At 40.4% G+C, this 71,463-nt stretch overlaps 4 protein-coding genes and 1 long non-coding RNA gene across 8 annotated transcripts; 1 reads left to right on the plus strand and 4 right to left on the minus strand.

Moving 5' to 3' along the window:
• Positions 1–18,281: 18,281 nt before the first annotated feature.
• On the plus strand, positions 18,282–20,838 carry LOC115694208 (auxin efflux carrier component 5-like). Its single transcript, XM_030621327.2, has 5 exons — positions 18,282–18,985; positions 19,988–20,073; positions 20,211–20,368; positions 20,498–20,574; positions 20,709–20,838. The coding sequence occupies exons 1-5, from the start codon at positions 18,282–18,284 to the stop codon at positions 20,779–20,781; spliced, it is 1,098 nt and encodes a 365-aa protein (XP_030477187.1). The 3' UTR covers positions 20,782–20,838.
• Positions 20,839–36,297: 15,459 nt separating this feature from the next.
• LOC115694210 (auxin efflux carrier component 5-like) lies at positions 36,298–38,991 on the minus strand. 2 transcript variants are annotated; one of them, XM_056304066.1, is made up of 5 exons: positions 38,159–38,986; positions 37,919–38,004; positions 37,649–37,806; positions 36,756–36,832; positions 36,298–36,648 (listed from the first exon to the last, which is right to left on the minus strand). In XM_056304066.1, the coding sequence occupies exons 1-5, from the start codon at positions 38,854–38,856 to the stop codon at positions 36,576–36,578; spliced, it is 1,092 nt and encodes a 363-aa protein (XP_056160041.1). In that variant the 5' UTR covers positions 38,857–38,986; the 3' UTR covers positions 36,298–36,575. The 2 variants fall into 2 exon arrangements, with proteins under 2 accessions (XP_056160041.1, XP_056160042.1); XM_056304067.1 differs by lacking the exon at positions 36,298–36,648 and having other exon boundaries at positions 36,752–36,832; positions 38,159–38,991.
• A 13,047-nt stretch (positions 38,992–52,038) lies between these two features.
• Positions 52,039–60,030, minus strand: LOC115694211 (zinc finger CCCH domain-containing protein ZFN-like). Of its 2 annotated transcripts, none has more exons than XM_056304002.1 (7): positions 59,543–60,026; positions 57,986–58,143; positions 57,049–57,111; positions 56,391–56,510; positions 55,192–55,479; positions 52,800–53,126; positions 52,039–52,574 (listed from the first exon to the last, which is right to left on the minus strand). In XM_056304002.1, the coding sequence occupies exons 1-7, from the start codon at positions 59,610–59,612 to the stop codon at positions 52,311–52,313; spliced, it is 1,290 nt and encodes a 429-aa protein (XP_056159977.1). In that variant the 5' UTR covers positions 59,613–60,026; the 3' UTR covers positions 52,039–52,310. The 2 variants fall into 2 exon arrangements, with proteins under 2 accessions (XP_056159977.1, XP_056159978.1); XM_056304003.1 differs by having other exon boundaries at positions 52,510–52,617; positions 59,543–60,030.
• Positions 53,807–54,519, minus strand: LOC130135283 (uncharacterized). Its single transcript, XR_008814727.1, has 2 exons — positions 54,120–54,519; positions 53,807–54,077 (listed from the first exon to the last, which is right to left on the minus strand). It is a non-coding gene; the product is annotated as an uncharacterized LOC130135283 (long non-coding RNA).
• A 6,102-nt stretch (positions 60,031–66,132) lies between the features above and the next one.
• LOC115667840 (putative F-box/LRR-repeat protein At3g18150) lies at positions 66,133–69,395 on the minus strand. 2 transcript variants are annotated; one of them, XM_056304017.1, is made up of 3 exons: positions 68,321–69,395; positions 67,314–67,487; positions 66,133–66,839 (listed from the first exon to the last, which is right to left on the minus strand). In XM_056304017.1, exons 1-3 carry the CDS (start codon positions 69,185–69,187, stop codon positions 66,441–66,443), a joined length of 1,440 nt encoding a protein of 479 aa, XP_056159992.1. In that variant the 5' UTR covers positions 69,188–69,395; the 3' UTR covers positions 66,133–66,440. The 2 variants fall into 2 exon arrangements, with proteins under 2 accessions (XP_056159992.1, XP_056159991.1); XM_056304016.1 differs by having other exon boundaries at positions 68,261–69,395.
• Positions 69,396–71,463: the final 2,068 nt, after the last annotated feature.

Raw genomic sequence — 71,463 nt, forward strand, 5'->3', positions numbered from 1 at the left:
GTCACTTGATTTAACTGCCGGTAATCAATGCATAACCTCAATGACCCAACCTTCTTCCTCATAAATAAGACTGGCGCTCCCCATGGAGACGCACTTGGACGAATGAAACCTTTGTCCAATAACTCTTGTATTTGCACCTTTAACTCTTTTAACTCTGACAACAACATTCTATAAGGTGCCTTCGAGATTGGTTCAGTACCAAGGGCTAATTCAATTACAAATTCTACCTCCCTTTCTGGTGGCAATCCCGGCAATTCCTGAGGAAAGACATCGGGAAAGTTGCACACCATGGCTATGTCCTCTAACCTTGGTTCCTCAATTGTGGAATCAACCACTGTCCCTAAAAATCCTTGACACCCTTCGTCCAACAACTTAGTCACTTCTAGTGACGTAATCCAAGGGATTGAGGTTCCTCCTCGATTTCCCACAAATTCGTATCTAGGGTGTCCAACCGGATTAAATTGAATCACCCTGTTACTACAATCCATTACAGCTTTTTGCTTAACCAACCAATCCATGCCAATAATCACATCAAAATCATACATGACTAAGATTGCCAGGTCTATCCTTTCTTCTCTATCACCAATCACTATCTTACAATTAGGGCATCCTAACGAAACTATCACTTCATCATTCAACGGAGTAGTAACACACAGCACAACTTCAAGCAATTTCGGTTCTATCCCAGTCAATTTAACGAATTGAGCTGACACAAACGAATGTGATGCCCCCATATCAAACAAAACATAAGCAGCATGATCACACCTGGCGCATTCTCAGCTTCCCTTCTAGCCATCGCATACACTCGTCCTTGAGCCGGCGGTCTGTTCTGGTTCGTTGATAAGGGCGTTCCAACTTGATTTCCAACTCGGGGCGGTTGCGATAGCACATGCGACCTAGCCTGTCTATTATTGGGACAGTTCCTCACTTGGTGGCCCACTCCGCCACATCTAAAGCATATGATACTCCTACTTGGACAGGGTCCACTCCCATGTCTCCCTCCACACGACTGACACACAGCACCCTGATAACGGTTTGGTTTTCCGACATTCTTTCTGACGGCTGGAACGAAACGTCGACTTTCCGTCATCGGTTTCTTTCCAAACTGACAGTTGTCCCTAACTGGAGCATACCGTGACCCAAATGCGGCAGTTCTCTCCATGAAGTCACGCTCAATTGCCTAAGCCCTTTCATAAATCTCATTATAATCCCTCAAATTCAATGATATCATCTGGCTGCGGAGATCTGGGTTTAGCCCATCTCGGAATCTTCGGGTCTTGTCCAAAGGATCCTCTACCATCCTCGGGGCAAACGTAGACAATTGTGCAAACTCAGCTTTATACTGATCCACTGACATCTGTCCCTAACGCAATATCATGAATTCAGCCAATTTTCGTTCCCAGACACTCTTAGAAAAGTACTTACCATTGAAGATTTTCACAAACATCGCCCAAGTCTGGGCGGCACCAGCAGGGAACACCCTTCCTCTGGTGGCTTTCCACCAATCACTTGCTTTTCCTTGGAACTGGTACACCGCCAGGGTTACCTTCTCTTCTTCAATGCACCCTAGTACCTCAAAGGCGTTTTCTAATTCCTCTACCCAAAGCGATGCAGCCTCAGGGTCACCTTTACCATCAAACTTAAGGGGCTTTAATTTTAAGAACTTCTCCACCAACTGATGCATCTGACGATTTGCATTCACCTGCCCTTGCCCTTGATTCCCATTGTTACCATTGATGGCAGCGGCTGCAGCGGCCTCAGCAGCTTGGGCAATAGTGGCAGCTCGTTCCTGAGCCTGCTGTCCCAACAGATTTCCAATCTCTTCTAGGGTTCTCATGATCGCATCCATTCTCGAATCTCCCACAGGTTGGGCTTGCGAACTTGATTGGCCTCTTGTCCCTCTACCTCTCGAAGTCATCCTCACGGTTTTCTATCACTAATCTACCTGCTATAATTCCGCTCAGGAATTAGAGAGCTAGGTCTACTACACCAGTATATAGTCCTAGGCGATAATTCACTTAACAAGCAATCAACCACCATAACACGAGATCACAATCAATAGGGTTCGTGCACTTACCTCAGGTCCAGACGCACCTGCAACTCAATTGTTAAGACATCCAATTCACCCAACGATCACAACAAACAATCTGGAGGCACGCGTAGCACGTTCACACCTATGACCCGCTAAGGTCTCCCTAGTCATCTACCCCAAAGGTCATCGCTCCTTATCACTCCAGACTTCGACCAACTTGGATCGAATTGACCTTGCTCTGATACCAATTCAACGTGGATGTCACGCCCTGAATCCCATCGAGCTCGCGACATCCCTCTTCGGTCGAATATCGTGACGTCCCAGGATGTCGCCGACCCCACACACACAGCGATAAAGCACTAGCGGAAGCAAACATACACCCAGACAATATTTAGAAAGGGGTAATAGAGAGAATACACATTCATTACCAAGTCAAACTTATAACATTACATACTAATTACAATAAACATATTTTACACGCATACCGAGCTTCTAAAGTTCACACCACCAACATCAAAAGGGACCAGTAGTTTGGGTATATACTAACTCCAAAAATGGGCACTTCAAAAGGGTTACCCTACCCCTAACTAACCCCTACGTCCTTTAGATGGTGTCCACTCTGAGTCGGTCTCCCCAGAACCTGAATCTGACTTCCCCTGATCCACCTGCTCCTCTGAAGACTCAGAATCCGCCTCAATCTCGATCGGCTCATCATCAGAATCGTCTGGAACATCAATCGGCGGCTCTTCCTCCGGTTCTTCCTCGGGTTCTTCCTCTGGCTCTTCTTCCGGTTCTTCCTCAGATTCTTCCTTTGGCTCTTCTTCCGGTTCCTTCTCGGGTTCTTCCTCAGGTTCTTTTTTTGGCTCCTCTTCTTCAGGCTCCTCCTCAGACTCTTCTCCTAAATCCACGTCCATCGGATCAAACCCTGCTTGTGGCGCTTTCGGTTCCGGTTCAGGCTCAGCCACCGTGGGTTCGGGTTCTGCAGGTACAGGCTGCGGACCCGACTGAGCGAAGCTAGTGTCGAGGCTGGTCATCTCACCATCAGGAGGAGGTATAGCCGATGGATTCCAATCTCCCACTCCATCGAAAGGGACATCAAAACCACGAACCGGACCAAACTCGTCCATACCATCCCGAAAGCACCAGGCCGTATAACTATGGGCTTGCCAAAGGAGTTGTCCTATATCTACCCAGACTACTGAGGTGTGCTTAATCCAAGCCATATTGTCCTCTATAGGGTACTCTACTACTGCATGATCGGTGTGCATAGGTATGCCAAAACGCTGAGGCAGTGGCGGTGGAGGATTCATGGTCCAGGCCGGGGTTCTGAAAATGTTAATTTATACAACTATAAGACAAGCCTCAATAAGTCGACAACCTGGGCTCTTAGTATACACAATCTGCACGTTAGTCTCAAATCCACAATTTCCAACCACATGCACTTTCCAAACTAATCTCATGCCCAAAAGCCAAAAGTCAAACATATGGCATTTCCGAACTCCGCATTTCACACTCGTTCATGCACCACCACACCATTTTCATTAAACTTGCCAACGACCCGCGTAAACATGCCTCAGGTCCGATCTCATTTCCACTTGCCACATCACACATCTCACTCTCAATCTCTTTCCACAGCCCGCTTAAACACGCCTCAGGCTCGATCTCATTTTCACTTGCCACATCTCACTCTCAATCTCTTTCCACAGCCCGCGTAAACACGTCTCATGCTCGATCTCATTTTCACTTGCCACATCACACATCTCATTCTCAATTTCTTTCCACAGCCTGCGTAAACACGCCTCAGGCTCCGCATTCCTATCACGACCCGCGTAAACACGCATCAGGTCGGTTCAATTCCCCGCGTAAACACGTTTCAGGGATTATGTGATCACGCGAACATGCCAACATGCCGTATTTTATCTGTACCCCGCGTAAACACGCCTCAGGGCTTTTTAGTGATCACACGCACATCACACGCCTCAAATCTCACACGTTCGCATACTCGAACATTAATTAAATGCACTCAAATGCACCCAATTCAACCATCTCAATTCAGCCCATGTAATACACATACAACCATCACATAACATTCCATTTTTCATCACAAAGACCATGGCACAACAAGCACGGCACTACACCACGATTTCACACAATTAAGAATCGAACCAAATTATACACCCTACGCACCAAACCGAATTTTGCAGCACTTGAATCAACCATACTCAGCCCTCATTTAGCTTTTAATTACTCACCAAATCACCATAATTTCGTCCATAATAACCCTCGTCCAAAACAGCCCACAAAACTACACTAAATTGTGCCTAAACGAGCTCGTCAATACCCGATATCCTAAATAGGGAATAGGGTGTCACTTACTTGGAAATTCCAAGCAAGAACAACCTAGCAAGAGGGCGGCAAGGAAGCGGTGGCCACGGCGGTCCGGCGGTTGGACGCACGGCGGACAGCGAGCGATCGGCAATCCGGCACGGCTCCGGCCAATCACACGGCCAAGGGGGAGAGAGAGAGGTGGTTCGGCCAAGGGGGAAAAGATGATGGTGTAGGCGTGAGAATGAGAGGGAGAGAGAGAAAGAGAGAGGAAAAGGATTAAATAGGTGGCACCAATAATTAGTGCACCTACCCCAAGCCAAAATTACCATCCTACCCCGCTCTTAACTTTCCATCCAACGGCCACGATTCAATCTTATCCAAAAATCGACGGCCAAGATCAACTCTCACAAAAAAATATCCAAGGGTAAAACGGGAATTTCACAAAAAGTACAGGGGCAAAATCGCCCAAAATTTTTTATCTCTAAAGTTGGTATGAAATGACCAAAATGCCCTTCTCACATTACACTTGGTCTTCACAAAATCCCAGGGGCAAAACGGTTATTTTCCACTTCCTGTCAAAATTTCACTTTTCTGACGAATCCGGACAAATCCGAGGCTGACCACGTTAATAACGACGTTGTTCAATTACTCTGTCATGACTTTCAAGAAATTCGAAACCCCAAACTTGGATTCAATTTAGTGGTTAGATTGAATCAACGCGACTTGAGCGTATATCTGACTAATGGGCTGCTCTTGGGCAATACGCGAATTGACCCGTGGTCGACACTAAGTTGAGCCACGTTTAAGATCACTTGAATTATGGCGACTTCGGTTGTCATGTAATTGCGAGGATTAATCACTAGTTCTGAGAGATGTGATTGTTCGGAATAGGTTTAAGATCGTTCGCAATTCATCTCATGGTCAAGCGGAATCACCCGCGATCCATTCGTATGACATTGGCGAATCGATCCGTGACCATCCTTGGATCAACCTATGTTGGCCCAAAATATCACCTCGACAATCCTTATGATCGAAAGTCAGTTCATGATAGAATTTCTTTGGTCTCGCGAACTTGAATCCCTATTTAGCCTTACCCTAAAGGTTAGTGTCCCAAGAGTGATCAGCTCTGGGCAAGGTACAACTACAAGTGCGTTAAATATATCATTCACTTCATAAATTTTAAGTGGGTCGAAATTCGGGATGTCACATGTTGACCCACTAGGACAACTAGGGTTACAACGAAAACAGAAGACTATGAGAAACTAAGGCTCCGTTCGTTTGGCGGAAAATGTTTTCCAGGAAAATATTTTCTAGATTTTCCAGTGTTCGAGGGGCGGAAAATAACTTCCCACGTGAGGAAATCATTTTCCCCCAAAGTGAAGGCAAAATTGCCCATGGGAGGGAAAATGTTTTCCGTGGGAGAGGAAGTTGATCGCCGGTCACCGCCGTTAGCAGCCATTCGCCGCCGCCGGCCGTCGGTCGTCGCCTCCGCCGGCTGCGTGGTCGCTGCCGCCCGGCGTTCGGCTCGGTCGCACGCCGCCGTGACACGACAGCCCCAGTCAGCTGTCAGCCGTCGCGCCACCGGTCGTCGGTCGCGGTCCACGCCGATTGATTAGCGGCCGCACACCAGTCGTGATCGTCGGACCGTCGGTCGTGCCGCCCGTTCGTAGCCATTAGGGTGCCTCGTCCATGCATCGCCGTCCGTCAGCCATTGCCCTTATCGGATTGCAGTCGTTGGTCGCAGATCCACCGTCGGTCGTCGGCCCGACCATGTTCGCCAAGCCGTTGGTCGCCCTTGGTCCGCCTTACTTCGACTTAGCCGGTCGCCAATCATGCCGCGTCGTTCGTCGTCGGACGCCCGCCGGCCGTCGGTCATCAGACCATGGCCGTCGGTCATCAGGCCTTAGCCGGCCCGTCGTCATCGAACGCCGCCGCCCGGTCGCCCGATCGCCGCCCTTCGGTCGTTCGGTGCCGTCCCAGCCCGATAAATCAGGCAACCAGACCGTCGGCCGTCGGTAAATCGCCGCCGCCGACCGTCGACGTCGCCCGTCGGTCGCCCGATCGCCACCCGCCGCCCGGCCGTCGGCCGCCGGTTCCCGATCCCCCGCGGCCGGCCACCGGTCGCCCGATTGATCGGGCCGGCGCCTTGAGATCGGCGGTCGCCGAACACCGGAAAATATTTTTCGAAACTTTTTCAGATTTTAGCCGAACACCAGAAAATTATGTTCCAGAAAAATATTTTTCAGGAAAATGACTTTCGGAAAAATATTTTCTAAAAAGAGAATATTTTTCGCCAAACGAACGGAGCCTAAGTAGGAGAATGATGGAGTTGTGGAGTCTAATAGAGGAATTTACCGTCAAGGGTATGCTTGTAATTTCCAAGTAACTTTGTATGCCCTATTTTTGCTATATATTGGGATAATCTCTCTTGTTATTATAACTCGAGACTAATAATGAGAAGATTGCCTAACATTAAAACTGTACGGTGATTTTTCCTTTTCTAATTCCAAAAGAATTTTTCACTTAAAATTTTGCATATTTTCTTGTATGATTTCTTCATTTTTTGAGTTTGGCTTCCTAACATATGTCACTCATGTGCGCCTTTCTCGGGATTCATTGGGACGAAGTTGTCACGTCATAATGTATTTTATTAAAAGGTCCACCTTGGAGAGAATTTCGAGAAATTTACACCACTTTCAAGGGATGTTTGGAACTTTCCCTCCACTTTCTTATAACTTTCTATTTAAAATGTCACTGAAGATGGGAAATTTAAAGGGATAATAACACAAACAGTCCATGAATTTTGACCTAATGTGCAATTTGGTCCATGAACTTTTAATTTGTTTGATGTAGTCCATGAACTTTAGGCGAATGTTTAATGAGGTCCCTGAATTTTAATTTGTTCAATGTCTTCCTTGAGCTTTTGGTACATGTTCAATTCAGTCCATGAACTATATGAAAATATTCAATGTAGTCATTTCCATTTATTCAAGTTCAAGGACTACATTGAACATTTTCATATAGTTTAGGGACTGAATTGAACGTGCACAAAAAATTCAGGGATGATATTGAACAAATTAAATGTTCAGGAATCACATTGCATATTGGGTTAAAGTTCAGGGACTACATTGAACAAATTAAAAGTTTTGAGATCAAATTGCACATTGGGCCAAAGTTTAGAGACTGTTTGTGTCATTTTTCCAAATTTAAACAATCCCCATGAAGCAGAGCCCATAATTTAATGCTTTTCCGAATTTGACTTTGCTCCAAATTACTCTCCCAATTTGATCATTTTAACCTAATAACCCCATGAGCTCATCACTGGCGCAACTAATTGCCTACCAAAGAACACATGCTCGTCACAAGCACGTTTTGTGTCTAGCTGAATTGACCTTACCCTAAACTTCTTTGTAGCTAAGAAATCGCCTTGGGTTCGCTTCAATTTGAGAGGTTCTCATTACAGCTTTTCTCCCACATCTACAGTGATCTTTCTTCTTTAATTTTTCGATATAAGTTCCAAAATTCTAGCGTTTCATTCTGATATGAATAATCGAAGAATATTGGAGGTATCTTAGGTTTTCAATCATGCCCTTGAGAGGCACATGTTCGACAAACTATGAACTGAAGGAGGCTAAATTGAACAAAATTTGGAATGTCCTCATGAATTTGGGTTCCTGGAGTCTTCCAAAAACTAAGGGAGACCGTGGCCACCACGGCAAATGCCGCATCGCATCGCATCAATCGCCGTCACCCAATGTTTTTCTCCCCTACCACGAAGGGAATATTACATAACCTCATGAATCAATTGACTAAAATATTTGGAAAAAAAATCAAAGATGATCAAGAAGTGTTCCTCAGCCACGGCGGCGCAGCCCACGATGCTGTTCACGACCACCTTTTTGATTAGTGGTCCATGTCTTATGATGTCTTATTTTTTTTGCTAAAATGTCTTATGATGTCTTTATGTGTGTGTGTTCATGCACCCTCGGAATTGCTCCGAAAGAGAGGCTCCTCTACCAAATCTTAGTGGAGATCAAACTATGGACTGCGTGTTCTGAGGTTGGAGATGTTAAATTCGCTTCTATTTTTTGATACAATGGTCGTACGTTTATTTGAAGGAAAACTATTTTCGGAAAATTGTTTTTTGACTTCTAGGTATTTGAATGACGGAAAACTAATTTATTTATAATAAACATTTTCTAAGAACTGAAAACAACAAACTTAAATTGTGGAAACAACATCGTGTTTTGATAAGAAGAAAATCACTTTTCCTAAACCGCTAAACAAATAAAAACTAACTCTTTTATCTTGAAAATGATTTTTATGAATAATATTTTCTTTTATCATGAAGTTTTCATTGAAACAAACGTACCCTTAGTTTATCCTCTTGAAACTTGGGATTTTGGATTTAGTTTAATACTAGATAAATATACAAAAATTAAGCTATGTAGACCTCATATGTAAGGTCATGTGAGATTAAATTGGAAATTTCAAAACTTTTTTACCATTGAAGTTCTTTCTTTTCAATGAAAGAGTGAAAGTGTGTTTCTTTTTAATCTTTGGGTTAATACCATGAAAAACTCTAAACTAGTACATTTGTGATAAATTTACCCAAAACTAATTTCTTGACTACTAAAAACCCAAAACTGGTACATCCGTGACAAATTTATCTCAAACTAATTTTTTGACAACAAAAAACCCTAAACTGGTACATTTGTGACAAATTTACACTCCATTAGTTTCCGTTAAAATTATATTAATATCACGAAAAATCACAAATTGGTACACCTATGACAAACAGAAGGTAAAATCTCAAATTAGTATACCTATCAACAGCCATGTGTAATCAAATATAATAATCAAATATCAACTGCCATGTGTTCTGAGGTTGGAGATGTTAAATTCGCTTCTAGTTATTGATACAACGGTCGTACTTGTCAATCATTTTTGCTTTTTTTCCGATTTAGGGTCCGCTTATTTGAAGGAAAACTATTTTTGAGAAATTGTTTTCCAACTTCCCGGTATTTGAATGATGGAAAGCTAATCGACTTACGAGAAACATTTTCCAAGAACTGAAAACAACAGCTTAAATTGTGGAAATAACATCGTGTTTTGATAAGAAGAAAATTACTTTTCCTAAACTACTAAACAAATAAAAATTAACTCTTTCTCTTGAAAATGATTTTTATGAATAATATTTTCTTTTACCATGAAGTTTTCATTGAAACAAATCGTACCCCTAGTTTATCCTCTTAAAACTTGGGAATTTGGATTTAGTTTAATACTAGACAATTTTATAAAAATTAAACTATGTAGACCTCATATGTAAGGTCATGTGAGATCAAATTGGAAATTTCGAAATTTTTTTACTATTGAAGTTCTTTCTTTTCGATGAAAGAGTGAAAATGTGTTTCTTTTTAATCTTTGGATTAATACCATGAAAAACTCTAAACTGGTACATTTGTGATAAATTTACACTCCGTTAGTTTCAGTTAAATTATATTAATATACAACAAAAAACCCTAAACTAGTATATTTGTGACAAATTTACACTCCATTAATTTCCGTTAAAATTATATTAATATCACGAAAAATCACAAAATGGTACACCTATGACAAACAGAAGGTAAAATCTCAAATTAGTATACCTATCAACTGCCATGTGTAATCAAATATAATAATCAAATATCAACTGCCATGTGTTCTGAGGTTGGAGATGTTAAATTCGCTTCTAGTTATTGATACAACGGTCGTACTTGTCAATCATTTTTGCTTTTTTTTCCGATTTAGGGTCCGCTTATTTGAAGGAAAACTATTTTTGAGAAATTGTTTTCCAACTTCCCGGTATTTGAATGACGGAAAGCTAATCGACTTACGAGAAACATTTTCCAAGAACTGAAAACAACTAGCTTAAATTGTGGAAATAATATCATGTTTTGATAAGAAGAAAATCACTTTTCCTAAACTACTAAACAAATAAAAATTAACTCTTTCTCTTGAAAATGATTTTTATGAATAATATTTTCTTTTATCATGAAGTTTTCATTGAAACGAACGTACCCCTAGTTTATCCTCTTAAAACTTGGGAATTTGGATTTAGTTTAATACTAGACAATTTTATAAAAATTAAACTATGTAGACCTCATATGTAAGGTCATGTGAGATCAAATTGGAAATTTTGAAATTTTTTTACTATTGAAGTTCTTTCTTTTCGATGAAAGAGTGAAAATGTGTTTCTTTTTAATCTTTGGATTAATACCATGAAAAACTCTAAACTGGTACATTTGTGACAAATTTACACTCCGTTAGTTTCAGTTAAATTATATTAATATCACGAAAAATCACAATATGGTATACCTGTGATAAGCGGAAAGTAAAATCTCAAATTGGTACACTCATCAGCTGCCACGTGTAATCAAATATAATAAGTTGACGGTAAAGTTTAACGGAAACTGTCAGAGGGTAAATTTGTCGCAGGTGTATCAATTTAATGTTTTTAGTAGTTAAAAAATTAATTTTGCGTAAATTTGTCACAAATATATCAGTTTGGAGTTTTTAGTGATATTAATTCTCATCTAATTACTAAACGAAACCGAACACAACAGTAGTCAGCCCCTTGGCAAAATATACTCTAAAAATCTTAAACTTTAAATTTTATTTTTTTATAAAAAGGTTGCCATTGATAATAAAACGTATGAAGAATGATTCCTGAACTTGTTAATTATGTAAAGATAATATTCACTGGTTTCGCCTTCGAGTAGAAAGTTAAAATGATGACGTGGTGGTGGTGACTGATGTGGCAAGGGCCGGTCGTGGCCATGTCAGAATTCGATCGACAAAACTTTGTCGGCCACCCCCTCTCTCATCCCTACAATGTACTTTTTACTTCCGCACTTTTTAAAATTCTTTTTTTTTTTCCAATTTTGAAATATTATTGAGATTCCAATTAATTTTCTAAATTTAAAGATGACATGGCCTCATGTCAGCCTTACTTGGCTGCCACTATCAGCCTCACTTAACGTGACTCCTTTGATGGCACAATGGTATTTTGACAGTCCGTGTGAGAATTTAACTAATCGAGGCTAATTTTGAAATATATTCAGTAGGGGCAGGTGCCCCCATTGAACTTCAAGATTTTACGCATTTTTTTTTCATGGAAAATTAGTTTTATTCTCACATATATTTAATGGTCACTTGTAGTGGGTGTAAATGTAATGAGTAATTCCAATCTTGATGTGATTTGATGCAATGATAGTTTTAAAGGTTAAAGGAAAGAGATAAACATGATTTTTCATGTTAAAGCTTTAATTGAAGAAAAAAAATGTATGAATAAATATTGGGGAATTTTCAAACACCTCTCTCGTAATTTTCGTCATCTCTCCCATGATGAAAAATTCCTAGCTCCGACCCTGCTCACGAGTCTCCTCGAGTACGTGATATGGTTCGGGTTTTGATAAATGATGTTAAGGGTCTGATTGTTTCGCAAAAAATGAACGATCTAAAAGATATTTTCCTAAAATGAATGATCGTATCTCTTACAAAAATGAATGAACGAAAAATATTTTCACAGTCGACGAAATTCATCATTGACTAATTATTTCAAACAATACGAATAACTTTTTTAGGAAAATATTTTCTAAATTATTTATTTTTTTACAAAATAAACGGTGTCTAAGTTGGATTTATGAGTAAATTCTGCCTTTGCCAATACTAGCTTCAGCTTGTGTAACCCATCCTATCCTATAGGACTGATGGAACTTCAGCTTGTAGACAGATCTGAAACTTATTTTAGTATCATCATAGTCGGAGTAGGTGAGGTGACACCCACCAAGCTAACTAGGTTTTGAAATGGACGACTTTTTGTACATGCCTTTTTCTTTTTTTTTAGGATTATGGCTTTCTTTACTTTAGGGTTTTATCTTCGTTTTTCTTTTGTTCTTCTGAACTCAGGAAGAAGTGGAGGAGTTTTCGAACACATGGATCTCATTGTGTCGATGAATAATTTTTTTAGGTAGATTAACAAATGGAGAAAGATGGGAGGGACTATCAGGAGGGGTTTGATCCTTCCTTAGGCCAACAAGTGAAAGTAGCACTTTTGAAAGAGAAGAAAGTTTTCGCTAGTGTACTAATATAATGTTAGACAAACATAGCGAAGATTATCCAAAAAAGTCATAAACCTATTATACGGTGGTCCAATTCGATCCTTTATGTCAATTTAGTCCTAAATCTTTTAAGGATTTTCCAATTTAATCCCAAACTTTTTAACGAATTGTTAATGTAGTCATTTTGGTTAATTTTAACCGAAAATCGCTGATGTGGCAATCTAGTCAGCGCCGCCGTCCTACATGATGCTACCGTTGGTGACGTGGATAATTTTTTTAATCTTTAAAAAAAATTATGAATTTTTTATTTTCTTTTCCTTATTTTCTTTATTTTCTTCATAGGATCGGCAGGCCCACTGGCCATTGGCCGAGGGCCGGTGACCTCCACTGGTTGGCCCTTGCCCAGATTCAGGAGGGCTGCGGCTAGTGATTTGCAGCCCTTACCTAGGGGCTGCCGGCTTTGTGAAGAAAAAAAGAAAAGAAAATAAAGGAAAAGAAAGAAGAAATTATTAAAAAATCAATAAAAATTTATAAAAATTCGAATTATAATTTAAAAAATTAAAAAATTATTTACGTCAGCGCTGGATGCGCCACGTAGGATAGACGACCTCGACTAGACTGGCACGTCAGCGATTTTTGATCAAAATTAGTTAGAAAGACTACATTGGTAATTCGTTGAAAGGTTTATGACTAAATTGATAAATTTTTAAAAGGTTTATAGCTAAATTGACAAATTATTAAAATGTTTATGACCTTTTGGACAATTTTTCTGACAAACACATTAGGTATAAAAATTTACATGAGAGAGAGTGAGAGCATATTGCGTAGCAAAATGAATCATACCACTCTCCTAAATATTGATAGAGTCCACATCCCTAAATGGGTGTATGATCTGCTCGATTAATTTGGAAACTAAAAGTTAGCAAAAGCTAGGGAGCATATTTCTTAGCAAATCGAATCATTCCACTCCCCAAAATATTGATAGAGTTGATCTTCTCTATTAATATGTAAACTAAAGTCAGCAAAAGCAAATTTCACCCAACTATACAACGACTTGCAATAGCTGGAGTACACAAAACACACGTTGAATTGCCGCTCGTGGTATTCAATTGGGGTTTCTCTTCCTCCCTATGGAAAGTAGAAGTGCCATGGCAAGTGGGAAAAAAAAGCTTAATGCTTTACTAATTTCATATACGATCAAGTACTTTCTCTTTAGAGTCAAATGTGGCATTACAATGTCCAACAAATTAAAACCCATCAAAGTGGATGTTGCGTAATATGCTGGGTTGGGATCAGAGTCTTAGGATGGAGTTATAATTTATAGTAAAAGAGAAGTACAAGTTGTGTTGGAAAGAGACAACATATTCTCTCCACTATGCACAATGGAGACGAGCTCATTCTATTCTATGCGTTCACTGGTTTTGAGTCGAGTAGTATTACCATGCAACATATGAAAACCGCGCCTCTGCTCGGTTCTGTATCCCTTTTATCTCAGCAATGAGTCATCTTACTTTAAAAGCAGCATATTCCACAGATTGCTGAAATGCTTTTCTGAATTCGCTCTTCGAGCTTATAGTTTATGTAATTAAGCCTTTGAACTCGCGGGACTTTCCAATCCAAGTCCCTCCATATGACACGTTGGTAAATTGAACTTGGCACCGTTGTGAAAAACAAGCGATCAAACATAATATTCTTGATATGGTCAGTGGGACATACTCCACATGAAGAGCAACATATGTCAAGTCATTCTAACATTCTTAGTGTTTCTCACATAATGTTTAATTCTCATAATTTCTCGTGAATCAATACTCAATCTCCTAGAGAATTTCACAAATCTTACCATATGATTTATTGGCTTTAAAATGCTTACAATTTCTTCATAATGTAATCCACGAGCATGCCGCCCGATTGATTTTTACGGCAAATACTCTTCTGGTACTACACACACACACACACACACACACACACACACACACACCACTGAAATTAAGAAACCTACTTGGATCAGGTTTCCCTAACAGTGTCAAACTCGGGACATATTTTCAACTGACACAATGAGTAGCTCCGTATAGAACCAAGCATAAGGTCCTAAGATAACTTTGAATTATGGTGCAGCAAGTCCATGAATATTGTCATTGTTCTTCTTATGTTGTGTTCTTTCTTCTATCTAATTTATACAAAAGATTCTGAATATCAACACCACCCGCCTGGGTGGCGCTGCTGGAGCGCGCACTCTTCCTCTCGCAAAAGGTTGAGTGTTCGAATCCCGGGTGCCGCAGTGTGACTTAACCGGTGCACGTGTGTGGTGGCTAGCACGTGTCGCCCCCAGGGTTTACCTCCCGGCTGTCGGCCGTGCGGGGTTTCCCTGGGTCATCAAAAAAAAAAAAAAAAGATTCTGAATATCAGCCGTATTAAAGCATAGTATCGACTGTTATATGCGACATTGCTTTAATTCATTGAGATTGAAGATAAATGGACATGACTGGAAATCTTTTACGAATTCAGAGATTTGATTAGCAAAATCACAAATTTTTTTAGGATCGAACTGAAAGAATAACGCAAGTTCGATGATTGAACATTCACTTTTCCGTTTTCCCCTATCCTTGATGGATTGGATCTCTCTGATCTCTACGTCCACGACCCATCAAATGTTAAAAGGACGACATTTCTATCAGTCGACCATTTCAATTGATGCATCATGGTCACTGACACCCACACGATTTACTCCCTAAAGCTAATAGTAAAGTGTGGGCCTCCTTCGTGCTTAGTCGAGCGACGTGAAAATAACTATCTGCTTCGTGTTGACGCGATATCACCAACCAATTAATCGTTTTCGTTTACGAAATCTTTTGGTAACGCACCAAAAATGAGTCCGATTAGGGAAGTGATTATGCCTCGTGGTATACCCTATGTACGAAGTGCTTTGTTGCGATTAGAAACCTCGAGTTTGATGGCTCTTCAACTAAAGGAATGACCAACTTTTGTCTCTTGATAAAAAAAAAAAGAACGTAGTTTTAGAGTTAAGATAAACCAAAATCAGACCCACTTAGTGCAAGCTCAAGTGGAGAATCGCTGGACAGCATTAACTAATTCACCTCAGATCTTATATTTGTGACCATGGACGTGGAACCCTCAGTCCCCACGACCACTTCTGGGAACATTCCTGGACATGGGAAAATAGACGAGCAAGCCTAACATGGTATCCATCCGAAACGATGAGAGATAAGCCATACATGCTTTCATGGAATAACTTGTTCATGCTGTGCTCGCAATCGACAGTGTTCTATGGTATTAATGTGTTTAGCTATACGTTATCTCCCTGGGCAAAGAAGTGGTTAATCGGACACGTTTTAATAGATTAAGTCAATCACATTTCGGATGACGACGAGACTTGGAGCCTCGTCCCTGAATCCGATCAAGGTTGTAGGTATCCACAAACTTGCCTCGAGTATATATATTTTTAATTAGCTTGTAATTGGGTCAATTAGGGGGGTCGATGGGTTAGGCTTAATGCGTGAGATTAAATATTTAAATACTAGCTAGATAAAGCCTTCTCAGTTTTCATAACAATTGCGCAATGGTTCCGTACAATTGTACATGGTATAAGAGCGGGAGGTTCATAGGTCAAACCTTTTCAGCGTCTTTATTTACTTTTCCGTATATGTCTTAGGCCAAAATACAACTTTTGCATAATTGAAGAGTATCTCAATACTTAAGTACTTAAACTACGTTTTCATCTAATAGTTTAATATGTTCTTTTAAAATCAATATAAACACATTCATAAGCAAATTGAGGATTAGAAAACTCTAAACCTCACAAATAGTAGCGGTCCTACAAAATTTTACACGAAAACACACGTGAACTTTGAGGAGTTAATTTAGAAATCGAGGAATGGTCCTGTGAATCAAATGCGCAACATACAGGTCGGTTCTCTGTAACATCAAGAACAAACAATCTCATGATTGCACGGTCAAACTTTGACTCATATCTTATTTTACCCAAAGGTTTAGAGATGAGATAAAACTTAAATATGAGGATATCGTACCTAAAGATTTTGGTAAGTTCCAACCGAGCCTGCCCAAATAGCCCAATGATGGCTGCACATGTTTGCTCTCCTACTATAACTCTACTTTTGTCCAGCATTTCAGCCAGCGAGTTAGCAAAGTGCATTGCTTTTCAACTTGTGCGTACATGAATGAACTAACAAAAATATCACAGAACTTTAGGCCATGTTGTGAGCTTCTGTCATGGGCATTTGCTACCTCATTGGAAAAAGACTTTCTAACTTCTAGCACACCGATTGAGCCAGCTTGATGAACTCATACAACTATGAATGGAATGACTAATGAGTAGTTATAACTCAAATTGAATATTTTGTAGTAGTCGTGGAACCCTCATGAAAACCTCTAGAGGGGGTGGCTTGTAGGTTGTCCCTCCACCCTTTAATTAAGAAATATCACATGACTTGTTGATGAGCGATATATTATCACCTGTTTGCGTTCTAAATTTACGGCGCTGATGGCAAAGTCAGGTTGAGCGAGGGCACCTTGGTGACTTGTTCATCGGAGATGGCGGCCGTGGTGATGGCGACAAGGGAGAATTGCCTGGAGAGCAGAGATAAACAGAATGTATAGGAGGTGGCCGGTGGTGTTTTGGGCTCCACCGAGGAGGAGGCGACGGCAGAGAACAGCCGGACTTGGCAATGGTGGCGGTTGCGGCAGTGTGTTGCGCTACAATAGAGGGAATTGTTTGTGTTGTTGAATAAGATTTCGGGATTCTTCTTCTTCATTTTTGTGTCTGTGAGCGTTAGGCAAAAAAAAAGAAACATGGTGAAATCTTAATGGGGGGAGACCCATATAATGTTGGCTAACTCCAAAACCTATTCAAATTTTTTAAAAAGTATCGTATGGTCTATAGATCATGCAGATCAAATGCACCAATCGTGTGACTACATCATAATGTCCCAACTACTTGATTGAGATTGTATTGGTCTACTCTATAATCCATGGCCTAATTCCCTAAAAAAAAACCTTAATTTTAGGTTCAATTCCAATTCTGAATTTTTTTTGTCTAAATAAACCCAAAATTTTAGGTCCAGTCCCTTTTTTTGTCTAAAAATCACTCCAAACTTTATACCCAGTCTCAAAAATCTATCCTAGACTTTTTTTGGGCTAAAAATAATCACCAACTTTTAATCTAGTCTCAAATCTGCCTCCGTTAACTCTCTGTCCAAAAATTGCTATTGGTTGTTTGACGGGGCATTTCGACGTCAGTAACAAATCCACATTAGAAAAGTGACATGGAAAATTATCTTCAAAACGAACCGTTCTTTGATATTAAAATTTGGGAAATTAGGGACGACTAAGACCGATTTTTGGACCAAGGGCTAACAAGGGCAGATTTGAAACTGTACCTAAAGTTCAGGTTCTTTTAAGATAAAAAAAAGTTCATGGCAGAATTTGAACCGAATCTAAAGTTGGGAGTTTTTTAAGGGGATTAGGCCTCTAATCTATATACGGTCCAATATATCCTTTATTTCGTGGCACGCGTACCACTTGCAAAGTGCACTTTCTTTGGTAGATGATGCAAGAGGGTTGTCACTTAAACCCTTTAAATACCGCTTCCAAGTCCCAATCCCTCCGATCAAACACATATCACCATCTCTCTCGCAACACACTAACACTACGTACGCACCCCATGCATATTGATTACCCCTACAACATACCTTACTCATAGATCACTCACCACCAACCATCACGACAAGAACAAAAGAGACAACACTAGCTAAGGCTATCAAGCATCATCATCAGTAAGGAAGATGATAGGGTGGGATGACGTGTACAGTGTGGTGGCGTCGATGTTCCCGCTGTTCGTGGCGCTCATGCTCGGCTACGGTTCCGTCAAGTGGTGGCGCCTCTTCACCCACGAGCAGTGTGATGGCATCAACCGCTTCATCGCCCTCTTCATCCTCCCCCTCTTCGGCTTCGAATTCACTGCCCACATAAACCCGTACGCCATGAACTTACGCCTCCTCGCCGCCGATGCCCTGTCCAAGCTTGCCACCCTCACGATCCTCGCCCTTTGGGGGAGGTTCAGCAGCCGGGCGAGCTACAATTGGTGCATCACGATGTTCTCGCTTTGCACTCTGACGAACCGGCTCGTCGTTGGTGTGCCGGTGATACGGCCCATGTACGGCCAGCGGGGCGTCGACTTGGTGGTCCAGCTGTGCATGATACAGTCCCTAGTTTGGACGCCGCTGCTTCTTCTGTTTCTTGAGTTCAGAAAGACGAGGATGATGGATTTGGCCACTTCTTCTCCTCCTCCACCTGCTGAAAATAATGGTGTGATTGATGAAGAGAGTGTTATAGAGATGAGTGTCGTGAATACAAGTGATGGTAGTGATGATGATCATGAGAAGAGGAGCTATTGGTCATTCACGAGAGTGGTGTGGATGAAGATGGCAATGAACCCTAACGTGTATGCCAATGCTCTCGGCCTTGCTTGGGCACTCATGGCTAGCAGGTATTAAATCCAGTAAGCTTATTTCTTAGATACGCCAAGATTAGCTTTACGAAGTTAATATATTGAATGCGCGTGCGTTTGCAATATGAGCATATACCACTTTATCTAGTAAAGCAGTTTAATAAATCAGTTTTAATAGGGCTAGTACTGTTCTATCACTAATCATGAAGCTTTAAATAAGTCACACGTGTCCCATGCAAATATAGAGAATTTCATTAGTAAACCACTTTTCTTCCTGTCCTCTCATGCATATGTGCAGCGGTTTGAACAGGAACCGCCGGAAATGAAATTTGAACCGAAATAATCAGAATGAAAAAATAACCCGATTTTTTCGGATTGGAATTCCTTTCGATTCGGGCAATAAACAAATAACGATTTATGACGGTTCAGTTCAATTTCGGATCTTATACCCGAACTGATACAGAGCACATTAAGGCAAAACAGAAACATAAACAGACCACATGTGATCAAAGTTAATGGAGGGGTGATGACTGATGATCAAGGATCGAGAAAGAGATAGCAAGAGAGAGTAATGTCCAGCAAAACGTGTTCATCATGCAAATCTGCATACCTCACATCTGTCATCTCTCTTTCCTCTCTTTTCACAGTTCTCTCTCTCTCTCTCTGTGGCGTTCATTTGCGAAAGAGAATCCTCAAATGGGTCAACAGATCTGAGGTTGGACCAGACATGATAAGAGGCTGTGAACGGCTTGCATAGCTTCTGAGGAGAGAGCGAGAGACAGACAGAGAAATCCTTCATCTTCTTTCTTTTCTTTCATTCTGTTTTAAAATATTCTCATACCTCGCCATCCATTGAAACTGCGGGTCAGGTATCAGTAGGGCCCCAAATCGAACTGGCCCATTGACACGGGTAAAGTATGGCACATGCACCGATATTAAGAATTATGAACTTAAACTTTTGGATTGAAGTTTCTAAGATCAACTCCTTCATTTATGTACATATATAGTTTCTCAACATACGATAACATGGTGTCGCTGCAGGTTCAAATTTACCATGCCGAGCATCATGGAAGGTTCGGTCGAGATCATGTCGAAAGCGGGGACGGGCACGGCCATGTTCAACATCGGTATGTACGCCGCGCCGAGCACTGTGATCATTGGTTCCGAAATTCACGAATCGATTAAAAGATGTTCAGCATCAGTGTCTCGACTCACTGCTTTCTTAGATGATTCATGAAAGTGTAATGGTGCGTGCCAATTGCAGGGATATTCATAGCGATGCAAACGAAGGTGATAGCATGTGGAACGTGGCCCACGGTTCTAGGAATGGTGTCGAGGTTCGTGGTGGGGCCTTCAGTAATGGCCCTTTGCTCTCTTGCCGTGGGCTTGCATGGGCCTGCTTTACGTATTGGCATCATTCAGGTTGGCTTAATCTTAATTTGCTTATTCATTAATCATAAATAGCTATCTTAATTTAACCCAACACTGTTATTTTCATAATATATTTCATATCCAATTTCTTAATTATTACTGTTATTGTTTCGGGTATAGGCAGCACTTCCCCAGGCCATCACTTCTTTCGTGTTCGCCAAGGAGTATGGATTGCATGCGAATGTTCTCAGCACTGCGTAAGTTCATCAGTTATATTTTTCTTGTTTTAACAGATTGCCTTGCTCTATATTGTTTCGGGTTTACTTGTTTGGAGCTTATAATATATGATTAACGAGTGCTATTTAATTTACTTTTGTTTAATTTGTTGTAGGGTGGTGTTCGGCACACTAATTTCCCTTCCGCTGTTGATCGGCTATTACATTGGCTTGGAATATACGTCTTAAGAGGGGAGATTGTTAATTACTTACTATATAAAGACATTATCCGCCGGTGAAATTGATTATATTCACCTTGTTATATGTCCTTCTAATTCTGAACGTAGATATGATGCTTCCAAAAGTGTTCCAATCACCTATTTCCTGTAGCTGATCACGACATTTGTCACTTTCATTATACAATCGATCACATCGAATTCAAAATCCAAAATCCTTACACATAGACATCCACCTCTCAACCACAATCAATACCATGCCACAGCCAATGCTGTGACTATTTTTTCGACCACAACTGTCCACAACGACCTTCGCCACTCCACCACCCACCGCTGGCACCGACGAGAGGGCTGTCTTTGAAGAGAAAGAGAGGGTTCGGTAACGGAGAGGATCGAGTGGATATATATTTTGATCGAATGAGGTGGGATCCAAAGCAATATGGACACTTGTGGTGGAGATAAAACTATAGTACTGGCATTGGAATGTCATGTTTATGTTCCAAAATAAGTCAAAGCAGAGAGAGAGTTATATCTCCAACGAAATGTTTAATTTGCTATCACAGTGAACGGTTGTTGTGCAATCAAAGAGAGATTATCTGTCATATGGTAGCTTTGAGGCAAGCTTAGCAATCAGAGAGGAAATGGTGTTGAGCAAGAAAAAGAAAAAGAAAGATCATAGCAAATTCCTAAAGAAAAGAAAGGTCATAGAAGACAGATTTTGCTGGCTAGGACTAATCAACAGATTTTTCCGTAATCTGTTTGCTGTCTAGGGTAAAGAATGGAATATACAGGAGCTAAGTCGCAGAGGAAAGGTGCGAGAAACTTCATATGCCTCTACCCTCTCCATGTTATGTATGTAAGGGGGGATAATCACTGTCATTTAATAGGATCTTAAATTTGGACCAACCCAAAAACACATTAAGGGCGAAACTGAAACGTACACAGACAACATGTGATGATAGTTAATGGGGGCGATGATGACTAATAATCCAGGTTCGAGAAAAGGGGGAGAGATGTTTAATTAAATAGCCTTGCTAGTATGACAGTCTTTGCTATTAAGTAGCTTTACTATTTTAGCAATTTGTGGAAGAGAGGGGCAACCGGAGTCATGGATCAAAAATAGTTTGATACATTTAAAGAAGGGTTAATACTACAAAAAACCTCAAACTGGTACACCTGTGACAAATTTATCAAAAACTAATTTTTTGATTACTAAAAACCCTAAATTGGTACACTTGCGACAACTTTATCCTTTGTTTGTTTCCGTTAAATTTTACGGTCAAATTTCTGAGATAGATGACACGTGGCAGTTGACAGGTGTACCAGTTGAGTATTTTACCCTCCGTTTGTTATAGATATACCGGTTTATAGTTTTTCGTGGTATTAATCCAATTTAACAGAGGGTAAATTTGTCATAAACGTACCAGTTTGAGGTTTTTCTTGATCAAAACATTAGTTTTAGATAAATTTGTCACATGTGTACCAGTTTGAAGTTTTTCATGGTTAAAAATTTAGTTTGGGGTAAATTTGTCACATGTGTACCAGTTTAAGATTTTTCGTGATATTAACCCTTTAAAGAATAAATCCGAGGATATTATTTTCTATTTTTGGAATTTTAATTCTTATTTTTAATATCTTTCATAATCTCTTTTTGGTAATACTATTTTCAGATATTCAATTCTCTTAATTAAACTCTACATACCTTGCATCTGTCATCTCTCTTCTCTCACTCTCACTCTCACTCTCACTCTCTCCCCGAGCTTCGACCAGAAATGATAAGAGGCTGTGAATGGCGTATGTAGTTTCTGAGGAGAAAGAGAGGCAGAGAGACAAATCCTTAATATTCTATCTTTTCTTTTTAGTTTTCTGAATCCTCGTCCATTTCTTCATTCTGATGAAGTGTACTCTCATATCATACATGTCTTCATTCTTAAATTACAGCCTTTGGTCACTGCGATGTTCCAACCAGACCCATTTTTCGGTTCGGGTTCTCTGCGAATCGGATTTTGATAATTAGGGTTCCTTTTTCGGATTATCATGGGATTGAAAAGGAAAATTGGGCGAGGCCAAAATGAGCATATATGGGGATTGCGAATTAGTGAAACCCGAATTAAACCGGCCTGTTGATATCCCTGCATATGTATACTTACTTAACTTCTCCACATTTGTTGCAGGTTTAAGTTTAAGATGCCGAGCATCATGGAAGGCTCCGTTGAGTTCCTGTCGAAAGCAGGGGCGGGCACGGCCATTATGATATCCTGAAATTCGGCCATTTTCGAGATATATGAAATGATTATTTCATCGATGCACTGTTAGTTAAATCTCGCTTTGAATTGATTATTCATGAGAGGACTAACCAATAGGGAAATGTTGTTAAGGAATTAAGTATACACGATCTGAGAACTCGACCATGGATTTACAATTCGATTATAAGGATTGACGAGAGACAATTTTGAGCCATTATAGACCGATCAAGGAACGGTTATAGAATGATTCGCCAATAGTATACAATTGGATCGCGGGTGATTTCGCCTAACCATTGTATGCGAACGACCCTAAACCAATTCCTAATAATTGCGTACTTTGGAACTAGCGATTGGCCCCTCGCAATTACATGACAACCGAGATCACCCATGACTCGAGAAAGCTTAAACGTGATTTGATATCAAATTAACCACGGGTTGAATACGCATAACTTCTAAAAGCCGCCCGTTAGTTTGAGATATACAAAAGTCGCAATTGATCGATTTTGACTATGAATTAGAATCCAAATTTGGGTATTGAATATTGGACGTCGCTTCGTTAATCCTTCGGTTTATCGGTTTGCTTGAAATTCTCGGAAAATGAAATTTTGGGCCGAGAATTTGAGTCCACGAGGAAGTGGGCCGAGCAAAGGCCCATTGGGCCTCATGCCCAATGTGTGCTTCGGCCATTGGGCCCAAACAAGTTCAAAAGGGCCCAATGAGGCCCAATTTCTAGCCCAATAGCAAATTCAAGCCCAATTTGAGCTCGTGAAATTTTCAAGCCCATTTCTATTCAATTGGGCCGGCTCCAAGGCCCATCTCTTGACTTTGGCCCAAGGGCAAAATGGAAAATTTGTGCCAAAAATGTGAAATGACAAAAATAATCTTCTTGCATTATTGAACAAAGAGACAAAGGGAGATTAAGCATTGATGAGTGAAGACTTTGGGGGAGTTACATTGATGAATGAAGACTTTGGGGAAGAGGATAATATCTCCCAAACTCTCTCTCTTGTCTCTCATTTCCTTCTCTCTCTCTCTCTCTTCCCTCTTATTTCCTCCCCCTCTCTCCCTCCTCTTTCCCTCCTTCGGCTGAGCTCAACTTTACCACCCCTAGCTGCTGTTTTGCCATTGTGGAACCACCTGCCACCACTCACCGAGCGTCATGATCGCCCATCGCCGTGCGCTGTCCGTCCGAGCCGCTCCCCTCGCCAGTCATCCTTCACCACAAGCCAAACCAGCCCACAGAAGCCGCTGAGCTGCTGTCCATGCCGCCGTCGCCACCCCGTGTCGTTGTTGGACAGAGCCACGTGTAACCCTTGCCGCCGCCATCGTACCCTTATTGTCGGAATCGTTAACGGGTGAGTTAACGTTCTAATCCATTATTAGTACGTTAAACTTGATTAGGATTAGTTTATATTAAGTTAATTAGGTGATTAGTGATTAATGGTGTTAATTAGTTGATAGATTATCAACTAGCGATAAGTTATCGGAAAGTTAGACGATAAGCTATCGCCAAATAGGCGATAAGCTATCGAAGTTTTGGGGATAAGCTATCGCCAAATAGGCGATAGGCTCTCGAGAAAATGATGATAAGTTATTATCAAAAGGACGATAAGCTATCGGCAAAAGGGGGATAAGCTATCATCAAATGGACGATAAGCTATCGTTATTTGAGTAATAAGCTATAATCAATTAGATGATAAGCTATCGATTAATTTAATGATAAGCTATCACCAAGACGCGATAAGCTATCAATATTTGGATGATAAGTTATTGCAATTAGGGCGATAAGTGAATTTTTATATGGGTGTTTTCTGCTTGAGTTAAGTGTTGAATTATGCCTTTTTTACGCTATTTAATGCCTGCTTTGCCTTGAAAAATAAGTGCCCTATGTGAAACATTGTTATTTAATTTTTAAAAGGGTTTTTGTGGACATATAAATAGTAAACCCCGAGATGTCGGGTTTATATGTCAAGTTTTATATGTTAAATAGGGCCAAGATGTTTAAAAAGGTAAGTATGCAAAGTTTGACGGTTCAATTGTGGGTATGTGATCACGTGTGAATTTATTACTGTATTTTTAGGCATGAAAGTTGCAGCATTTTGATGTGTGAGCACAACCACGTCTGCATTGGTTAAATGAAGAGAAAGGAAATTGGCTTGATTGGTTGAGGTGCTTGCGTGATCACATAATGAAAATCCATTACCCCCGTATGAGTGTGGGCGTGCCTCAAATGGCCGTGATGAAAGCCCCACCTGATTGCGAGCGTGCCTTAAATGGCCGTGATGAGACCCTTGATGGATTTGGGGCATGCCCTGAGTGGCCGTGATCAATACCCAGTTAAACCAGAAGACCCCCATGTAAGAACGGGCGTGCCTTGAGTGGACGCGATAGATGTCAGTCATGTTGGAAGACCGCCAATCCGTAGGGTTGTGCCATGGCCCTGAATGGTCTTAATAATCGGAACACGCATGAGTGCATCATGCATGGGAAAGTTGTTATATGTTCTGATTATGTTATATGCTTATTACATTATTACAGCACATGATGATTTATAACGTGCAGGGCATGTGCTAAGTGAAAGGTAAGGATGTTTGCGATTGTGTTATGGCGTGTTTATGTATGCTGTGCTGAGTTGCCAGACACTGTATACAACTAAGGCAAAGTAAGGGGTTTCATTGCTATTGATCTGCTATCATTATATCGCTGCATGTTTTAGGTGCATCCGAAACAAGTTGGCTTCCTAAACGAGGCTTAGATCGTTAACTTGCTGAGATTTATATCTCATTTGTTGTTGTTAACTGTTTTCCAGGGCCTTAGCATGACGAACCACCCGATGCAGTTTGGGGTGCCGCAGGATATGAATAGTATTATTACTACCCATCATTTTCCCGGCAAGCCGCATCTTTTTGAGCACCACCTGTCTACTATGTGGGTGGATGAGGGTCTAGTTATATGGGTCTCTTATCAATTCCAGGCATGGTTCATCCGTGAGGGCGAGGGCCTGTACGGTCCTTTGAGGGGCTTCGATGGTCCTCCGGATGGGGGCCCTAGGTAGGAGGTCTAGGACCCTTGAAGGACATGCCTGGGATCGGTTCTTTTTGAGATGACCCACTTTTGGATGGAGTAGATTGACCCCAACCTAGTATCTTTTTGGTAGGCTTGTAAGGAAAGGTTCCCTTGAAGGGTTTGTAAATGTATTTCCTTGAGGTTAATCTAGTGATTAAATAAAATGGCGTTTTGGCGTGACTGTTGTTGATTGTTATTACTATCCCTACTGTTTACAGTTATGACTGGGTGATTGTTGTCTCTTCTGGATGCATAATTGAAAGATAAAATGAAAGGTCGGCGACGAGTTTTGGGACGTCGTATGCAAATGACCTAAGTGAACAAGGGTTGTCGCGTGCTCGAGAGTCGGGGCATGACAGCCATGTTCGACACCGGTACGTGCAGGCCAAGCTAAGCGATCATCGATTCTAAAACTCCCGATTTAGATGAATTTAGCATCATTATTTGAATTCGCTGCTAATTCGACCATTAATGAAAGTGTATGATACATGTGGATGAAGGGATGTTCAGAGCCATGCAAGATGAGCTTATAGCATGTGGAATTAAACCCGCAGTTTTTGGCATGGTGTCGAGGTTCGTAATTGGGCCTACAACTATGGCCTTATGTTCTCTTGCCGTGGGCTTGCGCGACCCCGCCTTATGCTTTGCCATCATTCAGGTTGACTTTAGTTTTTTTTGTTTATTCACTAATAATAAACAACTATCTTAATTTCACCAAACATGTTTTATTTTCATAGTACACTTATTATTTAATTTCTTAATTGCTTGTTTTTTTTTATATAGGCGGCAGTTCCACAGGTCATTACTTCCTTTGTGTTCGCAAACGAATATGGATTGCATGCAAAAGTTCCCAGCAATGCACGAATCCTACGTCTCAATTTTTTTGCTTAACCGTGTCATTCTACAATTATGGTGTTTGGAACGGTGATTTCCCTTCCACTGCTGATCGGCTATTTCATTGTGTTGGAAGCAGTTTGATAGCGGAGATAGTTGATCATTTACTAAGTAAAGACATGGTTGTTGAATTTGTTGAAGTTCGGAAGAACTTATAGATAGGTGGTGTGTTAGCTTGAACTTCGAGCAAGTTTATGTATGAGCTCTTGTGATTTTGTGAATCTAACCCATGCATGTTATTTCATATTTGTATGTACATATCGTTGATATCGTCATCGAATGTGCTAGCAAGAAAGGAGATGGAATTAAGCACATTGTGCGATTAGAATATTCTTATGTCGTAAGCAACTGACCCAAGATGAAAAAAAGGAGAAACAAAAACATCTTCCGACTCAAGCCATGCGAGGGATCGATGGTGGAAGAACTATCTGGGCAAGATTCACATAGCCAGTTGAAGAAACATCACATTCTTATTGCCATCCAAAAAAAAAGCTGTCTGAGGAATTTTCTTATGATCACACCTGCGTGTATTCCTTTTTCTCTTCTCTTTCACATGTACCATCGAACCTATAATCTTTTCCTCTTAACCCACAGACACACAAAAACACACACACAGAGAGAGAAGAGGGAGCTATTGAAATAACATGTATGGACAATAAATTTTCCATAGGAATCTGAATTTGTTTCCCCGTGAAGCTAATCCACACTTGCATGGTTTTGATATGGTACGTCCTGCCACATGTCTTTCACCCTTTGGATGGAGAGAGAGTATTAGGGAAGAGAAACTCAATTTTCACATATATGTTGCACATGTCAAGGGAAAAAGTACCAAAAAAGTATTAAACTTATTGCATTAGTACCAATTCAGTTATAAACCTTTTAGTTATGCCAATTTAATCATAAACCTTTTCACGTTAGTACTAATTCAGTCAATCTGACCAATTTAGGTCGGAAATCGCTAATGTGAACGCTAGCTGTCCAACGTGGTACGGTCGGCGTTGACGTGAACATTTTTTAATGCAATTTGGGTAAAACTATGAGACCCTAGTCAGCCACAAACAAGGGGTAGCCTCACTGTGCCGTGCTTGGGTGAGGATAGGTGCCGGCGAGGTTGACCCTCGCCAATGCTGCCTTGCCGGGCCTCGTCCACATCAACGAATTTAGTCTAAATTTGTCAGATGGACTAAATTGGTACCAATTTTAAAAGGTTTAGGACTTAATTATACCAATATGATAGGTTTATGACTTTTTTGGTACTTTTCCTCATGTCAAGTGTCATAAACCACGGAAATGGGTACTTTTGTAGAAGAGACATTTTACGTGTTGAAATATTATCCCACATCATTGGATAATGAGCTCTATACGCTATTTATATTTTTGTAGTCTCCCTTCACATATCAGTTTCAGTTTTTTAGTTAGATTTTCTAATAGTATCAGAGCGAGTGCTTTCCCTTTCGCATATGTAGATCCAACCCCCATCAGTCAAATTCCACCCCTAATTCGGGTTAACACCTCCATCCAGTTTCAAGAAGTTGTAACTTTAAAATATGTATTTTCAGACATCTAACAGACACGACATTTCACTGCCAAATTATGACAAAACATAAGCTTCTGAGCAACCAAAGCTATATCGAACAGACTCGAAGAAAGATAAGGGAAGAGTATTTTTGTTTTTAGTATTGTCGCTTTCCCATTTTGAGTAGGACTAGGGATTTTTGTTAGAATTGTCAACCCACTGTCATCCCTAGCTAGGACTGACCAACGGTGCAGTATGGTTCGATTTGGTGCCCAAGATGGTGTATTTCACTCAATTCCTCATATTCCTTCTTTCACCCTTCAATTCAACTCAAGATATGAGAACCCTGTTCTGATTCTTCTCTTCTCGTTTACTTACACTTAATTTAATTCGGGGATTTCATCAATCGTATTCCTAGTTCTTCGAACTCACGCGTGTTGTCTGTGCGGTTTCGCTCTGTTTTGCCTTCGATAAACTGATGCCAAAGCATATCTTGCATTTCTTTCATGAATACCGAAGTACCATTCTAAGAATTATTTGCTGATCCTTTTGGCGATATCTGCGGAGTGCTAGGGTTTCATGAGCACAAACGAAGCTCGAGATTGAGGAAAGTGGGTCGGGCTTGATTTACATTCGAACGTCTTGATAGAACCAAAGAGAAATTATAGTGAGGCAATTAAGCTGATTACATGAGAAACAGCACGTTTGCTAATCTAATAATGGATGGCTGTATATGGCTGTTAGACACCTGAATTTTTGTCGACAATTCAAGCGCCCATTCTTATAAAAGTACAAATGTAGAAAATAGCAAAAACAAGAATAGATAAATAAATAAGATAGAAAGAGGAAAAGAAAAGAAAAGAAAAGAAAATAAGGAGCCCGGTCGATCAATGCATATAGCCTAATTCAACACTCTAGCCCAAACCCATTTGCGCAACAATTTGGCTCTTTAAAGTTTAAATTGAAGTACGGGCTCGCTGGACCCACGAAATTTGAGTCTACAATATTGGTCGAGGCTTATTAAGGAGAATTACCAAAAAAGTCCTAAACTTATTACAATAATATCAATTCGGTTCTAAACTTTTTTTTTTTTTATCAATTGAGTCCTAAACATTTTGTATTAGTGTCGATTCAGTCCATTCGGTCAATTTGAGTCCTCAATGTTGGTCAAGGCTTATTAAGATACAAACAAGGCCCTTTCCTCTCATTGTTGATTTCATGAGAGCTCTCGTGATTGTATGGATATAATGCATAAAATTGGTACGTACATTTTAATGGTAAAATGACACATTCGTTAAATTATTTTTTTTCGTCTTATAAGGAAAGGGTTAATACCACGAAAAATCCTAAACCGGTACACTTGTGACACATTTACCCCAAACTATTTTTTTGACCATAAAAAACCCTAAACTGGTACACCTGTGACAATTTTACCCCAAACATACCACAAAAAACTTTAAACTGGTACACATGTGACAATTTTACCCCGAACTAATTTTTAGTATTATTTTTTTATTTTTTTGAATTTTTTTGAATTTTTTCTTTTCTCTTCTTTTCTTTTCCTTCACCTTCAACCTCTGGCCGGTCGCCGGTCCGGCGACCGGCCAGAGGCGGAAGCCGGCGAGGGCCACCCTCGCCCGACGCCGGATCTGGCGAAGGCGACCCTCGCCTGCGTCGGGCGAGGGCCGTCCTCTCCTGCCCAGGGCAAGGGCGACCCTCGCCCAACGCAGCGAGGGCGGCCTCGCCCGACGCAGCGAGGTTCGCCTCGCCGATCCGGCGAGGGCAGCCTTGCCCCCGCCGCGCGAGGGCGACCCTCGCCTGCGTCGGGCGAGGGTCGCCCTTGCCCTGGGCGGGCGAGGACGGCCCTCGCCCGACGCCGGCGAGGGCGGCCCTCGCCGGCTTCCGCCTCTGGCCGGTCGCCGGACCGGCGACCGGCCAGGGTCTGAAGATGAAAAAAAAAAGAAAAGAAAAGAATAAAAAATAAATAAAAATTCGAAAAAAAAAAAAAAAATAATATTAAAATTTTAATTCATGGTAAAATTGTCACATATGTACCAGTTTAGGGTTTTTTGTGGTAAGTTCAGGGTAAAATTATCACAGGTGTACCAGTTTGGGGTTTTTGGTGGTCAAAAAAATAGTTCAGGGTAAAATTATCACAGGTGTACCAGTTTGGGGTTTTTTATGGTCAAAAAAATAGTTTGGGGTAAATGTGTCATAAGTGTACCAGTTTAGGGTTTTTCGTGGTATTAACCCTAAGGAAAAGCACTTCCAATGCAATTTTAGGGTGCGTTTATTTCACGGAAAACAATTTCCATGAGAACACTTTCCTCATTTTTCAGCGTTTGGTTTATTTAGGAAAATAAGTCAACAGAAAATGTTTTCCTAGTCAACACAAAATATTTTCTTACCAAAGCTTAAATTCAGGAAAATGATTTTTCCTTTAAAAAAATCGGAAAACGTTTTCCAAAGTATGACTAGATATCGACGCTTAGACTCGAAACTCTATGCTTGAGCATGAAACCCCCACGTTGGTTCCCGAGTCCCGACATTTACGACCATACCTCAATGGCCAGGCTTGAGACCTTGGTGTCCAAGGCCCAGGCCCCCGACACCCATGCCCGGGTCCATCGAAGCTGAGCCCGAACCCCTGGTGCCTGTACTTAATGCTCCGACACCCAAACTCGGGTCCATAAAGGCTGTGCTCAGGTCATCGATACTCGAGCTCTAGTCCAGACCCCCGACCCGAATCCACATAGGTCGTGCGCAGGTCCTCAGCTCTTAGGCTCGGATCCTTAATGAAAGGATTGTTTTTATTAAAATATTTAATTAAAAAAATGAATTTTTATTTATTTATTTATTTTAAAAATTCATTTATTATTATTTTAAAAAAAATCGAATTATTTATTATTTATTTTTCTTTTATTTTCTTTTTTCTTTCTATTCTTTCTTTTTCTTTTTCTTCTTCCTCAAGCAGGTCGCCGGCCACGGCGACGGCCAATGGGCAAGCTCGAGGCGAGCCTCGAGCTCACCCGAGGCCGGTGAGCTCAAGGCTTGGCTGATCCAAGCGAGCTCAAGCTCCACCGAGGCCGGCGAGTTCGAGCTCGACTGAGGCTAGCGAGCTTACGGCTCGGCCGAGGCCGGCAAGTTCGCGGCTCGCTAGATCCAGGAGAGGCGAACGAGCTCGAGCTCGCCTATGGCCATCGCCGGGCAAGCCTCAAGCTCGCCGATGGTCGTCGCCGGCTGGTCGCGGTGGTGGGAGGAGGAGGGAGGAGGAAAAAGAAAAAGGAAAGAAAAGAAAAAAGAAAAAGAAAAGAGAAAAAAGAAAATTAAAAAATAATAAAAAATTCAATTTTTTTCAAAAAAAGAAATAAAGAAATAAAAAGAGAAATAAAGAATTCAAATTTTAAAAATTTTAAAAAGTCATTTTTTTCCTAAAATAAAATCATGAGATTTAAATCATTTTCCAATGAAATCCAAATATCAGAAATGATTTTCCGGAAAACATTTTCCTTTATCATTGAGTTTTCCGAGAAACAAACGCACTGGTGCATTTGTTTCTTGGAAAACTCAATGATAAAGGCAGAAAATCATTTTCCAGGAAAATGCTTAGTTTTCCTTTGTTTGGTAATATGTAATAAAAATCATTTTCTGACATTTGGATTTTATTGGAAAATGATTTCAATCTCATGACTTTATTTCAGGCAAAAAACAATCGAATTTTTTTAATTATGTTTAATTTATTTGTATATTTTATTTTCTTTTTAAAAAATTCAAATTTTTAATTTTCTTTTTTCTTCTCTTTCCTTTTCTTTTATTTCCTTTTCTTTCTCCTCCTTCCTCCGTCGCGACTAACCGGCAACACCTTGGCAATGGCCCCAGGCGAGCTCGAGCTCGCCGACCTTAGGCGAGCCGCAAGCCCATCGGCCTCGGGAGAGCCTGAGCTCACCTGGATCTGGCGAGCCATGAGCTTGCAAGGATTAGCCGAGATCGGATTCGCCTGGATCTGGTGAGCCGCGAGCTCGTCGGCCTTGGCTGAGCCCTAGCTCACCTGGATCTGCCGAGCCTCGAGCTCAACGGCCTCGGGCGAGGTCAAGACGAGGTGGAGGCGGCAAGGTCAGGCTGGCGAGGCTCAACCTCGCCCGAGGCCGAGCTCGCCGGATCCCGACGAGACTCAAGCTCGCCACGCTGAGGTTGGTGAGCTCGGCCTTGCCTGAGGCTGGCCGTCGCTAGCCCACGCTTGTGGCTAGTCGTCGGCGACCGGCGGAGGGAGGAAGAAGGAAAAAGAAGAAAAGAAAAAGAAAAGAAAGAAAAGAAAAGAAAAATAAAATATTAACAAATTTAAGATAATCAATTCCGGAAAGTGTCCTCGCCTTCTTAAAGTAAGGAATTCACTTTCCTAAATGTATACATGAATGCTTTCCTTGATCGGAAAGTGTTTTTGTTGACCAAATCATTTTCGGACAACCTAACGGATGAAAGTCCAGAAAATACTTTTCTGAAAAACAATTTCACCAAAACAAATGCACCATTATATGGAAAATCTACAATTTTTAATACACGGATTGTGTAAAATAAACGATTTACCTTTTGCGGGTTATTTTTGGACACAAATACTGTAGTTTTTAAATACAATAATTAGACTAAATTTTATACAAGTTCTTACATAAATTTTTTTAATCCAATTTAATATTATAACAAAATAACGTACTTCTCACCCCGGCACATCTTCCTAAACGTGAGATTCCGTAGACGTGGCACAAAAGATTACCTTTAATTGTCCCAAAACATATCATCTTAGAGTCATTAAGAGAGGGAACCTTACTTAGTAACTTATGTCGCTTAATCCCCCACCTCGATAAGTATCATATATTATATGTATGCGCACGCATATATGTCCAAAATATTAGATGGGAAGGCTCTTCTTTTCTGCACGCGAGATGCCGTGTTGATCTACATCGACTGCAAACGAGATGGAATCGAGCACACTGTGCGATTAGAATAATCTTTATGTTGTAAGCAACCGACCCAAGATGAGAAAAGGGAGAAACATGAACATCTTCCGATTCAAGCCATGTGAGGGGTCGACGGTGGAAGAACTAACTGGAGAAGATTCACATAGCCATTTGAAGAGATATGACATTCTTATTGCCATTAAAACAAAAAGCCCGTCTGATCACGAGTGCGTGCATTCCCTTTTCTCTTCTCTTTCCATACGTACCATCGAACCTAGAATATCTTCCTTTTAACGCATAAACAAACAGAGAGAGAGAGAGAGAGAGAGAGAGAGAGAGAGAGAGAGAGAGAGAGAGAGAGAGAGAGAGAGAGAGAGCGCTATTGGGATAATATGTATGGACATTAAATTTCCAGATGGGAATCTGAATTTGTTTCCCCATGAAGCTAATACACACTTGCATGGTTATGATATGGTACGTCCTGCCACACATCTTTCACCCTTTGAATAGCTAAGAGTTGTTGACCCAAAAAAAAAGAATAGCCAAGAGTTCCTGAGAGAGAGAGAGAGGGAGTATTGGGGAAGAGAAATTCAATTTTCATGCACATGTTCATTGTGGTTTGCACATGTCAAGTGTCATAAACCACGAAAATCGGAATGTCTACTATACCTTGAGCATAAATCCAACTTTAGTTGTTTGGTTTGATGTTTTCCTGGCAAGAATTCTTAATCCAACATATTATTAAACCAGATCAGACCAAACTTGAGCGAAAGAACTGCATCTTCATGCAAATATTTTTCAAGAGAATTATGCCTTTTGTAGGAGAGACATATGACCGTTCATCTACTCAATTAAAATAGTCACATTTATGAAGCAGCTTCTGAAGTAGCTCAAAATGGCAGGTTTACACCAGCTATGTTTTGCTGCATTGACAACCTTTCTGAATAGTTTCTTTTAGAATATTTTCATCGAATATTGGTTGTTTATTCATCGTTATATTACAAGGAGATATTACCTACACTAACTCTAAATAGTCAGACTTGCTGGGTGTGCCCTGAATTTCTAGCTCAATGAGGATTTCTTGCATGGATGGCTAGCATTGAAATCTGAATACTTATGAAGGAGGTGGTTTAGTATTGCCCAGCTTTCCCGCATCGGCTTCAACCGTAGAAAAGGGTATTGCAGCTTTTGTTAAATGTCTGGCAAGCACTACATAGTTGCAACTTCTTCACAACTACAACAATACTTTTACAACTTTTCCGAAGTTGCCTCCACCCAGCTTCAAGAAGTAGTAGTTTTGGAACATACATTGCCACACATGTGATAAATATGACATTTCGCTGCAAAAGTATGACATAACATAGCTACCGAGCAACCAAAGCTATATTAAACGGACTCGAAGAAAGATAAGCAAAGAATACTATTTTGAATCTTGCCGGTTCCCTATTTTGAATAGGATAATGGTTAGCATTCAATCTCAAAGTAGAAGAGGAGACAACGCGTACAAGCCTCATCATCTAGGGTGTACTTAACACTGTCTGTTACTTGTGAGAAGTTATTGCAAGGTTTATAGACATGTGAACTAATATCATCTCAATCATTAACAATATGGGACTTATCTGGGGTCGACATGATCAACAATCAAGATGAGTTTGATTTACATGATCTATAGATCATACAACAAGATTTCAGTGTAGGTTGCAAAACGGACTTAATCGAACCCATTAGCATCTCTAGCTAGGACTGACCAACGATGGAGTTTGGTTCGATAAGCTGGGGTGTCCTACTCGATTTCTCATATTCCTTATTTCACCCATTAATTCACCTCATGACGTGAGAACCCAGCTCTGATTCTTCCTTTCTCATTTACTTAATTTCATTTGGGGATTTCAGCAATCGTATTCCTAGTTCTTCAAACTCAAGTGTGTTGTTCATGCGATTTCACTCTGTTTTGCCTTTGATAACCCGATGCCAAACCATCTCTTGCATTGCTTTCATGAATACCATTATAAGAATTATTTATTGATCCTTTTGCCGATATATGTGGAGTTTCGGGTTTCATGAATACAAACGAAGCTCGCGATCAAGGAAAAAGGGTCGAGCTTAATTCACATTTTAACATTTACGAATATATTATATTGAGGCAAACTGATTACATGAGAAAGAGCCAAATTCCTTGCATGAAAGAAATATTCTTTGATGTTTCATTGGTATAAGAGATCGTCTAGGGTTTTTCTTTGATGCTAGTGACTATGAACCTGTCCTACGCACGGAAAAATTAACTTATTACGATATTATTCAGGAAATTAAAAACCCAAAAGGCTAATTTTTTTAAAATGGTGTGTAAATTACATATTCATTGATAGGGTAAAAAGAAAATGAGGATCGTGGAACTTTTAGTCGACGCTGCCAGTCGACGTCAATTGGAGATGGAGAAGAACTCTGACACGAATTCCTAATAAACGAGAAATGCAATCTCTCTTATATTATCGTGCTCTTAGTAAATTGAACATCTGGAATTGTTTAGTTCACTCCACAAACGAGTCTTCACAATATCAATAATTAATAAGCAGGAGTCAACTTTATAATGTTCAATATAGAAAACCGGAATTGAGCACGTTTGATAATCTCAAGTAATCATTAATAACCATAAGTCAAGAACATGATCCTTAATTCATGAAAATTACAATCATGATTAACATGAAAATAATCATGCCTTCGCTGCCTCACACTCCACAATCAAAGTACTCAAAATCTATAAAGCGGAAGAATTGTTTACTAACTATGGAAATATACTGATTGACATAGCAATAGTTACGGACGGATTATAAGATGAAAGATCGCTAAAAGAATCGGTAACGAATTTCTCGTTGCATCGTCATGTAATGCATTGAACGTGGTTCGCTTGATCCCATACGGTGCAATCGGCTTAATCAAAATTCAAGAGAAAGAAGAACATGAGGATAATTGAAGAAGAGTGTGTACGACACTACATATCAACCCCTTGTGGCTGGAAAGGAAAGGACCCCAACTTTCCCTCACCAAAGAAAAAAGAGGGACAAAAAAAGGAAGACCCAAAAAAAAAAGACGAAAAATTTGAAAAAAGATGGAAGATTTTCAACTCTCCAAGGAATCAGTGGACGAACTCGAGAATTGCAAAATATGCAAGCAGCACCGGCAAGGAGACCATCATTCCAAAGATCACCCTGCAATCAACAATCAAAAAAAGTTGTTAATTATAAAGATGGACTGTTAAAGCACTACTTTAATGTTCATGTGATGTATTGGATTAGCAGAAGAAAGATGTACTTACGCAGTGCTAAGCACATCTGCATGCTGTCCATATTCTTTGGCGTAGATGAAGGACGTAATCGATTGTGGCAGTGCTGCCTGCAAAACAAAAATAATCACATTTTTAAAGATATCCAAAGATCCACTTCGACTACTCTTTGCGAACGTCCATTGACCCGTCCACATGTTGGGTGGTCTTGGATCTCTCAAGGATGAGGCTTTTCCTCACACTTATAAACTGATTACTAGTCCAATCCACAACCGATTGGAATAACGCAAACAATCTACCCTTCACACATTGGGCCCAAGGCCATAGGGGTGTCAAAAACCAAATCGAAAACAAAACCAAATCAACCTGAAATTTCATGCATTTTCGATTATGTTTCTGTTACGGTTCGGATAATGAGAAAATAACCATTCTTTTCTTCTAGTTCGGGTTATTTCGGTTCGATTCGGTTAATCAAACCAAACTAAAATTCTTAACAATAACTGAATGCTCTTTCTCACTCCTCTCATAATCGCCATGAGAAACCCGAATATCCGGCTTTCTCGTCCGAACCGAAATCTGAACCGATTCAATCCGAACCAAACTGAGGTTTTCGATTTGGTTCATATTAGGTTTGGCTCAAGATTCGGTTCGGTTCAAACGTACACCGTAATGGTTCAGTTCGAATTTTTCAAAAAACTCGAACCAAACTGTTGACACCCCTACTGGGTCGGAGTAACAGATTTGTTGATAATCTGAGCTCTGATACCATTGTTAAGTAATCTTGGACCTTTCTCACCCCAAAAGATAGCCCAAAAGGGTAAAACTTTCTATCACACTTTTAAACTGATCACCTGCCCCTTCCTCAATCAATGTCAAGTTGGCAGATGTGACCCACAAGATTACTCCGAACAACAAGAGATCGATACCTGGATGATAGCGACACGGAGGACATCACCACGCAAGCCCAAGGCAATAGAACTGATGGCCATGGCCGCCGGACCGGCAACGAACCTCAAAACCATCCCGAACAGGGTCAAGCTCGGCCCACATGCTATCAATTTCTCCTGCAGTGCCATGAACATCCCTGCACACACGCATACACTCGTTAATTAACATCAAACCTAGGTTCTCTTCATGTTGTGGAATATATGTCTATGATCAATATCGGAATAAACGAGAAAGAATCTCATTCTCACCCATACTAAACATGGCAGTGCCTGTCCCAGCTTTTGACAGGATTAATATGCATCCATCCATTATGCTTGGCATCTTAATGTGCCACCTACGCATTCAAATATATGGAAATTAATCCCGACATGTACGTAGTTAGTGAGTAACAATTTCATTAATCATCAAATTATATATATTTGTAAATATATACCCACACATATATACACACACGGAGTTTTATTAATATCTTTTCTAACTTAATTTACCTGTTTGCAATGAACGCCCAAGCTATACCAACTATGCATGCATAGGAGTTTGGGTTCATGGCAAGCTTCGTCCAAACAGTCCTCATGAGAGACCAAAATGATGGCCTACTAGAGCTCACCATCATCCCCATCCTCCCTTCCAAATCGACTTCGGCCTTCGTATCGACGGCTGTCCGTGCTGGCGAGTCACCCTCTGTGGAGGACGATGACGACAAGATGTCGAGCCCCGCCCGCCTCATCTCCAGTACAAAAAGCAGTGACGTGAGCCACACGATCGCCTGGAACACCGAGCCCTGGATGACCAGGTCCACGCCCATTGATCCGTACATGGCCTTGAGCAGGGGGACGCCGACGACGAGCGAGTTGGTCAGCGTGCACAGCGAGAAGCTGGTAATGGACCAGCAATAGCTCCCTTTGGTGCTGCATTTGGCCCAAAACGCTAGCACCACAACTATGATGACCTTGGAGACGACGTCGGCGGCGATGAACATGTAGTTCCACTTGAAGGGATCAACATGGGCCGTGAACTCGAAGGTGAAGAGAGGGAGGGTGAAATAGCAAACAAGCCTGTTTATCGCATCGCACTGGTCTGGATTAAAAATCTTCCACCACTTCACCGATCCGTAACCCAACATCAACGCGACATATAGCGGCACCATCGCCTCCACCACCTTATACACATCCTCCAACCCTATCATTCTCTATGTAACCTACCTCTCTCTCTCTCTCTCTCTGTATGTTTTTCTTTATCAAGTAATCAAGCTCTTCACTGGGCTTGGTAGGCTAACGGAACGGTTGCTGAAGAAGACTGCGACGAAGTAGTCAAAACTCGAAGGAGAGTACTTATACTCGAGGAACGCGAGAGACGAAAAGCATGCATGCAATGCGACGCAAGCCTCTCTTTTTTTAAAACTTTTAATGTTTTTATTGGTACAATTATTTAAGTGATGATAGCCGTTCATTCAGGGAGGTGGGTATATTGGATTCTCGATTCCTGAAGGCGGACACGGATTGTGGTGAGTGCACGAAAGAGGCACAGTTGCTTTCGGGACAAATAGGTCAGGCTTGTGGTCAGCATTCTCTAAGTCCCTTTTTCTAAAAGAATAAGAATGAGGTCCAGAGATTATTCTATACCACCATCTTGCAACTAGCTAGGGTTTCTGGATTTGTGTAGAAAGATCATTATTGGTTATTACAAATTCTTGGGTCTCACCCAAAAGGTGGCTCTTCTATATTCTTGTGGGGGTTTAGAGATATACATATAGTCCCTCGTGTAAACATTACGTCCAAGGAAGCTTTTGGTATAAACATTACGTCCAAGGAAGCTTTTGGTATAATAAACCAAGTATTTGCTATACTGACAAGATAGATCTATTTGACTTAATCTAAAAAGTCAATTCCCACAAATTCTTGAAACTGGCCTTTTGTTTTGTCCAATGAACAGGGTCGATCGTACCTTGGTCAATGTTGCCATTTTCTTTAAAACTATTGGTAAAATGAAATGGCTCAAGTCCCTTATGCCGAAACTTTAATCTTAAAGATGTATAAATTCATTAAACCCCCCGAAGTAGAATTTTGAAAATGTTGAAAGCCAAGGCTCGGTGGGAGTTGCGTTAGGCTAAAAGACTTTGGAACTGCTAGACTTTGGCTCAAGGACCTTTAAGAATGTGTTGTCAAGCACGTCAGCTTTGGCACAAAAGCCTTTGGAGGCCAAAATGATTTTGGAAATGCTCTCTCAAACGCACCCAAAGTCCTAATTTAAGATCTCTTAAGCATTTCAGTGTCATTATATAGATCTTGATAGCATTTCATGATTTTCTATTTGTGAAAATACGTATATGGGTAAAAGAAAATGAAAAAACCAAATGATTTTCAGCAATTTTCCAGCTAGGGTTTGTGCTTTTTAAGCTGGAGCAGACCATGAGAATCGATTTGAGGGTTGAACAGCAGTTTTGTCTAGCTTCATGGTGCCCTGGGAAGCGACTGTATTAAGTGATGTGAAGTGGTCTACTTCAGTATAATCTAATTATCATCCAAGTGATGTGACGATTGATCCTCTTGGCACTAATTTTTGTCGTGTGAACCGTTGAGAGAATCATAGAACCAATTCCCATCGATATTATTGTCGTATGCTGGCCAAAATGCAGTGGAACACACGTAGAAAATCAAGTGAGATAATCTCCACTCGTTGATATTCTTGCTTTTTGTCAATTTCATGTACGCAAATGCTTCTAATTGGATGGCCTTAGATGACTTAGAATCGAAAAGAATTCATGTAGGCGATAACGTAATTCTTTATGCGAAAAATACCGATTTAAAGGATTTGAAATCTTCATGATTTTTCACAATAAGAGGGATGAAGACATACATTATCCATAGCAATAACATTGAAAATAATTGTTGCAGAAACATAAGAAAAGAAGAAATCTAATTTATCTTCCTTAACCCACTTTTATCTTAACGTATCTTATCTAACGGAGGATAAAATACAACCTTTTGTTGTCTTGGGTGGAAAGAGAACCAGGCTTTATTTATACAGGTTATCAATAGGTGCCTTCATTCATGTCTTCAATAGGTGCCTTCCATCAAAGTACATCCTACCTTCAAAGAGTTACATCTCTTCGTAGAACTGTAACTTCTCATAAGAATTGCACATTTTCATAATAGTTGCATCTCTTTATAAGAACTGTAACTTCAAGTAAGAATTGCACCTTTTCATAAGAGGTGCATCTCTTCATAACCAACATGATTTTGTTATAGCATTTAAATAATTATTAAACCATTAATTAATAATATCATGTTGGCCATAATTATTCTTACACTTCATAATTAATATAGGAGAGGCGGTTCGTGTTTGCAGGAATAGGTTGTAAAACTAGTCAACCAAACACAGCACGATTATTTAATCTAGTTGACGTACGAAACATGAATACTATCTAAAAATTATCAGGGTAGACACGACTCGTGTATCATGATTGAAATTGCATTTTCTTTATGTTTAATTCTTCGTTACCTGTCATGAAAAATATACAAAAATCACATCTTGCATATCAGTAGCTTTGGATTGCATTATTATTGAATAGTTACATTTGCATAGGTCACGTCATATATTGAAAAGGATAAAAAAAACATTTAGATTGCATATAGGTTATGCATCTATCATATCACTACATCTTTGTCTTTGATCTTTAGTTAACAGGTGTCTTTGGATTGAATCATGGGACTTTGCTTTGCTTTGCTTGCTCACTGCATCTCAGGTTCTTTACTCTTTTTAGAAATTTATTTGATACTTTAATTATTGAGTGTTGTTTTTATTTTTTGCACACCATGCATGATCACTCTCACATGTTAGCAGTTTAGGCTTAAAATTGACAAAAACTGCTTGCAAAACATTTTTGAGATAAAATGAAAAGGTGCCGAAAGGGCGTCGAATTTATCTAGCGTAACCAAGTCCACATATTCATGAATCTCTAGTTCGCAGAAGTGAAGTGTTCTCCTACACTTTACTTGGATTTCTAATCGATCCATAATAGATTATTAACGACTCATAATTGAAGAAAATTGCATGTTTAATTGAATAAATTAAAACCCCAAAGTTGCGGTTGGTACGGGCTTGGGAGAGTTTGCGCTAAGTCTCCGAACTTAGTAATCCGTTAGCTTTACATTTGATGGTTCACCTCTAAAAATGTTATGACAGCTTGGCAAATTGAATTAAAACTCTTAGTGGGACTTAAGTTTGAACTTTCTCTTTTCAAAAATACTTTTGTCTGGCAACGTGGAGACAAGCTACATCCGTAACATCAAGTATTAAATGTTTTTGATGTGAGTTATAACGGGAGTAGTCTTTGCTAACCTTTTTTTTTTTTTTTGCATAATGGTGATGAGAATGAAAGTTTTAATTTGCTATTGAAGCAGTGCTTGCATTATAAATTGTTGTGCATGCTCTATATGCTTTAGCACTATACTTTTGCACACACACAATGCCGTTGGACCTGGACCGAAATTAGGAAAATATATAAATGGTGTTTAGAAGGATACGCCCTGAACTTGAAGATGGAGTTGCACTTTCAGAAGACGAAGGGAAAATGATATTTTTATCTCTTGTCTTCCCTCTTTAATCTTTATTGAAGAGTAATTTGAAGTCATATTTATTAGCTTGAGTTAAAAATAATCATATAATTGAGTTAATAGTAGCTATAAAGTTACAAGGGTTAAAATAATCATATGTCATGCATGAGATCATCAAGAGGTAGGTTCAATGTTTTCAAATAAAAGCATATGAGCAATAATAAGGTGACAATTAAGACATTTGTTTGAGCTAAAATAGTGATAAATGGCATGGTTTGGTTGAAAAGATGGAGATTATGTTATTTAAAGTAAATGTTTTACATTGTGGTTAATAATCAGGTAAATCGGTATTCGTTTGACACGCTAGTAAATCAGAAAATTATTTTGAAACCACTATAATTATTAACAAAAGGTATAGAACAATAGGGACACCTAAACTCAATAAAATTTTAACATTGGAAAAAGGCCGCACTTTTTCGACTCCTCATATGGCTTAGATACTCCTTTTTTTGTTGTTATTTTGACTATCCTGTCCCTTGTACGGCTCACCACTTCTGCTACAATTTTATATGGTCTATTTTTTTATTATTTGGTCAACTCTTTTATTTCTTGCGATCCCCCTTTCCTTCTTCTTCTTTCTTTACAGGCCACTCGTCTCTTTGTTCTCTCTTGCGAGCCATTCTCAACTGCAAGGTTATCTTCTTTTTCACCTAAAAATTAAATCCCTCGTTGAAACTTGCAGATAAGCTTTCAAAGTTGAATATGCCCAGTAACATGGTTTCCGAAATGCATGTGCAAGTTTGTCCAAGTTGTCATAAAAAAAATCTCTGAAAGGAAGCCCTGTATTTTTTATGTAGTTAAGAACTGATGGCTTTTTCTTTGCAACGGTATCAAGTTGCCGAATAATTTTATCATCTTCCGCTTCAGTGTTGGAGTTCAAAACATTGGACCAATCAGACATAAAAAACATCCTAATGTGTCCCTACTACAAACTGAGATTTACATTTTGCCACAATATTTTTTTCAATGTGCCAAACACACAACAGGTTCGCACTTCTAGGAAAAATGATTTTAACTGCATTCATCAATGCCAACTCCTTATTAGTGACAATAGCTGAAGGCTGACAATCAACACTCAATATGTTGCTAAACATTGTCAAAGCTCAAACATAATCTTCCTCTACCTCCTTTCTCAAAAAGACAAAGCATGAGTAGAAAAAAGTATTAAAGGAGGAAACTCCAACAATATCCAACAAAAGCATTTTTTTTCTATTAGTCTTGTAAGTACAATCAATTACAAAGAAACTTAAGAAACTTTTCGTTAGTGCCACGGAGATAGGATGGGAGAAAAATAAATGTGTCAAGTGACCCTCAACATCATGTTTAAAATTGTAGATGAATCCACCTAAACTAAGCTCATCCACTAAAGCTCAGACCATAGTGCGACCATTTAGATATTCACGACAGAATTTCGCTTTCATGTGGTAACTACTTTTGGCAATAGCTTGAACATTGGGATTACTTTGTCTCAAGGAAGAAAGAATTTGGCATGGAGGTATGCCAGCCTTAGGCATCTCTTTCACACACAAAGCTTCAACTTTAGAAGAGCGATGACATGTCGTCATGATATATCACTCGAAAGATCATGATTGTGTGATGCATTCACTATTATGAGTGACCAAGATCCATTCTTTTTTATAGCCAAGGACGTAAAAAAGACAGTTAATAAAACAAGATCCAGTCGTTTGTCTCTAATGTGCAACATAAATATTTTGTTGATCACGATAACTACCTCTCCTGTCGCACCTAAGATAGACATATTTGTCTCTCTTTGATCTTTTAATAGAGATGACATAACCTTGAGCAAGAAGATGGCTCCGCACACTACTCAAAGATCTTATCGAGTTAGAAAATTACCGGGTAAAGTTTCAAATGACTTGTTGGCATGATCGATCGCTCTCCTCCATTCACATTTTCATCATCAATAGATACGTTCAAGCAATTTAGGTCCTCTTGAATATTACTTGTTGAGAATCAAGTGGATGCCCAATTGAAATTGATACTATTTTCTTAGTATTATATTAGCAAATTATCTACACCAACTCATAAAAACACAATATTTAATTGCCAACAAAGCATGAGTGAGTGAAACAAAGGGTTAAACAAGTATAAATGATGAATCCCAACAAATGTGCGATTACAAAATGGTTGTTGAGAAATCAAGCTAAATTCTGCACACAACTATAGTCTAGAAAGCAACAACTGCAACACAAATGAAAGAACAAACGCGGCATTGTAGCAACGTGTTCTAAGAAATTAATCTGTGCAAGCACAATTTTTATTTCAACACTCTGGACACAGCACTGAAATTGCAATCAAATTGAACCAATAATTTGAATCTGGCTTCATATTACCCAAAAGAACACAACACGCCTATTGCCCTCCACTTTTATGCCTACACATGGTGGAGACGCGTTGTCTTTCTCTACACTCTCACATGTGCAATAAGAGGAGATAAAAATATATAATAAAAAAGAAGAAAGAGAAGCGGTGCTTCTCAATATTGCATTCCATTGTGCAAGAAGAGCTTGCGTGTGGAGAAAAGGTTCGTTGGGGAGGTCAACAGTGAGTCCAATGCCAATGCTAGCGAAAATGTGGAGGACAATGGGATTGGCATCATAGATATTACACAAGGACGACGAGGTTTGTGGAAGAAGAAGAAGAAGAAGGAGTGGGAGGCGTAGAAAGAAGAGATTGGCTTGCAAGAGAGAAAATAGAGAGACGAGCAGGAGGCTTAAAAAGAAAGAAGAAGAAAGGAAGTGGGACCCGTATGGAAAAAAAGAATAAACAAAATAAAAAGAGTCGATCAAATAATAAAAAATGGATCATATAAAATTATAGCAAAAGTGGTGGGCCCCACAAGAGATAGAATGGTAAAAAAAAAAAGTAGTGTCTAAGCCACAAAAGGTGTGGAAAAAACGCGGCTCTTTGAAAATTATTCGATACGTATTTAGGAGCGTATCATTCCTCATTGACAATTACTATACTAATTATATTTCCTTCAATAACTCTCACTAACTTAATATCTTAATATTATAGGATAAGTGCACTATAAGTCCTAAAACTTGTCACAAAAGTGCATTTGAGTCCTAAAACTTGTCAAATTGATTCAATCGAGTCCTAAACTTAACACCGTTAAATTTACTAACGGAAAACGCTGACGTGGCGCTGACGTGTCATATTTTATTACTTTTATTGGGACACGTGGCAATGATGTGGTGTCTAATAAGCGCCACGTCAGCAAAAATAAAAATAAAAATTAAATTAGAAAAAAGCTATAAAAAAAAAAGGAGACCCCAACCGACAGCTGCGGCGGTGGGCAAGCCCTCGCCGGTGGCCGCCGCTGGGAAGGGCCGGCGGAGGTCGCCCGGGCCTTCCCGAAGCCCGACGACCCTCACCAGCCCCAGGCGAGGCCCCACCGGTCCCCGGCGACGGCATGAAGCCCCCGATCTGGGGGAAGGCGCAACCCTCGCCTCAGATCTGAGCTAGGGTCGCCGGGGGCTGGCGAGGGCCGGCAAGGCCTCACCTAGGGTCGCCCACCCTGGGCGAGGCCTCGCCGGTCCGCGCCAGCCCCAGGCGAGGGCCGGCGACCCTCGCACAGATCTGGGGCGAGGGTCGCGCCCTCCCCCAGATCGGGGGCTGCAGGGCCTCGCCGGGGACGGCGAGGGTTGCCGGGCTTCGGGAAGGCCCGGGCGACCTCCGCCGGTCCTTCTCGGCAGCTGTGGTGGCGGCCACCGGCGAGGGCTTGGCCACCACCGCAGCTGCTGGTTTAGGGTTTTTTTTCCTTTTTTTTTTTTGTTTTTTTATAGCTTTTTCTAATTTAATTTACATTTTTTTTAAATTTTTCTGACGTGGCACTTGTTGGACGCCACGTGTCTCAATAAAATTATTAAAATATGACACATCAGCGCCACGTCAGCGTTTTCCGTTAGTAAATTTAACTGTGTTAAGTTTAGGACTCGATTGAATCAATTTGACAAGTTTTAGGACTCAATTACACTTTTTGTAAGTTTTAGGACTCAAATGTACTTTTGTTACAAGTTTTAGGACTTGTAGTGCACTTATCCCTAATATTATCAAGAAAATTCAAATGTCACATGTGATGCTGGCCAGCACAAGGAATAAAAAGCAAAGAAAAAAAAGGAAAAGAAAATTCAAAAATTCAAAATTCAAAAAAATTATAAAAATTGTCCACGTCAACGAGAGCCGTGCCATGTTAGATGACTAGTGTCCAAGTTAGGGATTTCTAGCCAAAAGTGGTCAAAATGACTCAATTGGCAAATTGTCAGAAGATTTAAGATTAAATTGGCCAAATTGAAAGATTTTGAATAAAATTGACATAAGTACAATTGGTTTAGAACTTTTTTGGTAATTTCCCCTTTTTGAAGTGTTCCTATATTAGAGATTGACTCACTGTATGTTTAAGAATACCATCTTTCATTTTTTTCAACTTTGATGTTCTTTTCACATATGGAATACTAATGGGCCAAGGGTAAAGCCCAAGATCGTCACTATTATGTCCTTTAATGGTCACCCAACGGCAAATAGAATACAAACAATGCTATTAAACCCCACAAAAGAATCAAACTCAGTGTCAATGTTGTAAGGAGTGATAGTAAAATTTTCCTGACCGATCAAATTAGAGGTGATTATTGCACTGGCTAATCCATAGTCGACCTAACTTTTGTTGATCCCAAATTAGTTTTGATGATTCCGATGTTAGAAAAACAATTGAAAAGAATGGAATCAGACTTTGAGACGTAAAATAAACTATTTTTAAGAAATTGTTTGCCCTATAAGGTTGCTAATGGTTACTGGCAAACAATCCTTCATGATACAACTTAGTCTCAGAACGAGAGTACCATATAGCAATTTTGTTTTTTTTTTTTCCAAGAACTCTCAAAAAGAAACAATTGGAAAATAAAGTTGTATTTTTAAAAAAGGAAAGAAATTGAAATGTGTTAATTATTGAACCAGAAACGTTGAATTTATAATAGTGAAAATTATGTTTGAATAGATACAACCACCGAAACATTGCATCCTTTTGAAAGTGTACAGTGAACATAAATATTGTTTAAAAAGGAAAACAACTTTACATGTTTAAAAAACTATAAATTCGAATTTGGAAAAAAAATAACCCATAGTGCGAATTCTGGTCCACGAGCGTGGCGTGCAAGCATGCTAAGTGCGCCTAATAATCACGCACCCGCGCGCGGGTACTGTAGGGTCTAGTCCACTTTACCCACGGTCTTCAATCGTAAGGCTAGAAGCCTCCCACTTATATATTAGTTCACCCACTCATATCTTTTCGTTGCGAGACAAGGCACCTCTTTGTTTCTTTTACAAACGAACTATCAACATCCAAAAGCATTTTCCAAGTGTTTTGAAGCGGGTATCGGCTCGTACAAAGTTCATCGAGCGCAAGGGACAAGGCGACCGGACACACGGGTTTGGGCGAGCTTTCAGGGCCATAGCGTCTTTACTAGATACTTCTTGTTAAAATACCTTCGGAAGTTCTTCGATGCGTGCCCATGCCAAGCGCTTGCGTTTTTCTCTGCTCTGCCTTTCCATTCACGATATCTATGGCCGGTGGATGTCGCCTCGTAAAAGGGCACTGCTCAGGCTTGTCGAGCGCGAGAGAGAATTCAGAGCCCAAGCGAAGTACCATTTTCTAACCAAAGAGTAATACTAGAAGGTCAAAAGAGCCATAGAAGGCAAGGGAAAAGTTCGAGAAAAGAAGTATCCTCTTCTTCGACATCCTTACATCGATCTCGATCCCGGTTACCGATTTCTCGAGACGTGCTTTCTCCATCCGACGAGATGGGGGAATTCGAGCCTCTTCGTCCAACTCATGGATGTTGGCACGATACTTGACCAAGTCGACGATATTCGACAGCTTCTTCGTGTCTGTGATGCTGGAGTTATGAGCGACTTCTTCGGCCCGTTCGGGGGGATCGGAGTTCCTTGTGCAAGCGCTTGGATGGGGGGAAATGATCTGAAAAGTCCTAAATTTATTGTACGTCAGCCGATTTAGTCCTGAACACTTCATTATATCGATTTAGTAGTAAACCTTTCAATTGTGTCAATATAGTTGTAAATTTTTTTATGATTTGCAAATTTAATCATTCCGATCAATTTTGATGGGAAATTGTTGACGCGGTCTAGTCAGCCATGGCCGTCTTATGTGGCACAGCCAACGTTGACACGAACATTTTTTGCAATTTTTTGAATTTTTTTAAATTTTTTCCCTTTTCTTTTTTTCGTTTTCCCTCCACCGAGCCTCATCGAGGGCCGGTGGAGGTCGTTGGCCTCAGATGAGTGTCGTCCTCGCCGACCTCAGGTGAGGGCCACTCGGGTTTAGGCTATCAAGGGTCGCCCTTACTGGCCTGGCGAGGGCCACCCTTGTCTAGACTGATGTGGGCAGCCCTGCCAAATTGGGTGACGGCAGCCCTCGTTAACCTAGGTGCGGGCGTCCCTCGCCTAAGGTGGCTGCCTCCGCCGGCCATCGACAAGGCCTGGTGATGGCTAGTGGAGGGAAAAATGGAAAAAGAAAAAATGAAATAGAAAAAGAAAAAGGAAAGGAAAATATAGAAAACATCATAGAATTAAAAAAAATTTGCAAAAACTGTCTATGTCAGCGCCAACAATCTTACATGGCATGCGGTCGGCACTAACTAAACCGCCACATTAGCGATTTCTGGCCAAAATTGGCCGGAACGACTAAATTGGCAAATCATTAAGACGTTTAGAACTAAATTGACAGATCATCAAAAAGATTAGAATTAAATTGGCACAATTGAAAGGTTTAAAACTGATTTGGTAAGTTGTCAAAAGGCGTAGAACTATATTGGCATAATTGAAAGGTTTACAAGTGAATTGGCCTCTATACAATAAATTTATGACTTTTTGGACAATTTTCCCACTTGGATGGCATAATGGTTGAAAATTAGCCATTCTAGCCATGCTTAACAGCTAATTAAACTTGTATAAGATTCCTTACAGTCTCAGGCTTTTCTAAAACATAGTCGAAAAATCAACCTCTTCGCTTTTGTAAACACCTTGCGAACAAAATCATTGACCGAACACAAGCGTATCATGAAATATAAGTGTAAGAGAGAGGTTAGGTATTGTGGCCAAGTTGTGAAAGAGAGATGGCTCCATAAACAAGCGACCCCAATACAAACTTTTGACTAGTGGATTCGGTGCAACTCTCCGACAGATTTGGCGAACGGAATAGGCATCAATTTCGGCCGGACCACCATAAAATTTTCCGAGCATTTCTCTACCCTTTCATTTTTATTTTTTTGATCTCATTCATCTATTATGTGTATATGTGTGTGCTCACGGGGATCAGACTCCGAACCTGGTACTCTCCGGCCCACCCTCCAAATCTCTTTACCAGCAAGGCCGCATGTCTATTGGCTTAACCCTTTTATTTTACGCATGCAAGCATGTTCTAAAACTTTCACCCATTCTTGACCTGAGTCCGCCCAGCATTTCCCTACAGTCTGAATTTTTGTCGTTGCTGCTTATAACCATTACATCGATTACCTTCTTGTTGAGGAGAGCAAATCGTTTTCCTTTCTCGTTCCTTATTCTCCTCTCTGTATTTCACGCCCTTCGCATCACCTACTTGACAGTCACAACCCGCAAGCTAGCATCGTCTGAGTCGACCTGATGAATACCATGTTGCGACATGAAAATATAAGTAATAACTCTACCTAAATTGATGCCAAAAGTTCCAATTTCAAATTATACTCTGAAGAGGAGCAACTAGATTGCTCACATACTAAATCATGGTACTTGCACATTTGTCCTTCCCCAACAATTTTAAATCAAGTATTGTTCATTTCGATATTGTGTCGAAGTTTACATTAAATGTCGAAATCTATCCTTCTTTTTTCACTATTTTCACTCATTGCGCTTGACTTAGGTTTGTTTCTTTTATTGGGTTGGCAAAAAAGGCAAAAGAGAAAAAAAGAAGGGGCCGTGATCAGTGATTAGTAGTAGTAGCCGTTGGCTATTGATCAGATCAATAACCAACTGGCTCTGATTAGTGGCCCTTCCTCTTCTTCTTCACGATTTCACTCGCACAAATCCCTAAGCAATCGACGTGCGCGGACCCGAAATGCATGGTGCCTGAACCAAATGTTTCGCCTCTTGCAGGGTGAGCGAACCTGACGACCACAGATGACCAAGTTTTCCGAGGAAAACTGCAAATAAATCGAATAAGGCATCTGAATATGTCGTCCGCTTTTACATTATCAAAGGCAGCTGCAGGCGCAGATACACATGTAGGACTAGCCACCTTCCTTCAAAACTTACCCGCCATCACAAAGGATGAGTGCAGCACAGCTGCCGGTAGTGACATTGAACCTATGCCAGAGGCGTTCCGTTGAACTACTCCCGAAATATGGCTTTTTCATGATAAGAACGCGAGAAATGAGCAGTTTAAATAGCACTTTGTCGTAATAGGAATCTGCCCACCAATTACTCTCATTGCTTCGCCTTATTTAGAAACAGTCGTCCAAACTAATTTCAGCGTACAACAAGAGTACATGTAAAACTACAGAAGCCTCGGGTACTCACTCTGGAAAAATACACCGGTGTTTGATCAGCAAGTGACCCGATGATTAGAATTTTTAACTAAATCGGCTACCTACATACTTCGAGTCACCCCACTCATCTAGAGACGGCAGAAATACCGTCAAACCAAAATATAACACAGCCATCTATAGTTAGTAATCAGCCCAAACCATCCAGATCTAGGTCCACCTGATTCATGCCACAAAAAGACCACCAGCCTCGTGATTACTTACAAATGGATAAAAATGTGCATATACATCACGAAATTTGGACATGCTAAGTGCATATCAAAGGGTAACATGATCGGCTGTGCCAAAACCTATGAAAACCACAGGAATAAACCTTTGGAACTGATAAATTAAGTAACTTACAAAGCTCAAGCCATGAGATGTAAGATAGAGAGTTACGGAACTTTAGAGCCATCATTCACTCAGCAAAATCAGGCCATACCTCTAAAAGGGAAAGCAAAAGAAGAGTGCAAAAACTTATCATCCATCAATTTCTCCAACTTAAGTTTAAGTAATGACATATCCGCAACAGCTACAAGCATAACATGGTGGAATGACCAGTAAAGCTTCCTGTCACGGGACTTTCCTACAAGATCCACTGTAAGAGAATCAGCTAAAAGAAATAATGGAACTAATACTGAAGAAGAATAAGTTCTCACCAAACTAATGAAAGAAGATCCCAGCTCAACAAGAGAAGCTATCCTGGGACTTAACAGGATATCTCAAAAGCTCTTCTGCAATTGATGGTGCTGGGCACACACGGGCTCCTTCCACCTCATTAGCGGTATCCTGAAAACACTGTTTCGCAGAGTAATTGATGGAAACTTCGACACTACTTCTGAAAAATATGCTTAACCTTCTCAATCTGATGCTAAAGAGATCATGCAACAGTAGATAATAAAGTCTCCAAAAGAATTGAGTTAAAACTTACAAGCAACTGACTGAATCTCACAGGAAGAAGAATGTTAAGTCACAGGAAGGGAGCATCTGCAGAGAGTTGCAAAGAATGTCCTAATGAATCCAACACCAACCCTTCCCCTTGCATGGAGGGAGGTGGCTGGTCTGGATGGTGAAATACAAACAAGGGCAACAAATGGTTACTAGGACACTACAATCGGTCCATTAACAGTTAAAGCTAAATGCAAGTGAGACATAGGGTGAAAGATAAATCAGGTGTACCAGGTTGACTTTTGAACAGATGAAATGTTCACATTGGTTTTGCCATATGTGACATATTTTCAGATTTACAGAGTGCAACAAAATGGATACTTGGAGGAGTTTTTGGTTGACTGAAGTGCACTTCAGGAGAACAGAAGCAACAAATATAAACTCTGTACATCTCAATCCGTAAGCAATGATTTACAGACAACTCTTTCTCCACCTCCAAGAGATTGCACAAATGAACAGAGGTTCTCTTCTTGAAGGAGTCTTTATTCGTCTGAGTCGATGTTGTCATCAGCAGAAGGTATCTGTCTTGTCTCTGACAATGAAAGTCTCCTAGGGTTCCCTGGGCCTGATTCAGATAAAACCAATGCAGCAGTTCCAGATGAAGATGCTAACATACGTCGAACAGGAGCACCCGATGGAGAAGATGCAGAGAGACTATTTAAGATACCCATAGGATGGTCAAACTTGCAACTTGGTCCAAACTTGCAGATACCATAACGGGAATAGAATATGCACAGCGGTTCTCCCTGTTGAAAGCATTCAATTGTCATGGGTGGCAAGAGTAAAGACCTAACAAGTCACAACAAATGATCCAAGCGAAGTAAATCCTTTGCTCTCTTAAGCAGGCATGTCTTGGATGCAATTAAAAAAAAGGAAACGTAAACAGGTCGCTCAACGGCAGTTAATGTCGGTGAAAATGCAACAGAGGATCGAGAAAATTCAGTAAAATCAGCATAAGATTGTTAACCAACCGGACGTAATGGAAGGCCTATGGAGCTCAAAAGACAATCTGGAGCAGGAAGTAATCTCTCTCTGGGGTGATGAAACCTGCAAACTGCACCGAACTTGCAGTCTCCTGTCTTCATGTAAAACTGGCACTCGGGCTGCCCAGGTCTCTCGGGAAATATGTTATCTCTCTGCAATGCATAGAAACCAACAGGCACAGAGCCAGATTGGTATGATGAGAACGCCCCTGGAGATCCAGCATTTGAATCGCTCTGGCCAGAACTTCCAAAAATCTGACTTTGTCCCATCATTATAAGCTGGCTATCTGAAGATGAAACTGACCCCAGTTGACCCTGAAAACATAACATTCTTATATACACGCCACAGTCACAATTTACTAGTTGCATTAAAAATAACTAAATTAAGATTCTCTGAAGCACCTTAAGTGGTGGAATATCATATGAAAGGACATGCTAAGCACAGCGGTGATTCTAGATTGTGCTTCAATAGAATACGAAAGTATATCGATACAGATGCATGAACTTGATTTTATGGGTCCCATACCGCGAGAAAAACATATCTACTCAAGAATAACCAGAATAACTAACTAATGCTTTCCTAAATGTACATGATTGCAACTTGGATCTCTTATTTGAAATGGAAATCAAATCCTCTTAGGACTCCTAGCACAGTAATTCATTCAACATGCCTCAAACTTTCACTGTGGTCTCTGCTGTAAGGCATTCCTGGGATACATATATACTCCTCTATCCTGCAGGTACTTACAATCTTTTCTGCATCAAACAGCGCAACATCTTTATTCCTTTTCAATGAAAATCCACAGCCACAGATTTAACCCACTCAATAAGAGCGCAAACTTATTGACAGGATGTTCATATAGTTAATTTCCAGCAAGCTATTGACCATTATGATGGCACATTTAATACCCAAGAATTTGGCATGCAAGACTGCATCATTTCACCATAACGTGAATTCAACATGATCATCTTAAAGTGCCCCAGGTTGACTAACATTTTGTAATTTTATTATTGCAGAAGATTTATTATACAACTCAAACTTTTGATGTTCTTCACCAATTACAGAATTATGTCAAATCTTTTACATTAGATCCCAATATATTTTCATATGGAAACTGCCAAGTTCCAGTGCAGCAAAATTCGATGCCACTGCAATGACCATTACCACTCTCATAAACCAAAAGATTTATGATTTCACGGAACCACGAGAAGACATTCGTTAAACATTTGCAACTCCTCAGAAAAATCCCTTAATGATCCTCCGGGCTAATCCTAGTCCTTCCTTAGGCAATCCCCCATAGCTCTTACTCTGATGAACTCAAAAATCAATTCACAGAACTGGAATTCATTCTAAATCTCCCCAACTTCTCTGCAACCAGTCATTCCTCAGGAATCCTCTTCGCAAATCTTTTTGAGGTAAGCTCTCTCTCTCTACCAACTTCCGTACTCCTATCCTTGTGTTTGAGAGAGGCCTCTAAAGCCAGTAGGCTAAAGGAAAGCTAACGATCCTTCCTAGCAACATGTAAAACGTTATATCACCATGAACATGAGGGGGATGGAATAACTTTGGAATAACAACGTACCTTATCTAGAAACATTTTGAAAATATAAAAAATCAGTATGTATATGACTTTACTTGTCAGAGGGGAAATGCTTTGCCCAGGAGTCATTAACCACGCTGGAGACAAGCAAACCTAAAAGACATGGTACATACATTGATCGTATAAACTTCCCAGTCCACCTCTGCAATCAACCATTCCTCGTCAGTGCTCGGGCTAATCCCACCTAGGCACACCATCCCTCTCACATGGACAACATAAAAGCAAGTCACATGGTCTAGGAACATTTTAAGCATCAGAAATTGTCAAAGACCAAAACTTGTTAAGAGAGGCGGACTTCGTAGACAGTTGATTACCATACTCAAGACAAGAGACTAAAAGACATGGCACATTCATTGACGGAAAAAACTTCCTTATCCATTGCAGGGCCTAGAACTGCCTTCTACAATGCCACCAGAGTACACCATCTTTAGTTTAAAAAATTCAGAAATAACCATCAGAACACCAATCTTCAATTTATTGGCAAGAGAAGTTTCCTTTTTCAGTGTAGCACCAACAACTAATTATTCAAAAGAATAAAAAAAAATGTCAAGAACACATGCACGACTCACGGCATCTTCTCAAAATTCATGACACATTTGCAGAGAGGTAAGAAACTACAGCTTGATATGGAAAGGATGTCCCAGAGAAAATGCCTTTTTGTATATGTAGCTCCTCAGAATTTTTTTTTTCCTGATACTAGACTAACCACACAAAGCTTGATTATGCATCTTTAGAGCACACAGCAGCACTTTGCTAGCACAGGGTAAAGAAAGGCATACACTGTAGGCATTCCAGCCAGGAATTGATACCATGCCCTGAGGAACAATCAAGGGAGTGTAACTTGAAGGACCTTGCCAACGAGGACTAGGGATAAAAGATGCTCTGGACCAGCTTGTAACTCCTGGATATGACTGTTGAGCTGGAGTAGTAGGAGACTGAACCGAAGGGTACACAGGAGAACCGCGCAGTGAAACCATCATATTAGTAGGCTGAGGATGGTGGAACTTGCAAGTGCTTCCAAACTTACATTGTCCAGTTCTTAAATAGTATGCACACTCCATCTCATTCTGGCCAAAAGAAGAGAACGGCATTGTGAGTCCAAGCTAAAGAAGAATAGTATCCACAAAACATATAGCATCAACCTAAACAAAAGGATAGGCCCATGAGGAACAAATACATAAGCACTTAATTCACTTTAAATAGGACGACAGCTTCACAAGTCAGAGCCAAGTCTGAAAAAGCAATAATATGACATTCCTAAAGTTGCTGTTGCACGCAAAACTCCTCAGCAGAACTTAATGCATCAAATTTAAGGGATTGATTCACGGGGGTAATGTGAGTCAAAACCAGCAGGAAATCCTTATTATCAAATTGGATACTTGTCCTAGGATCCTACTTTATCCAAGTATTGGTGACGTCCAGCTAATTAAGAGTAAACTCTCTCACATGATCATGCGTCATCTGCTTTCTATAATTTTCCAATTCAAAGCTTACGACACCCATATTATTCTATAAGAGCTCCCAAGTCCTTTTCTATTATCCAATCTCCCCCATGTGCCCAGGCAAATAATGAGTCCTCTTTAACGAATATTATCTCTTCAGTTGCATAACTCACTCAATGAGGAACCTCATCAGGAATATTCACATAGAAGGACTGAGTGGCAGCTTCAATTCCCTTCTTATTTAACACTTAGCAAGGACAAGTGTAATGCATGTATAAATAATCTTTTCAATTAAATACTATGGCCAAATCATCTTGTCCTACAAACAATCCATTCAATATGAAGCATGTCATGATCCCACTCCCTAAAAAGTGTATCTTCAAACCAATCAAAAAGTGACATGAGCAGATGATGCCAATCAAGGTACAAGATGAAAAACGATGAAGCCCAATTACAATTACATAATTCATATAAAGTATAATCGAGTATTACTCAATTTGAGCGTAACTCTTGCAAGTGAAGGAAAATAGTCAAACCGGGCGAAATGGGTAGCCTAAGATATTTAAAGCAACTTTTCCTGCAATCCCAGCCTTGTCTCTAGGATGATGAAACTTGCATGTGGCTCCAAATTTGCAAGTCCCTGTCTTCAGATAGTACTGGAATGTGGAAAATAACAGAAACATTCTTCAGAAACCATAAACGTAAACGCTGAAGAGGGGAAAAAAAGATGATCTAGATATAATGGATGATGATGACATCAATATTTAACCTGTCAGATGGTTCCCACACTTCTAAATTAAGGAACAACTTAAAGGGTAATTATGTGTTATGTAGACTCGGTCCTCTTAACAAACTGTTTCCATTACTCTACACTTCTTCACAACCACTCCAGGACCAACAATTCTACATGAACTCACAAGGGAGTAGGATATTAAAAAGTACATTAAATCATGTTTTTTTCTTACTAAGTAGCATGTCATTGGGAGTTAAATTCCAGGAAGTTTATTATCAGTTACCAATGATCAACGAGTAAGATTTTCAACAATCTCTCTTGATAAGTTGCTTTCGCATGTCTAATATCCTAGACATCAGCCATTAGTAGTTCCCTTCAAGTACAATTTGCCCCTGTCATACTAAAATAGATCAGTTGTTTCAGAAAATCTTCTGCGATATGAAGTGAGAAGAAACACATGCCTGACATTCTGGCTGCCCGACTCTCTCTGGGTACTCCCCCTTCATTCTTGCATTAGCTATAGCCTACAATGCAGAATGTAGTGATTAAATCTCATTATACATGAGAACACTAAACAGAGGATATTCGAACATTTTATGATGCATTCATACCTAGGGAAACAGCAAGGGGGGGGAGCAAAATACTAGATAGTCAATTAATTCGGTTAGTCTTCAAGCATGTGACTGGATGTATGACACGCTTCTCAGAGCATCAAACTTACAGCACTCATAGGCTAGCACATGAGCTGAATGACAAAATATGCTTAAGCAAGAGAGACTGTCATCTTGGTCCTTATATGTACTCATGTGCATGTGCAAAGGCAAACTTACATAGACTACAATCGCAAAAGCTGCTTAATAGAGCTCACAAACTTATGCAGTACTTACTGCAACTCCTAATGGGTGTGGTGAGAATCATGTAATACTAACAGAATCTGGTGAGAAAGAGTACTGTTCTGCAAAAGCTAACTATGGAAGTTTGTTTCACGTAATACTCACTATGCTGCATTAATTCTCCAGCATTCTGACTGAAATATAGATCCACAAACCAGTTTGATCTTACTTTTGAGCATAATTAGCTGCCCTCATAGTCCTTCTTCTTCAGTAAGTTCTGATTCTATTCTTTCTCAGGTTAAAAGACTTGTTAGTGACGGACTTCGATCTTGTGCATATGTGCGCAGAAACGTTTCTTTAGAAAGACATCGGATCATAAGTTGTAACGAGGGCTCAAGTCCCTAGTGCCTGAACTTGTGTTTCTGAGCTTGTAGAAGGATTGCTCCCCTGCTTCTGTGTTTTTTCTTTTTTTCTTTTTCTTTTCTTGCTGAATAAAATCTTATTGAGAAACGAATTCTCCCTACTAATGTGCCAAAAACATATTAAAAAATGCTACTGTTTATACCAGCTTCCTGTCAGATGGATGATTAAATCGACATGTAGCACCAAATCTACAAAGGCCTGTTCTAATGTAATAAGAACAGTCTGGCTCCCCAGGACGCTCAGGGTAGGGCCCCGATTCCATGGTTTCGTTGGATCGTAAAGTCATTTGCCACATCGCATCTGAAACGACAAAGAAATTAATTTCAGAAAGACTATTGCCAGATCATATCAAAATTCAAAAGATAATGTAAGTGTCACAATTAGTAATATTTATTTCACCGAGAAATTGTCCATCACAAAAAATGCAATAATGAAACGTCCGATTTGGCACGACCAATCTTATAAATAATTTATGAGAAGCGTATTATCTTGTTAAAATCGAAAGCCGTCTCGCTAAATAAACACCTTCCAAAACTAGAAGGTAGCTTTGCAAGGATCTCTCTATTTTTCTTTTTGCCTACGGCACAAACTTTCTAGATCCAAAGAGGCAAAGATGTGATCCCAGGATCTTGCCCCATCCTCTCAATCTTTACACCACAGGAATGCCACCAAGATGGTCAGTTCTGGAAGGAAGTCAGAAGCTAAAAGATGTTCACCCCAGTAAAAATATAAAGATGAAATATCACCTTGCTTCAATGCCAAGCTGAAATCTTTACCAAAGCATCTGAGTGCTAAACTAATTGCTAATTCATTCGAAATGAAAGCAATCAAAACTAACAATGAGCCACAGTGAAGAAAAGGTATCAGACCAACAGCTATAACAGTCAGTTGAATCTACCAATCATATGGCCAACATTAACTGAGGAAGAAGACCAAAGTATGGAACTTTTCCCATAAGACATGTCTAAACAGGACAATTTTGCGCCACCGTTAATCAACAAATGAATGGAAGCAAAAGAGAAACACAAAATACAAAATATAAACCCCCCCCCCCCTGCATCTTTTGTAAATATAGGGAACAAACTAGAAAAATGCCACTGATTTAAAATACATAATATAATAGTCGAATAAAGAAAGATAGCTTCATTTTGCAGAAATTGCGATTGCACTAACTGTGAATTTCCTTGATCATCTCATACTCAATACCCAAAAGATAGAAACAACCTAACAACAAGATAGAAATACATTATCACCACATGCCGTTATTGCCTACGCTCGCTGACAATGCAAACGGAGTCGCTCAGACAAGATCGCAAACCCGAGACGTGATGAGAATCAAACCACATATGAAACACCGGAGGGCACCATCGACACGTTGCACGACAGGAGGAACCAACCAGCGCAGTGTCGAGAAAGGGACAAGCGCCCAAACGCAAACGGGGATCACGCGTAACACTCGAGCGAGGAGAAAAAGCAACGAGAGAACGCGACGGCAGAGCAAGCATGTCATCGCGAGCGAGAGAGAGAGAATGAAAACACGAACGAAAGCAGCACATTGATCAGCATCAGAGGAGAGACACAAAAACGGGCGAATCCCACAACGCGGAACCTCCACGGCCAACGAGGTTCCGCCGCACCATTCCAAACGACGATCGGCCCTCGCCATCAACATTTCGAGCCAAGACAGAGAGAGACCGACCTGACGGAGAGAGAGAGGGGCCGTCGGCAACGGACCCCCGCGGCATCGGAATTCCAGCGTCGAACGCCATCACTCCATCGCCCGCCGCCGCCGCCGCCAACCTACTATCGCCGCCGCCAACTTACTATCGCCGCCGCCGCAGGAGGAGGAGGAGGGCCGCCGTCCCCGCCGGAGCTCGCATTCCGCCGCCGGCCGCCGCCGACGACGACGCCGACGCCGGGATCAGCCGCCCGATGCCGCCGCGACCCCCGGGAACCGCTTCACCGCCCCCCCCACCACCGCCGCCGCCGCCGCCGCCGTCCTCGCACTCGGTCGCGAGCGGGGGCGAGGGAGAGACCGAGAGGAATGGGCGCTGGCTGGCCTCTAGAGAGAGAGAGAGAGAGAGAGGGGGAGGGAGGAGAGAGAAAGCGCTTCGTGTCTTCGCCTCCACAGAAACGAGGGAGGAAGAGAGAGAAAGAGGGAAGGGAGGAGGAGAGAGAGAGAGAGAATAAAAACCAACCATCCAATGAGTCTTCGCACAGAACCAGACAGTCCATCGCTTCGTGCCCTTTTCTTTTTTTTTTCCTGTTTTTTTACCCTTCGCCCCCCTTCCGTTTTCGGAAAAATTAATAATTTAGAATGCGTTCGTTTCACGGAAAATATAACGTTTTTGAAAAATATTTTGAAAAATTATTTTTTAGGAAAATATTTTTCAGAAAAATGAATAGTTTTTCTTTGTTTGGTGATATGTGATCGAAAATATTTTCTAGTGTTTGGATCTCATTTGGAAAATGTTTGGAAGATGATTTCAATCCCATGATTTTAAAAAATTAATAATTTAAGGTACGTTTGTTTCACGGAAAATGTAACTTTTTTGGAAAATGTTTTCCGAAAAATCATTTTCCAGGAAAATAGTTAGTTTTCATTTGTTTGGTGATATGTGATCGAAAACATTTTCCAGTGTTTGGATCTCATTTGGAAAATGATTTCGATCTCGTAATTTTAAAAAATTAATAATTTAGGGTACGTTTGTTTCATAAAAAATGTAACATTTTCGGAAAATGTTTTTCAAAAACTCATTTTTCAGGAAAATAGTTAGTTTTCCTTTGTTTGGTGATACGTTATCGAAAACATTTTCTAGTGTTTGGATCTCATTTGAAAAATGTTTGGAAAATGATTTTAATCCCATGATTTTATCTCAAGCAAAAAAAAAATTCGAATTTTTAAAAAAAGAAAAAAAGAAAAGGATAAAATATTAAAAAAGTAAAGGGAAGCAATTCCGGAAAGTGTTTTCACCTTCTTGATTAGGGAATTCACTTTCCTAATCTTATATATGAATGTTTTCCTTGACCGAAAAGTATTTTCGGTTGACTAATCATTTTCTGTGAACTAAACGGGTGAAAATCCGAAAAACAAACGCACCCTTAATTACAACAAAAAACGGACAACGCCCCAACCGCCCCTGCCACGAGCTCGGGTGCGGCCAGACCTCCCGCTCTCGCCCGATTCCGCCTAACACGTGGTGGGTGGCTTTATCGCAATTTTTCTGTGAGGTGATGACGCGAAGATTTATGGTCCTCGAGCTTTGGCCCGAACTTGCATTGTCGTCCATGAACGTTTAATTTGTTCAATATATAGTCCCTAAACGTTTAATTTGCAATGTGGCCCCTGAACTTTTCATTTCAGTTCCCGAATTATATGAAAAATATTCAATGTAGTCCCCGAATATGGTCCCTGAGCAGGGACCATATTCGGGGACTACATTGAATATTTTCATATAGTTCGACAATTAAATTGAACAAAGTTCATGGGCCATATTGAATATTAGGGTAAAGTTCAATAACTACATTAAACAAAGCAAAAATTAATGGACCAAATTACACGTTCGAGCTAAAGTTCAAGAACTGTTTGTGTCATTATCCCTTCTATTAATTCAAGTTCAGGGACTACATCGGACTAGGGACTAAATTCTTTTTGCAGGGAACCGATGACTAAATTGAACATTTACCAAAAGCTCAGTGAGCATATCGAACAGATTAAAAGTTCATGGACTATATTACACATTAGGTTAAATTTCAGCTAGGCACCGCGCTACACATCGAGTCAAAAATTCGGGAACCAATTATATAATTTCCTTTATTTTTTTTAATCTCCCGCTTTTCGCCTTTCCTCGCATCGCTCCGGGGAGGGGGGTTGACGTCAACTTTTATATAAAAAAAAAATGGGGTTGCTGAGGAGGGCGATGATTCTGATGGGACACGTGTAGCGCCCGTAGCGCGAGTGAGGGTGCGGGCGGGTGGCGGGATCGACGGCGGGAGGGGCTTCGGAAGCTATATACCGCAAGTCTGGACACAAAGCGCTTTTGCTTTTTCTTCATTTTTATTTTATTTTTCCCTTTTTATTTTCCCCACTTTTTTTTTTTTTTCAGGTAGTGGTATACGATATTTGTTGTGTGGTGCTTTTCCGCTTGAGAATATGTGCCTTTCTCTTCCTTTCTCTTCCCTTTTTTATTGGGTCAAATTCCATTTCTTTCCTTTCCAATTTCGTGTTCATTCGAATAAAAAATTAAAAGGAAGAGAAATTCAGTTGATTCGAGTTCAAATACAATTTGGTGCGATTTCAATTGAAATTGTTCTGGCCCTGCGAACAAAAGTCAGTCCGTTTCATCCGGCTCGATTACGATAGTTTCACCTAAGGGTCTGGCTCGACGGATTTTCGCTCGTGTCGGTTTGGATTTGAGCGCATTATCGGAAACCGGTCGGACCCATTTTCTCGTTACTCCTCTCGATCTTTGATAAACATCTCAATGCAAGAAAGTACGACATGACCGCATTACACAGCTGAGCAATTTCAATCGTCGAATTACAAGTATACAAGTACTATCGGCATTCTCGTTATATAAATAGAGTAGTAATGTTAATTCTTATATGATGAGAAGTATAGACATGTCTCATCCTGATACTACTAGTCCAAAATTGCTTATCGGGGTCTATACTTTTGCACAAATGGAGATTAATTACACAAGGATCACTAGCAGTTCATCTAAAGTAGTACTATATCACATATTCAATGACCAAAGTTCAACCACGCCATCCATCTCCAATAGCCCTCGTTTTCTTCTTCCTCAACTAACCTCTTTCTTTAATCCTATTTAAGTATATATAACGAGCTAGTCAAATTCCATGATAACTAAGCTCGTCGAGGTTATATGGAGGCAAAACTTTTCTTCCTTATTCTCAAATCCCATTTCTCCTCTCCAATGAGGGCTCCGAGAAAACTATGTTGCAATTCAGAGGCTATACTCCAAAACGAGCAAGATGAACAATTCCTTAACAAAAGCCATTTTTATCGATTATTATGACTCACAAGGAACATTTGTTAAGCAAAGAAAGTGTGCTAATAATTATGATTATGTTTTTTTTTTACAATTACTTAGCAAAAGTTGTCGAGAGCACTCACTGACAAAATCACAAGACGATCCCTTTCTGCATTAAGTGTTTCTCTAAGTTTCAATCAACCACCGGGGGTTGCCCTAATGGCCACCCTTCCCATGATCCTCACATTCTCAAGAGGGCTAGAGGGCAGCACGTTTAGTTTCAAGTGTGAGGTTCGACTCCCACACTCTGTAAAGAAGAAGAGCAAAAGTCTAAAAGTGAGTTGAGAGTTAGAGTAGGACAAGATAAAAAAAAAATTCCAACCAGACGAAGCTCATAGAAAAGCATGACCCATGCACATGTAAATCCTAACGTCTAATGAGGGAAGACCAGTGCATCAACAACCGAAGCACCGCTAGGTTAGGGCTGAGGTTTGCGTATGCCTTGAAACGATCATCCCTGGAGGGAGAATTGAAGATAACTCAGGCAGGTTTAAAAGCGCTTCGGTGGCTCTACACACGTTGGATCAAATCAAGCAGCTCCCCAAGATTACCTTCCTCGAATGATTTTTCTTTGCTAGGTATATCCATCCTAGCTTTGATGATCAACTTCTCCAGCACAAGTGTACATGCTACAAACCATGATGACGGACATCACAATCAACAATTTCCACTCTCTTAGTAAGATTTGCTCCAAACATGATGCTTTCATGCGCGAATGTCATGATTCGTCTTCATCGGAAATATGAGCTTGAGGGAATGAATAGGGTGATTTGCTTCCCGATAGAGGATGCCGGTGATCCGAAACCTCTTCACCATGGCCGAGCCGCGCGGGCTAGGACCCGGTCTACAAAGGCAGAGAAGGCTTTGATCGGCTAGCAAGCGTAAGCATCCTGGCGCACGAAGCCGCCAAAGAAAAGGAGGTAGGTGGCGATAGGCCAGGTGCATCGCCACCACTTGGAGAGGACATAGGTCTTAACTATGCCTTCAATGCGCAAGAGGGATAGATGCAGCGTATTATGGCTTTGGGTTAGGCGTTGATGAAATCGTGAAGATAAAATGGTTGGGGTTCTCACTTCGTTTCGTTTCGAATGAGAAGAAGAAGAATGAGGTTGGCTTTGTTTTCTCACAGTTCGGTTATTCGCCAGAGAGTTTGCCTTGGATCATGCGATGGGCAGGAGCTCTCGACCATGGATTTTTAGCTCCCGGGTTTTTGTGAATTCTGCTGCCAAAAGTTTGAAGTTGGGGGGGTTTTGTAGTCGGAGTGGGTGCAAGCAAGTGAAGGAAAGATCAAACGGTCAATTGTTAAATTGACAGACATTCACAACCGTCGAAATAAAAATTAAGGTTAATACCATGGAAAACCCCAAATCAGTATACATGTGACAGATTTATCTCGAACTAATTTTTTGACCACAAAAAATCCCAAACTGATACACCTGTCACAAATTTACCCTCCGTTGGTTTCCGTTCAATTTTGCCGTTAAATTGTTGAATTGGATGACACATAATAATTTAAGGGTGTACCAGTTTGGGATTTTACTCCTCCGTTTGTCAAAGGTTTACCAATTTGTGATTTTTCGTGGTATTAATCCAATTTGTCATAAGTATACCAATTTGGAGTTTTTAGTGATCAAAAAATTAGTTTATGGTAAATTTTTCATAGGTGTAGCAGTTTTGAATTTTTCGTGGTATTAGCGCTAAAACTTATCCGCCGTCAACCGTTGGGTAGCTTGCAATAATTGTGTATTGTAAATCCTCACGAAACTATAGAATGAGTCCTAGTTTTAGGTTCTAGTCGACACTTGATGTTCGCAACTTTAAGGAACTGTTCCGCCTTAATGATCCAAAAAACATATTGGATTCCCAGTTTAAGGTAAATGGTATTTTGGGATTATAGCGGCCTTTGGGCTTTCTTTGTAATTTTGCTTTTTCCTATACGGTATAAAAAGACTATTGGGGGTCATACATTCATAGCCTACAAGATACCAATCAAATATACACTGCATGTGATTTTGTATTTCCACAATCAAATAATATACATCGTTTGTCCCAGGCGATTGTCTCTTGTCAATTTGTAAATAAACAAAACCAACTGTAAAACAAAGAAAGAGGGATTGTCGGGATTCCTCGATTCGTTTAGGAGGAGAAAAAGAAGGAGAACATTGGCTTCGTCCCGTGCGATTCGGTCGTTCGCCGAAGAATTTGTTTTACCATGATTTGACCCCAATTGTATCAAGTGAAAACAAATAATGTTTTGAATCGGACCAAAACTAAAGATGAAATCTTATTCTTGATTTCATGAACTTACAAATCAACACAAACATGGCAAAGCTCACACGATGAATTACTATTCTCATAAAGAAAATGAACCTCATAGCTAAGGGTGTGCAAAAGAATCGGGAATTGTCCAGACCGGACCGACCCAGAAGCAAATATAAATGCTCTTGCATAATGCCTCTTGCTCAATGCCTCATTGTCCAACCTACTTTAGCCATGTTGATGTCAACTTCCGTAGGAATCAAAACATCCCCTGGTTGTCGAGTGAATCTCAGCAAAGAACAAGCCGAGTGGTAGAATGAAACTATGGCATAGTCACTTACCATCCGTATTGCGGTCCAAATGAAACTGATAAGTCTTGCATCAGTTCCAAATGAAAAGTCACAATTTTTGTTGTTTTTTGGGAGAGGCTTGCAGTAATCTTTGATGGAAGACATTGATCCCATTTGTGGCCATTGAAACTACTTGGACCATGCCCTTCTTGTGTTGGTGGACGAGGTCCAAGGTAATACTTGTAGGGATTGGGGATAGATTTTATGAACCAATCCGGGAATCGGATTGGAACAGGCCATTCTCAGTTCCAATTTTTTGAAACCGGTCCTTAGTAGATGGTTCCTAGTTCCAGGTGGTACATAGTGAAAATCCCGAAATTGGGAACCATCCTCACCCGTACTCATAGGCACATGTTTATACATAGTGAAAATTCCAGCTACCCTATATAAAAAATCTAGGCTATTTCAAATCTCAATAATGGATAATAAAAATTAAAAGCATGCACCCGGGTTTGATCTCGCAGTTTGTTTTGGTTTCCCAAAAAGCTGAACCGAATATCACCACCAAAAAGGTTATGTCAAAAATTAGAGTTTATCTTCTTTTGGGCAGCAAAGAAGTACTTCAAATTTGTCTTTGAAATCAAATTATAATGATGTCTATGCAGTTTCACACAAATACAAGAAGATTTCCAAAATGCATATCATAATGATCAGGACGTTTCCTTAATCGTGCAGATAACTGATATACCCCTAAATTTTCTACTTTGCCTGAAAAAGAAAGGAAGCTGAGCAGTATCCTGACCAAAATGCCCTTTCATATGTCCATAATCCAAAACACCTACTACTAACCTCTTTCCTGAGGGGTTTCACATTTACAGCTAAACTAAACTTGAAATAAGTGCAAATTAGGTACATGTTAAAAACCCAATACTGTCGTACAGTTCATGTAACTCTACCGTCAAGAGAGAGTTAATAAGAATGAGCAGGGTAGTGCTCATCCACGTTTAGAATTCAAGATCTTCCTCAGATGTTTAACAAAGGACACCTCTTCCAAAGGATAATCGAAGATAACTTCGGCATTTTGGGAAGCTCTTCGATAGCTGAGCACATTTCGGCTCACACCATGTAGTTGGCAAATATCAGCAACTCGAACAAGTTTTTGTACATGTTGTGCACGCAAATTAGCCTTGATAATCATCTTCTCCAGAGCGAGTGCATCACCAACGAGAAACTTAATCAGGGCGAGCAGATGTTTCGACTCCAAACCACAAGCAAAATCGATGATCTCCACCCTCTTGAGATGTTTCGCCAAACATTGAAAGTTCCCCTTCCGTGAACACAAAAGATCTTCGTGAAAGTTGAAACGTTGTATAGATTCTTCGTCGAGCTTAAGCTGCAAATAGATGCCCCATTTAAGAAAGAAACTTCATATTAGATGCCGATCCACAGAAAAAAGAATTCGCTGCCTCACAAAAATTTCAAACTAACAACTTTCATTTGTCCACCTCAGATTTTACTTTATATCGAGTCTTCATCAATTTGAGCTCTAACCTCGTCCACACAGTAAAACATCTTCTCTTTCTAGGTGGCTCATCACTAATTCATTAGTTCAAGACCCTAACCTTACATGGCAGCAAAAGAATCTCCAGAATAACACTGCAGTTACTTTAGGACATGAACTAATACAGCTTAAACAGCCCAGCACAAATGTCGAGTAGACTGAGAGTCCTGGGCAAATTTGAATTGCCGGAACAAGTAAGAGTTTGAGATTGATCATCTTTATGTGCTTCTAAAGTTTTAACTCATTCATGCAAAGAGGAAGTCAGCACAAGAAGCGAACTGAAAATACTATAGAAAAGTAACAAACCTTAGATACGCAAGAGCGAGTCAGGCGTATGACTAATTTTTCCAGGCACTGTGAACTTCGTAGGATGTATGCTATCCCGAGAAGTTCGCATTGACCAACTGGCGTGCATAGTATCAGATTCTGACATTTTGACAATGGAGATGACACTCCTTCCATCTCCAAAGTGGACAGAACCTAAGCACATTGAGCAAGCAAAATAGAAAAATTAATTAATATTACTGTTCCTGTTGGACATGAATAAAGAATAACAAAATTACAGTTCATCCAGATACAATATCCTTTGACACTGTCTCCCAGCCAGGAAAAGACCGATAAGGATACTCCAAGTAGAGATGAACAAGTGAATCTCTTTAAGAATCTATTTACATAAAACTTGTGATACTTGAAGGATGTGAAAATTCTAGTAGTTGGTCATACGAGACAGCAAACCTCGTTATCAACCGAAGTTTCCGAGAAAATCCATCCATTGCCATTCTAAAATATTGTAAGAATACTCTGTAAGATGATTATGGGACATCAGCCTAGTGTGACGAGAGAGCATGACCCGGTTCTAGCAACCTAAGATGACTAGGTCCATTACTCTTCGTCATCTTTCCAGATAATTGTATTTTTTCTATAAACTGAAAGAGCGAATGGAAAATGCAACCTTTTCAAATAATCTCTACATGCATTTATCTTGTGAAAATCAAGCATCTATCAGTGTTGTGTTGAGTAGCATCCATAATAAATAGAAATATCTAGTGGCATTCGTTGTCCCTAATTGAGCAATAATCACAGATCCATTTATTCGAAATTAAACACAATGATTCCCCTAGACGAAAGACTAGAATGCCACAGGGAGCTGAGGTCTCCCAACCCAGGGCAATATACAGCACTAAATGGTGTCAATCACGGACACCATTCAACACGAGTACGCCTTATAAAGGGCAAAAATACTGAGCTGGTACCTTCAAACACCAATGGCCAATGGTGATTGTAGCAACTCCACACAGCTTCTCAAGAAGTACCTTCAACAAGTCGTGCCCTATCCTGTCACCAGACACAGAAAAATCTAACTCGGCTTCCACCAAAGAAGATACGTCGTCAAGTCTGAACATGGAATGAAGACGCCAAACCCCCAGTACCCGTAGCGACAGCAAATGGGGGGCCCAAATTTTCTCCAAGTTAGATAACCAGCCATTATCGAGTATTAATTCTTTCACACTAGTCGAATCTATAACAATGTTCTTGATGCTCCTGCAATTGTGCAACTCAAGGGACTCTAGAACAGGACTTCCCCTGACAATTCCCTCCAGGATATCATCACTCACCTCCGCATATCTTATCGACAAGACCTTAAGGCAAGGCCACCCGACAGCAGTACCCAACGAAAAACAGCAGCCCCTGACTTCCAGGCGCACCAACCGACTCAAGCAATACAAGAACCGCGGCAGTTTATAATGAACCTTCGGCTGATGAAGACATAGGCGAAGATCCTCCACGCGGCGCTCCTCCGCGAAGCGGAGCCAGAGGTCGAGCTTGGAGCGGAGGAGCTTGTCGTACGTGAAGCGGATGATGTGGAACCTCTTCACCGCGGGCGAGGTGCACCGGATCAGGACGCTGTCGACGACGGACGGGAAGTCCGAGGAGTAGGCCTCGTCGAAGACGAGTTGGGCGGTGGTGGTCCAGGTGGACCGCCAGCGCTTGGAGAGGACGCCGGTCTTCACGACGTCTCTCAGGGGCAGGAAGGAGAAGATGTGGTGGATCACGGCGTCTGGCAAGTCGCTGATGAGATCCCTAGGGCTCATAGGAGGAGGAGGAGGAGGTCGGCTTCCTTTGGCGCGATTCCGCCGGTTGCCGCCGGAGGATTCGCGGCGGACGGAGGTCTCCGCCATGATGAGATCGCTAGGGCTTCTGCGTCGCCGCTGCAAATGAGAAGGAGGTCGGTTTCGTTTGGCGCGATTCCGCCGGTGGCCGGAGTATTCGCGGTGGGTGGATGGCGCGGTGGACGGAGGCCTCCGCCGTGGAATCGAAATCCTAGGGTTTCCGCGGATTTTCCGGCCGAGTTTCCGAAGGGTTTTTCCTTGTCTGCATCTTTTTACATAGCCGAGCATCCAGCAAGGTAAAGGTGAAGAACAATGAAAATTTATAAGAGTTTTTTTTTTCTTTTTTGTCTTTTTTGTCTTTTTTTTTTTTTTATCTTTTTTGTCTTTCGAGTTTTTATGGAAACATATAATTTGTTTACTTCATAATTCACTGCAAAAACAAATTGGACGATCCCAATGTGAAAAAAAAAAGAGAGGAATAAAATTAAACTCGAGTTTAGAAAAAAAATATATTAAGTAATTCACACAACATTTATGTGATGTCATAACCCACTCAATAATTATTTTCTCCTTATAGAAATGCTGGTTCGTCAAATACTAGGATAAAATATTTCTGATTTCCAATGCTCCTAACTCTCTTTCCTCCGTCAACTCCACCATAGCTGTTGCTGCACTTGACACTCTACTCGCCAACATACTTTGAAGTCCAATCGCCTCCAACCGAGGCCGGCAACTTTCGATACGATGTGTTTACATGGCACCAAGGTGAGCGTGCTCGATTGAAGCTTAATCAAATACCATGTCGTGAATCGACGAACATGTTTAAACACATAAATGAACACGATGCCGTAGATTTGGATCCTTCAACGCTTTTATCACGTCCGTAAAAATGTTTAATTAAACACGTTAAAATTTATTTGGGTTGGACAAGTTAATAAATGTTGTGGCGGGCGGCGGGATTGACGGCGGAAGGGGCTATAGAAGAAGCTATATACCGCAGATTCGGACACAAAGCGCCCTTGCTTTTTATTTTTTCTTTTTCTTTTTTTTAGTTAGTGGTATTTGATATTTGTTGTGTGATGCTTTCCGCTTGGGAGAATATGTGCCTTTCTCTTCCTTTCTCTTGTTTTTTTTTTTGGTCAAATTCCTTTTCTTCCTTTCCAAATTGTCGTTCATTTGAATTTTAAAAAACAAAGGAATTGAGTTGATTTTAGTTCAAATTGAGTTGATTTGATGCAGTTCAAATCCTGTGAGAAAGAGTACTGTTCTGCAAAAGCTAACTATGGAAGTTTGTTTCACGTAATACTCACTACTATGCTGCATTAATTCTCCAGCATTCTGACTGAAATATAGATCCACAAACCAGTTTGATCTTACTTTAGAGCATCTGAAACGACAAAGAAATTAATTTCAGAAAGACTATTGCCAGATCATATCAAAATTCAAAAGATAATAAAAGTGTCACAATTAGTAATATTTATTTCACCGAGAAATTGTCCATCACAAAAAATGCAATAATGAATCGTCCGATTTGGCACGACCAATCGCATAAATAATTTATGAGAAGCGTATTATCTTGTTAAAATCGAAAGCCTTCTCGCTAAATAAACACCTTCGCAAAACTAGAAGGTAGCTTTGCAAGGATCTCTCTATTTTTCTTTTTGCCTACGGCACAAACTTTCTAGATCCAAAGAGGCAAAGATGTGATCCCAGGATCTTGCCCCATCCTCTCAATCTTTACATCACAGGAATGCCACCAAGATGGTCAGTTCTGGAAGGAAGTCAGAAGCTAAAAGATGTTCACCCCAGTAAAAATATAAAGATGAAATATCACCTCGCTTCAATGCCAAGCTGAAATCTTTACCAAAGCATCTGAGTGCTAAACTAATTGCTAATTCGTTCGAAATGAAAGCAGTCAAAACTAACAATCAGTTGAATCTACCAATCATATATGGCCAACATTAACTGAGGAAGAAGACCAAAGTATGGAACTTTTCCCATAAGACATGTCTAAACAGGACAATTTTGTGCCACCGTTGATCAACAAATGAATGGAAGCAAAAGAGAAACACAAAATACAAAATATAAACCCCCCCGCATCTTTTGTAAATATAGGGAACAAACTTAGAAAAATGCCACTGATTTAAAATACATAATATAATAGTCGAATAAAGAAAGATAGCTTCACTTTGCAGAAATTGCGATTGCACTAACTGTGAATTTCCTTGATCATCTCATACTCAATACCCAAAAGATAGAAACAACCTAACAACAAGATAGAAATACATTATCACCACATGCCGTTATTGCCTGCGCTCGCTGACAATGCAAACGGAGTCGCTCAG

The sequence above is a fragment of the Syzygium oleosum genome, unplaced genomic scaffold, assembly GCF_021117445.2.
Source record: "Syzygium oleosum isolate NSW1041296 unplaced genomic scaffold, Sole_v2.1 Sole_v2.30, whole genome shotgun sequence".
NCBI lineage: Eukaryota > Viridiplantae > Streptophyta > Magnoliopsida > Myrtales > Myrtaceae > Syzygium > Syzygium oleosum.

Bases quoted from the DNA above. Each gene is read 5' to 3' on its own strand.
- LOC115694208 (XM_030621327.2), top strand. From the start codon at position 18,282: ATGATAGGGTGGGATGACGTGTACAGTGTGGTGGCGTCGATGTTCCCG. The intron at 20,074-20,210 runs GTATGTACGCCG...TGCCAATTGCAG, and splicing joins CACGGCCATGTTCAACATCG to GGATATTCATAGCGATGCAA. The intron at 20,369-20,497 runs GTTGGCTTAATC...TTTCGGGTATAG, and splicing joins TACGTATTGGCATCATTCAG to GCAGCACTTCCCCAGGCCAT.
- LOC115694210 (XM_056304066.1), bottom strand. From the start codon at position 38,856: ATGATAGGGTTGGAGGATGTGTATAAGGTGGTGGAGGCGATGGTGCCG. The intron at 38,005-38,158 runs GTAAATTAAGTT...TTGAATGCGTAG, and splicing joins TGGGCGTTCATTGCAAACAG to GTGGCACATTAAGATGCCAA. The intron at 36,649-36,755 runs GTAAGTACATCT...TGTTGATTGCAG, and splicing joins GCAGATGTGCTTAGCACTGC to GGTGATCTTTGGAATGATGG.
- LOC115694211 (XM_056304002.1), bottom strand. From the start codon at position 59,612: ATGGCGTTCGACGCTGGAATTCCGATGCCGCGGGGGTCCGTTGCCGAC. The intron at 53,127-55,191 runs GTATGCCTTTCT...TTATGTTTTCAG, and splicing joins CTGGCTGGAATGCCTACAGT to GGTCAACTGGGGTCAGTTTC. The intron at 52,575-52,799 runs GTTGGTTAACAA...TGCTTTCAACAG, and splicing joins TAGGCCTTCCATTACGTCCG to GGAGAACCGCTGTGCATATT.
- LOC115667840 (XM_056304016.1), bottom strand. From the start codon at position 69,187: ATGGCGGAGACCTCCGTCCGCCGCGAATCCTCCGGCGGCAACCGGCGG. The intron at 67,488-68,260 runs GTACCAGCTCAG...CAATGTGCTTAG, and splicing joins TTGGCCATTGGTGTTTGAAG to GTTCTGTCCACTTTGGAGAT. The intron at 66,840-67,313 runs GTTTGTTACTTT...ATCTATTTGCAG, and splicing joins CTCGCTCTTGCGTATCTAAG to CTTAAGCTCGACGAAGAATC.